We start from the raw sequence: 72,089 nt of genomic DNA, 5'->3' as shown, positions 1-72,089 counted from the left end.
TAATAATAATAGTAACGCACTCCCACCATGGATATTATTTGTCAGCACTTCCTGTCAGATTGATGACTTCATTAATTATTTCATTTTGTGTTTCATTATAAATTTTCATCGCTTGCTGTTATTCTCGCAGTCAAAACCTCAACGATCGACAATATATTGATGTAGATTCTGAAACAATAATTTTAAAATGTACTTAAATATAAAATGACAATGGTCGCCATTTACACTTTTGTAAGAATGCGCAAATATAATATAGATATTTTATATAGGTAGGTACGTAATTTACTCAAACATAATCTTCTTTATAAACTTAGGTATCTATTTTTTATGTTTGCGTTGGTAGATTTGCAAACGTGAAAATTACAATAGGTAGGTACTATCATTATTTCGATCCCACGACTGCAAAGAAATTTCAATGGGCATACAAGCGTATAATACCTATAAACTAATATAATAAAAGTAGACTTACCCATTGACTTATTTTATCAGCCATCGGATTGCAAAACTTTTTATCAATATGGTTTAAAAACGCTGAACAGCAATATTATTCTGACACTTGACATTATGTTGACTCGAAAAATATATACGACTGCTTTTGTTTTAAAAATATCATGTAGAATTGACATGAAATTTGAAAAGACTGATCGAATGCTCGAATGTTGATTGGCTGGACCATGGGTGAGCTCTGATTGGTCATTGAAATGGCCTTGTATCATGCGACTTCGTGTGTGACCGTGCTACCATCTATTCTGAAAACTGAGTATTAGGTGGTCACATTCGCTGTATGGAACTTTCATCCCCCTGCCCCATATACACACTATAAAAAATCATTTTGTAGAAAGAAAAAAAAATACGACACCCGACGGGACTTGAACCTGTATCAGCTGGATTTGCGCCAGTCCAATTAAGCTACCTACGACGATTTTAACTAATAGTTGTTACATGAAAGTAGCTTATTGAATTGCATTATTATGGTATTATAATTGTTACAATAAGTTAGCCGTCTAAACTGTCAAAACTGTCTATTTCACTCTAAAAGTTAACACAGCCAAGAGAGAGGCTGTCAAAACATAGCTCTTTTTGATAGATGAAACAGTTAACCTATTGTAACAATTAACTCATTTAGTGCTAACACCGCAACTGGCGTGTTTGGAGTCATTGGCCATTACATATAAATAACGTGTTATTTAAATGTGGTAATTAAAAGGTTAGCAGTGACTGTGTTAACCGCTTTATTACATTAATATGATAAACCACCGTTAATAATCGCTAATACCGCCTTGTGTATAGAATAGACCCACTAGAAATATCAACATATGGGGTTATCCAGATATGACATAACCACCTGTACGGTGGGAGACAGATATATTGTGATGATAGTTACAGACTATAGTGAAATGTTGTAGAAAATGTGATGTCACAAACTACTAAAATATAAACCCATTTTTTTCGGAGAATAAAATAATATTCTGTGTGAATATTAAATATTAGGTACATGATATACTGAGATTAATAATTTTAAAAGATATTTTTTATTAGGGGGATGGGGTGTGTTTGAAAATGTGATGTACATAATTAAAATAGGTAAAATATTTTGTGATTAGAGGGAGGTGAATGTAAGAAAATCGTGTGACGACATTTATATAGTCAAAAAAAGCCTGTAGTAATCTCACTCCCTTGATTGATAATTTAGTCTATATTAAGTTTTACAACCACTAGGCGGTACCTCATGTTGCATTTTTTATGTGTTTGAATTTGATGGCCTGGACATGGAGACTTTATGCGGGGACACGTGCATCAAAATGTTAGGGTAAGTTGTATGTATAAGTTATCAACGAGAAATCGGGAAATTGTTACTAAGCTAAGCAGCGCAAGAAAATTTGATATCTCGACACTTGACATTGTCAAATTTTCCGGTAAAAAGTTTTCGCTTTAATTGTGAACGGAATTTTTTAAGTTTCTCAAGAATGATTTCAAGAATTCTCGAATCTCAAGAAATGAACGAGTTCATGAAATCACAAGCTCTAGTTGTATGTAAGTATACGGGGGAGGGCAGCACGATCAACAATAATAATTAAATTGAATAATTCATAAAATAAGGTCGTGAGGATTGAACGAGTGCAAGTAACATATAATTTTAAAAAGAGTCAGTACTCAGTACATAGTAGTTTTCATATCAAATGCCACATACTACTCGTACTTACCTATTTACATAATTATTATACATGAAACAAGATTCAAACATGTAACTGGTCTGTATGATAAGATATTTTCCGACCATGTCCGATCCTAATAAGATGATATGAGCCTCCACAGAGTAGAGGTTTGTATTAACGGATTTTGTTTTTTGCGAGAAATAGATGTCAGCCACTTGCTCAACCTATTAGATCCATACCCTGACTCAGTGGCGCACCCAGGGGGGGGGGCCAAGGGGCCCCGGCACCCCCCAAAATTATCAGAATGATTTTAAACATTGAAATTGAAAGCCGATAAACTATACCTTTGGGCTTAGACAAATAAAAACACGGCGAAAAAATGATTTGTAATTCTCCAGCACCCTTTTTAGAAAAATTTCTTAGATTTTAATTTCTAACACAAAAATTTCGAAACACTAATGTCAGGTTTTTTTAGAAACCCAATCCCTAATGGAACTGTCAAAAAATTCTCGGTGTCCACCCGAATTCCGGAGTAGTGTAGGTCATGGCTGGGGAGGGCTGACAGGGCTCTAGCCTAGGGGCCCAGGCTGGGGGGGCCCGGCGTGCCGGGAGATAAACACACATCATAAATTAGCTTTAATAGTAAAAAAAGTCGCCTGCGGCGCTATTATACTTCATGGCCATGAATATTTTCAATTATATAATTGTGCAATATATTTTTTTATTATTATGTGTCCATACTCGACAGCTCCATCATTAAAGTAGATGTATTCAAAATCGCCAATAATTCACTGTATGAGTACCCTTAACGCATTCGCTGCTGAGTCGATAATGAGTTTTTAATTTCCCCCTTTAAAATGCACGTTAATTACGTCGATCGGCCGCCTGGTCATTCATTACGCGCCGTGTGCGTGCGTCCAAAGTATTAATTTGAACTAAAACACAATTTGAAAAACGTTAATGTAGTGTTTCACACTGCCTTTAATCTTAGCGGTAGGTAGGGTGCCCGCCAAATATCCTAGCCTGAGGGCCCGTTTCAGGATGTGGGGACCATGGTGTAGGTACACCGATAATAGACAAGTGCAATAGACAAAAGGCCGATAAACGAGAAATTAGGCTGTGAAGAAGAAAAAGATCCTATGGGACTAATTTACATTCTCCTCCTTGGGCCCCCCCCAATATTAAATCCTGGGTGCGCCACTGCCCTGACTCACACACAAATTGAAAAACAATATGTGTACTTGCCAGACCCAGGATTCGAACCTGGGACCCACGGCGTTATAGTCCAATGCTTAAGCCGCGCGGCCACTGTTGGTGTCCATTTTATATACCATTTTATAACAAGCATTAGATGATATCCCATAGACGTGATGTATAAAATGCATAGTGCACATAACAAATCAAAATTCAGGATGTTCACAACATGAGATTTACATTATAACAACTCAGACAAGTGAGAAGAAAATAATAATATAAAAATACTATAAAATAAAGTTCAAAAACAAAATGCAAAGTAGGTCATTGAAAATGTCTATGTTTTTAGGGAGCTAATAAATATATATATATATATGTATATAATAAACTATACTCGAACAACATCTTCTTGGCTACGTGTTAAAACTGTGAAATACAAGCTCCTCCTATTTTTAACCGCAATTTCATTATAAACTAACAAGCTCCTCCCATTTAATCGACAACAGCGCCTTCCGGCTTACGCCTAAATCTTCTTGTTGGAGAGTAGTCTTGCACCATTCGCTTGAAACAGTTCTGACCCATAATAGCAGTGACGTCCCTAGACAAAATGCCGCCCCTAGGCAGTGCCAAAATGCTGCCGCATTTTTTTGTATAGGTACAGTATTTTATTTTTTATTATCCTTTCATGACTCCAATATCTAATAAATGTGTTGTATGGATACATTACTAACAAAATAAATACCGCTAAATCTAATTTATATGCCATCTCTGCTTCAATAGACAATATTGCGAGTCTACAGTTTCAGATAGGTACATTTAAAAATACACCTGACAACTTCCAAAACTCGCGAGTGACTGGCAAACATATTTAGATAAATTCTAAATTAGGTATGCACGTGTCACTGCTGTTCACCAAGAACGTGAGGTCCGAGGACAACGGAAGTAAACTAGACATCGTGAACCCGACAAAAAAAAAATATTTCCGTCATAATTAAGTTTAGGTAGCTATTTCTCATCATCATCAGGGGCGCGACAACCCGGTGTGGGTGTTGGCCCCCTCCAACAGCTCCCTCCACCTGTCCCTATCCAATGTGCCCGCCTTCCAATTCGGTATCCCCAGAATACGGCAGTCACTGGCAGCTCCATCCAACCAGCGAATCTTTGGCCTGCATCTTCTTCTATGCCCTATTGGATTGCTGGACATCACTCTCTTTGCCGGTTCATTGTCATTCAAACGGTGCATATGACCTAGCTATCGCAGTATCCCAATTTTAATTGATTGAACTGCGCTGCAATCTTCGTACAGCCCGTAGAGCTCAGCATTATATCTTCTCCTCCTATTGGTGCCGTCCCTGATCGGTCCATATATACGGCGGAGAATTTTTCGTTCAAAAATGTTCAGGGCTCGTTCATTTCGCAGAGTTAATGTCCAGGTTTCCGATGCGTAGGTGAGTACTGGCTTTACAAGTGTCTTGTAAAGAGTGCTTTTAGTTCGGCGAGATAGTATGCAGGACTTAAAATGTCTTAACAGGCCAAAGTAGCATTTATTCGCAGAGGTAACTATTTCTATATACACCTAATAATTCTCCTCGATTTGCCGCCCGCAAGCAACGCTCAATCTGCCTATCCCCACGGGACGTCACTGCATAATAGGTTATTGCCATAGAGGTATTAAATATAAAGAGGGCGATGAAATCGGCTTTCTCATACAACTGAATGAAGCAGGCCAACAATAGCCGACAACTTACGAGAAATAGCGACCCGATAAAAAAAAATGCATGGCATCACGAAGGATTTACTTTGGTCATTGTAACGTAATCATATGATATAATGTTAATGTGGAAATCTTGCCGCAAATTGATTACCAGCCTGCCTCACCATACTTTTTCCCCATACTTGCCTGCTTCACCATAATTTTATATAACCTGCCGCCCCTAGGTTATGGCTGTGACTTGTGTGTGTGTAATTGACAGGCGCATACCTATAAATTTAAATTCTTTATGACACAATGATTGGAAACCATCCCTTGTGATAGCAGGCTAAAATGTTTCATGAGCAGAAGTGACTTACGAGATTTAAGAGAGTGAAAAGTGAGTACGCCTCGTAGAAACGCAGTCGGAAAGTAATCAGACTTCATTGTTATTAAATGCAGAAAAACCTTTTGTAAATATTTATATATTCTGATAACAATGATAACCAACATATTATATTTAAAAATATATAGGACGACATAATATTACATATTATTTAAAGCCATTTTTATAAACCATTAATTTTCCTTGTTTGACGATAAAATATAAAGAGTAGCTTTTTATATAGGCATTGTGAATTCATGTAAATATACCTATAATTATGCACATTACGAGAAGATAGGTCTTATTTAATTTAAGATATAATTCATTCAGTGTGTAGGGCATTGACACTTTGATTAGGACGATAATGGTTATGGGCGACAATTAATTTATAGACCTCACAGAGAAGTGGTGTAGTTATTATGGTGTCATGTAAATTGTACGTATTACATTTCACCGTAGCACAATTCGCCGTATCGGAAAGAGATTGTATTGTTTCTAATTTAATTAGGTACATACCTATTTTCTACTGTTTTTCCTTTGTATTTTGGTAGTTTTTATTACATATTTGTGTTTTAGGTACAAGTTGGTTTACATGAAGCCAGGCGAGAACCGCGCCAATTTCCATAGCCGATTTTGGCAAAATTCATGAATTCAAAAATGAAAACCTAACCTAACAAATAGTCCAGAATACCAGTAGTATATCGGGTATTTTCAAAATTTGCTTGTCGCTGGCTTCCTGTAAATCGACAAGAACCGTGTTTTATTTATACATGAATTTTATCTCAATAGGTACTATACGACACAGAGATGTGGGACTGTTTTAATATACCTACGACCATATATTTCCGATACAACATTATTTCACGGTGAAGTGTAATACGGCGAACTGCATACGTACAAGTTTACGGACACGGTTCTGTGTAAAATAATGGGTATTATGTGTAGTTTTTAGCGTCACTCGCCATCATATTATAAAGCACCAATCCAGGGCTCGAAATGGAACGGAAAGCACCGGAGCGCCGTTCCGGCTCGTGAAATTTGTAAAATTGTCGCTCCATCTCGTGGAAAAAATATGTTGACCGTCTGAGCTAGATAGGCCATAGAATAGAAAATCTGACACACTTGTTTTTATAAAATACACATACGATTTGATGACTATGTAAATATCTTCAGCAAATTTTTCGAGCGCTCCGGTTCGTAAACTTTTCCATTTCGAACGCTGCACCGATCGCGACCCCATTTTGTGATAGCCAAGTAACATGCGACCCTTCGTCATATTGGATAAATGGTCATTGTTATAAATCGGGAAACATACTAAAAATAATTATACAATAAAATATTCGTTACAGTAAATTTGTGGTGTGTGTTTATCTCACTTAACTGGTTGACCTGCCGCGCCCCCTCCCTCCCCTAAGCCCGGGCCCTCAGGCTAGAGCCCTGTCAGCCCCCCCCCTTGTAGGGGCCATGATTACAATACAGGAATTGTTATGATTTGATTATTATGTTTAAACTGAAACATTTACACTTTCTAATGATGCGACCACATCGTCTTCTGCATGGTAAACCACCACTGCTGTCAAAAGTTGTAATATTAAAATATATTCGTTCCTTCATAACATGCCTACCCTTACACGACGTCACTGTAACCAAACCGAAAATAACCCCTGGTCTCAACTCTTCATCCAAGTAGACGTTGAATCCGTCTAATGCCATCAATATGCTCTACATAAAGCTAGGTATTGCAAAAACGGTATATCAAAACCGGTATCCCACTATTTTACGATACCGAAATACCGGTTTTAAAAATCAGACAATACCGATATATATTTTATTGAAAGTGGAAACAAAATGTGTTAATTAACATAAAAGGTTTAACACGACAAACATCAGCATCTCTACCATATTTTACCTTTACCTATTTTTAAAGGTTTATATATATTATGTACCGGTGGCGAGGGGTAGAGGTAGGCTGCTAAGATCTGACATAAATAGTGCACTACCGACGAAACGTACTATCCGACGAAAAAGTGCAACTTTGTCAGTCAAACACAGTGACGTCCCGTGGGGGTAGGCAGATTGAGCGTCGCTTGGGGGCGGCAGATACTCGAAGGGCGGCAAATCGAGGAGAATCATTTGGTATTATATAGAAATAGCTACCTAAACTTAGTTATATTATAACCTGATCGTTGGGATGTTTTGTTCCGGATGCTTTTTTTTATTATTACCCAGTAGGTACTCGCAGCGATTTTAGTATGATGTCACCACGCTCCGCTTGTGATTTTTTTATTTTATTTTTGTCTGCACGGTTTCGTATACAAATGCTAATAAACTTGGCGCCTAGACACATTATGAATAGTTTTATAAATGTAAAACACCACAGACGAATAATAAATCAGTCATAATAATTTAATGTCATTTACTCAGATTAAAAAGTTCCTTTCATAACAGTGGTAGGTATACTGCGCAAAAGCCAATAATTATGTCGCGCCATAGTTATTAAAAGAAAATAATATTATATACTTATTATAATATCAACGTTGGTAACGAAACAAGGAGAATTTATGGTAGAGATTTATAGGTAGATACATACCGTATTTTTTAATTTATCCAAATATTTTTGCCAGTCACTCGCGAGATTTAAAAGTTGCCGGATGTACCTATTGCAAATAGATACCTATTCATAATGATTATTAATCCTTATTGACATTTGACATAATCAATTAGTATTCGTGCATATAATATGTATTTACGTTAAGTACCAGCTAATTGTAATAAAAATGTACACTAGTAGGTATCTACCTAGATTATATCATATTTATCGTGCTGTGAATACAATACTGTGCAATACCTTCTTTTAAGTCGTTTTTTTGTGAACATATTTTTTGCTGATAATAGTGTGGATTTGTAGTTTATTTCAATCATCAACGGTTGAATGTTGAGACTATTAATTAATAGTGTATTTATGATTAAATTTAGGTTTATATTAAAAAAATAATGAGGAAAATTATTTTGTTTACATGTTGTAGGGTACAACAATAATATCATAGAAAAAATGGTGTGAAAATAATACATCTGCGTAGGTATTACTAAATGATACAAACCAAATGTGTCAGACATATCAACCAAATGGCATCTCAGACTCTGGTGATTTGGGTAAGTAGTGTCTAACTAATATTATATTTATTCTCTTATTTATTTATTGATATCTAAATTTAATTTTGTATGTTTCAGCTTAGTGGTAGGTGTATATTTTATTAGTAATGTATCCATACCATGGCCCCCACAAGGGGGGGGGGGGGGGGCTGACAGGGCTCTAGCCTGGGGCCCAGGCTCGATAAGTGAGATAAACACATATCACAAATTTGCTCTAATAGCAAAAAATTCTATTTAAAATTATGTGGTTACCCAATACAATTTATAATTGTGTAGCCATACTCAAAAACTCCATAATTCAAGTGTATGTATTAAAATATACAAAATACACTAAATATACACATCAATTTTAACGCGTACACCATTTGGAAAACATTACTGTAGAGCGTCATATTGCTTTTATCCTTAGCGATAGGTAGGGGGGGGGGGGGGCGCCAAAGATCCTAACATGGGGCCCGCTTCAGGATGAGGGGGCCATGCTTCATACAACACATTTCTTAGATATTGGAGTAATGAAAGGATGATAAAAAAATGGGGCGGCATTTTGACGCTGCCTAGGGGCGGCATTTTGTCTAGGGACGTCACTGGTCAAACATAATATAATAATATTATGTTTTCATTGAACTAAGACTACAATTTGTCGGTAATGTTTGTTAGTTTTTTAATGGAATTAAACCCTGTCCTGCCTAGTCATTTATCAATAAAGTACCTATCTAAAATTATGCCATTAAATTATACATAATTTTAGATATTTTATAGATAAAATATTTTGTATCGATTACGGTTTGGTACATGTAGGATGGCTTAATGAATTTAAAGTAAGTAATCATAACCATCTGTAACTATTATATTCATAATTCAACGAAAACTGAAAAAGTGTGCACTATTTTGTCGGATCGCCCATAGCATACCTAAACTATTATGGTTTGGCTTAAGCAGGATTTAATTGAATTTAAAAAAAACTAACCAGCACCATCTACAAATTGTATACTTACTTAGTTCATTTTAACAAATAAGTACGACTGACAAAGTTTCTTCCCTTCTTCCACCCTGTCACAACCCCGCATTGGGACATAAGGCAAGCATAAGTTCGCGCCACTTCCCTCAGTCCATCGCCAACTTTTGCGCCTCCCGCCATGTCAGACCTGCAGCACGTAGGTCACTTTTCTAGCACCGCTGCAGGGTGAGGGAGGGTCGGCCACGGCGACGAAACCCCTGAGGCTGTGCCACAAGGGTCGCACTCTTTGGCGGCAACCAGAACACGTGTCCCAGCCACGTAACGCGTCTCTTCGTGATAACCTCAATCACCGAAGGCTGCTGTGTCTGCTCACGAACTCGGGTGTTTGTAACGCGGTCTAACAAATGTACCCCTAAGATTCGGCGGAGACATCGATTCTCAAAGCTCAAAAGCCGAGACTCTTGAAGCTTAGTAAGATGCCATGCCTCACAGCCATACAGGAGCACAGGTGGCATGCACGCATTAAATAAACGACACTTGGTCCTCACAGAATACAGCCTTGACCTCCATGCGACTACAAGTTGGTTGAATGCAGCCCGCCATACCCATGCGGATTCCAAGCTCATTAGAAATACCACCATCGTCGGCAACCGTGACACCCAAGTATTTGAACCTGAACACCAGCTCGACGGGCAGACCAGAAACCCGCAGAGGAGTGTCGGCGTCGATGCACGCAGCGCTGCAAAAAGTTTAGTGTGCACCATTTATGTCGAATCTTAATAGCCTACCTCCACCCTTCGCCACCGTTATGTTTCTATTTAGATATTTTTTCTATACAATATTAATATTTTAAAGAGATATTTATGTTAATTGGTTTCTCTCTGTTTTTACCATAACATATTTCACGAATACTGGTGGCGGTACCTATTTTTTTCCTAGATGCCTTTATGGATACCTCGCATTTATTATCGAGGTTTCTTTAAGGACTTAGGCACGCAAACTACTCTACTTGATGCTAATCAAATGAAAATTGTGACGGCTGAGAAATATGCCTTATTGAAAACTATTCTTCTACCCGCATCGGGTATTGCTAATTTGAATTCGGCCATGCCCTATGAAACCGCCTTGCAAAAACCCTGGAAAATTCTTTGTAGCGCAAGATGGTGGTGATTCAAATGAATATTTTGTCGTATTCATTGGGAACTGAGAACTGCATTTTAAAGCCTCGTATATAGTTTTTCCCGTGGTAAAAGAAATGTCGCATAGGACTGATATTCTGAGCATATACTTATCCTATCTTATATGACTGCAGTCACTGGATTTGAAAGGCATGAATCATCATTACACATGTCACCATTTATTATTTTGATTCTTTTTATTACATCAATACAGAAATTAAAAATTGCATCTCATCCGGCCTCGTTTGCTATTGCCATGGTTGCAATCTCTACATATTATTATAGCCAATGATGAGTCAACAGTTAATGCATTTCAGTTTATATGAAAGGCGGAGTACGCAAAACGAGTTCCTTAATTAAATACGCCAGGTCAGGTACGCACCACCTTATATGGAGTACTTCAGTATCAGCCATACTCAACCTTTTTTGACCATCCGATTGAAACGAATTTCCGCCAATTTTGAACAATTTATTTTTCTTTCTACCAGAGTAATATTTTCCAGGCTTACGTCGATTTTATAGATAATATTGTTTACAAATGGACCAATCAGTGACGTCCCGTGGGGGTAGGCAGATTGAGCGTCGCTTGGGGGCGGCAGTTACTCAAAGGGCGGCAAATCGAGGAGAATCATTAGGTATATATAGAAAGCTACATAAACTTAGTAATAACGGAAATATCTTTCCATTAAAAAAATCAGCTCACTGGTTGGAAACAAAATATATCTATTAATTAGATAAGTACTATACTTACAATTTTTAACAGGTCTTTATTTTTGTCGGGTTCGCGATGTCTAGTTTACTTTCGTTGTCCTTGGACGTCACGTTCTTCACAGTCACTCGCGAGTTATGGAAGTTGTCAGGTGTATTTTTAAATGTACCTATCTGAATCCGCATTGAATCAATATTGTCTATTGAAGCAGAGATGGCATTTAAGTTAAATTTTGTAGTATAGGTACCTATATCTTGTTAGTAATGTATACATACAACACAATAATTAGATATTGGAGTCATGAAACGATGATAAAAAGTACTCTATAAAAAAAAATGTGGCGCCATTTTGGCACTGCCTAAGGGCGGCATTTTGTCTAGGGACGTCACTGGGACCAATATTCTAAAAAAATCTTTACTACATTTGTACAGGGCTGGATTTACCGTAGGGCTAAAGGGGCTATAACCCGGGGATGCCTAATTTAGTATGGGTCACTGAAGTTAATTTTAAATAACTTCTAACCAGAGGCTTTGAGCGGACCCTTTTTTGAGTTGCTCCGCTCTAGGACCTAATTCTTGCTCCAGCTCCGCTCCAGTTCAAAAGTTTTAATAGTTATTAATATATTAAATTAGTTAGGTATTATATGTATACAAATGTAAAAAACAAGTAGTTTTGATTATTAATCATTTTCATTATTAATTATATTTAACGAAATTGTCGACAGCGAAATCATCTTTCATTATCTGCCTCTTCTGTAAAAAAAGTGATATTATTTATCACTCCGCAATGTTGTTATATTTAAAGTAATTCCAGTGTCCAAAAAATATATACAATAAAGGTTATACCTTAGTTGAGGCACGGTCTAAAAAGATCGTGGCTAGGCGATGCGCGGATTGCGGGTCGCGGGTGCAAATGACGCATGTCAAACGAAATATAATTTGTCATATAAATCCAACATGTGTCCATTTAATGTTCTGTTTATTGTTCTATCAGTAACAATAATAATATATTCATTGACATGTTTTCTTTTTAAAGTAAATGGTTAACGTTTTTAGTCATCTTTACACGATTTAAGAATGAATACGCCCGTCGCCATCACGAAACAAATTGACGTGCTTTCGGCTCGACGTTCTCTCTCCGAATGGCAGCGACCAGCGAGTCCAAAATTTCGTCGCGCCTATAGTTAAAAATTATTTGCCGTTTCACTGATGTATCACCTTATACACTTCAACTATTCATAATTTGTTTGTTATATTATATTATATTTTTTATTGAATCCTTGACTTAACAGGTAGGTGATAAGTTTTTTATTACCTTATTGTATTGATTTAATTTATAAGTTAGAGTTAATAGTGTTCGCTGTCAGTGTGTGTTTGCCTTTTGGTGAGTTTACTCAGCGTCTGAAGATGCCGAAAGGCGAAACCCGGGTCGCAAAAAAAGACTCAAATGAAATAAAAACTTAAATCTATTATAATTCAAATTCAAATTCCATACCTTCAGTACCTTCGGTCGATAGTATTAATAATATATGTATTACGCCGAATGTGCGAAATTGACTATTACATGAAATGGGTAAAAATTTGCCTAAATCATGATAAATGCAAGCCCGTTGCCTTATTCATGAATTAAACAAAATATCTGGCGAGTGCGTGAATTCGGCAGTATTTTTTCTGCCTAGTTCATGCATTGGACACATTAGATAGTAGCGCTACGGTGGTATTTTTTGCAACTAAACTAAATGTGTCAAATGCTTATGCATTGGTCAAAATGTACGTATATTATCTATGGTCAAAATAGATGGTCGTGCTCCGGTGGTGTTTTTCGCAACTAATCAAACTAACCAAATGTGTCAAATGTCATTGATTATAATATAAAAATATACCAATCAATAACTACAATGACATTCATACCCATTTACTATGCGCAAAAAAAAATCTAGAACTACAATATGATAACGGAAGAATTTTATTGAAAGGTATTTTCGCGATTTGATTCGTGCTTGGGTATCAATCGTGTAATGGTCGATTGTATGTTTGTGATAGTTTGTTGACACTTGTTAGCTAACCTCAAAATGGACATTCAGTTGAATAATTCAGAATTACAAAACCAAACCTAACCTAACCTAACCTAACCTAACCTAACCTAATAATAATAATATTATATTATGTACAATTATAACTAATAAAACCATCCGTATTAAATTTACTTTTTCTACTGTCATGTTGACAGTTTAAGAATTCCATACCCTGGCGAATTCATGTACTCGGCAGAAAATTTACCCAATTCATGAATAAGGCAACAGCATTGACGTCCCGTGGGGGTAGGCAGATTGAGCGTCACTTGGGGGCGGCAGTTACTCGAAGGGTGGCAAATCGATGAGAATGGTTTGGTATATAAAATAAAAATAGCTACCTAAACTTTGTAATAACGAAAATATCTTTCCATTAAAAAAAATAGCTCAAACAAAATGTATTAATCGACATAAAAGGTTTACCGGAGTGTAATTTTTTTTTTGTCGAGTTCGCGATGTCTAGTTTACTTCCGTTGCTTCGACGTCCTTGGTGACCAGAAACGACACATGCACGGATGATAAAAAATACTGTATACAAAAATGGGGCGGCATTTTGGCGCTGTCCAGGAGCGGCATTTTGTCTAGGGACGTCACTGGGCAACAGGCTTGACTATTACATGAATTAGACAAAATTTTGCCCATTTCATGTAATAGTCAATTTCGCACATTCGGCGTAACATATGTATTTATATGCTTTCTTAGGTACCGAAAATATCGATAAATAATTCAATACCTGTACTGCTATCCCTAAATTACTATATTGTATTTCAGAGACAGACATATTGGCATCAAATTGTCCGCAGATCAGCAGTTTATTACCACACCATTATAATATAATACTGTGGTACCTACTTAAATACATTGTAGTTGAGTAACGTACTGCAATATGTTGTAACTCCAGTTTCTGTATCCCGATCAATACAAATCATTTTGAATTCTCTTTATAGGAAATACTGATAATAAATTAACGTATTGCTACGATTGGCACCTTGGCGTTATCCAACAAACTGTTATTATTAAACATACATAATTTTGAAAACACTCATGAGAAAATATAGCCAATAGAAAAAATATTTTTTTGTAAAGGCTAAGACACCCGGCAGGAATCGAACCTGCGTCTCTTGGGTGTATATGTTGTAACTCCAGTTTCAATACCTTTGTGTTTTAATACCTGCTCATAAGCGCTCTTCAAATTGACTTACGGTAGGCGATCGGTTGTTGTATTCTAAATTAAAATATTTAATAATTTAATTACTAAACGACGTCACGGATGACTCCAATATTTTCTGTTGTAACTTACTTGAACTTGCTAATAATTTTAATTACTTAACTATTTCTTTTATTCAACGAATAATTCACAAAATTTTAAGAATAAATCATTCTAATTATTGAACATTGTCATCTCTTCCCGATAAGAAAGCTCACGGGGAACTGTGCCACGGTGAAATGTTTTACGTAAAATTTACAATATGTAACCATTATTATTGACCAGCATCTTTAATACACCTGAAACCATATAACATAATATCCACATTCGAGAATTGGAAGAAGATTGGGCAGGATTATAATTGAAGTGTCCTTGTAAATCAGTAGGTACTTAGTTATCAACGTGAAGAATACTATAATTATTACATTACAATGATTGTTCAACCATTTTTTAAATTGTAAATCATTATTACCTACAACCTTGAAAACGAATGAAAAATAATGATAAAAAAATTCATACAGCGTCCTCATGTTATTATATTAAAACATCGCAAGGCTGTTTTTTAACTTTCAAAAGATTCTAAATAGTACTTACATATCAAATGAGGATTATAAAAAGTTTCATACAGCTGAAACTAGCTACATACATTATATTAAAATTATAAGAATTATTGGTTGTTTACTACAGTGGTTTTCAAACTATTCCGAACCACGGCGCCCGTTAAATATAATAATATGTTCTGAACCCAGTGGCGAGGGGTGGAGTTAAAGCTCGACATAAATTAAAAAAAGTGCATTAATTAAGATTGTCGGGAATTATTGTTATCTTCGAACAGCCTGCGGCGCCCCTTGCGGCAACAATTTTCCTTGGCGCAATCGATTCGTCAGAAGATTTAAAAGGGGGCCTTGAAATAGTTCAAACCAGTCATATTCCTCACAACAATTGAGCGTAGTTATGCACAAAGCAGCCAAGCCACAATTTTGAAAAAAATGAGTTATTGTGATTTCCATAATCGCACACGTTTGTTTTACGTTCTGCACAAATCAGCCAAGCTGCTGTCATACAAACATCTCATATAAATGCGTTTTAAAGATTTTGAAAATCGCAGAATATGACATTTTCGATTTGCATAAAGCAACCAAGCTGCTGTCATACAAAAATGTCATACAAATGCGTTCTAAAAATATGCAATATTCGTTTTGCAAAAAGCAGCCAAATGATAATATTATGTACTTACGTAAATTTTTAAAATCGCGACTGTGAGGTGTGTTTTTCTACATTCAATTAATAAACATTATTTTCTCAATTACATTATATGTTTTTCATTTTATTATATATAATATAATATACAGATTTTTCAAATAAAAAATAGTGCCAGGCAGCTAAATATTGATGTATAATTTACAAGTTTTTCGAATTATTTTCAGAATTTTGAAATTCCCATAATAATTTAGCAGCTTAGAAGGCTATTTTTAAAGAAAATAATCAAAAATAAAGACTTTTCTTACAAAAATAAGAGATGGCTGCATTCTGCAAAATGCACATTCTATAAAAAATCATTTTACTCAAAACACCTGGACTGATAAAACACCAAAATTTCATAGATTATATGCTTTTATCTCTTCAAAAGTTATACAAAATCATAAATATATATAATATCTATCATTGAAAAAGTATACACAGTATACAGAGGCTTTGCTGATTTAAAGAAACACAATTTACATAAAAGTGCTTCTATCTCTGTTTGAGGTTTGTGTGGCTCGGCTGCTTTGTGCATAACTACGCTCAATTTTGCTTGGCGCAATCGATTCGTCAGAAGATTTAAAAGGGGGCCTTGAAATAGTTCAAACCAGTCATACAATAAATAAATTATATCAACGTCTTAACAATATGTATATTTCTCACAAATTGAGTACATAGCTATACGTCATTACTCAAAACATAACAAAATACCTGCAACTAATGTCGAAAGGGCCTATAATATAACCATGGGACATCCTGAAACGGGCCATCAGGCTAGGGTCTTTGGCGGGCCCTCTATCTATCGCTTAGGTCAAAGGCAGTATGACCCACTACGTGAAAATGATAATAACGTTTTTAAAATTGTGTTTTAAGTCAAATTAAGGATACATAGGATACATAGTATTATTAGCGATTTTTTTATAATTTTAATACACCTACTTTAATTATGGAGATATCGAGTATCGACACACAATAATCTTAATTTAAAATGTGAATGGTCATTAAGTATAATAGCGCCGCAGGTGACTTTTTTACTATTAAAGCAACTTTATGATGTGTGTTTATCTCATTTAACTGGTCAACCGGCCACGCCGGGCTCCTCCAAAGCCCGAGCCCCCAGACTATAGCGCTGCCAGCCCCCTCCTTGTGGGGGCCATGAATATAACTAGGTACTCAAACAGATACATACTTATATATACACAACAAAAATAAATCATTAATATTATTAATTATTGACATCGGGTATCGCTGTCATCTTTCATTGTTATTTTTAGGTGCGTTGTTAGTCAGAATTTACGGTTTTTAGTCAGTGCTTCGTGCCTTAAAAGTCTTTTAACCCGCTATTGGCCTCTTGGGATTGCTTGCGACGCACACTTTGAATACCACTGCCTTACTACATAGTTAAATGGTTACCTGAACAATTTGCCACCGAGGAAAATTATCGCACGCGCGGACAGATTCAACTACTGATTAAAAAAAAAACCTATCTACTCAATGTGATTGTATTAAAGAAAATTTACAATCACTATGACATTGCAAAATACATTTATTACCTATTAAGTTTTATCCACGTCGTTTTACAGCAAATCAAATTTTTTGATTTCTACGCATTACGGTATTGGAGTGTTGGTTGGGCCAAATTGTGGTCGCATTAATCCTTAGTACCTCTACTCAAATCCCCTTATTTAGTATTGTCACAAGACCAGACAATAAGCAATTACGGGTCATAATAATACCGTAATTGCGAACAACATTTAGTTACTCCAAAACCGCCGAGCGCGTAGGCTTGCTAAAAATGAAGAGCTATATCTAATACGATACGAACAGGCCATGTTAGATACAGAGTGATTCTAGAGTTAGCTCAAGGCAACTGGTCCGTAAGCCTGTTAACGCTAAACCACAGTATATTTATTAATTCAATTATTTCACAGACTGATTCAGAAGTTATTCGTGGACCCCGGCCGGGTCCGCTTGATATAGTGTGACCATCGTTCAAGCGATTCTTCTGAATGCCTGCTAAGCCGTGATACTGGCTCTCATCAGTCAAATAATCAATCATCATCATTCATCGACTTCACATATCATCCATAAACAGTGTACCGGCAAGTGCCGCGTGCCGGGTAACCCAATCAAACAATACCGCGCGAGTGATAGTGCAACCAGATCACGGAGCCATCATCATCATTATAAAAGGTAAGTGTCCGGCATCCTGTTAAATCGCCCTCCCCTAGATCCACCATCCACCATCACCTTTAAATTATACAGTCCACTGCAAAAAGCGCCACCAAGACCTTATACCTTATCAGATCGTATACCTAATTTTAAATAATTCGAGTGTACGACCAATAGTATTTGATTTGCTTATATGATATGATTTGAGAGTGTAACATTCTTTATTGAACATACGTAATTTTAAAACACTCCATATCAGTAGCGAAGAGTGGAGGTAGGCTGTTAAGATCTTCCATAAATAGTGCACACTAAACTTGGTCAGTCATACGTATTTGTTTTCATTGAAATAAGACTACAATTTACAGATGGTGTTAGTTAGTAAAAAAAATAATAGTAAAATACTCGTATGTCTATAAAATATATAATAATATTCAATTAAATCATACATAACTTTGAATATAAAGATCTATTATAGTTTGGTTTAGGCGGGGCTTAATAAATGAACCAACAATATCTGTAATGTGTATTCTTAGTCCGACGAAAACAAATAAGTATGAATGAAAAGGTGTGCACAATTTTGTCGTATCGCCCAAAGTATACGAAAACTATTATGGTTTGGTTTAATTGATTTTTAAAAAACTACCAACACCATAAATTGTAGCTTTGTTCAATAAAAACAAATACTTACGTATGACTAACGAAGTTAAGTGTGCACTATTTATGTCGGATCTTAGCAGCCTACCTCCACCCTTCGCCACTGGGAGTCATTCTGGGAAAATTTCTTTTGAACTCGCTCCGCCAGAAGGTCGTATTTCAACTGATGCGGGGGCCACTAACGTCCCGTCGGGGTAGGCAGATTGAGCGTCGCTTGGGGGCGGCAGTTACTCGAAGGGCGGCAAATCGAGTAGAATCATTTGGTATATATAGAAATAGCGACCAAAACTGAGTAGGTACCTAATAACGAAGATATCTTTCCTTTAAAAAACTCAGCTCACTGGTTGGAAACAAAATGAATTAATTAACATAAAAGGTTTAACAGGACTGTATTTTTGTCGGGTTCGCGATGTCTAGTTTACTTCCGTTGCCCTTCGACTTCCTTGGTGAGCAGAAACGATACGACCTCGCGGAGCACGGATGATAAAAAATATTGTATAAAAAAATGGGGCGGCATTACGGCCCTGCCCAGGGGAGGAATTTTGACTCGGGACGTCACTGTCGGGGCCCAAACAATCGACCCACTCTCAAGCCGGCTTCTAACTAAAGAGCTGTAGAGAATTTTTAATACCATTCATTCGGTATTGCAATCCACATTTGTGATTAAGAAATTGAATGTTTTCACAGCATTGGAATCCCTAGGTGTGACTAGGGATTGCAATACCGAATGAAAATATCAATACCGGTTTTTCGGTATTTCTTATTCAATACCGGTATTAATACCGGTATTTCTTAAACAATAAAAAAACAGTAGGTGCTTATCAATAAATATAGGTATGTAGCTATTAAAATCTTTTCAAAATAATATTTTATAGAAAAAACCTACATACCTACATTTATTATGTTGACATTTAAATACCTATATGTATTGATCATAATTGTAGTACTAGTGATTTTTTCCAAATAATTTGAATAAGTATATTGATAATTTTAAATAAAGCCTTCAAAAGTTCATCAAGTGCAAATAAGTCCGGCAATTATAGAATAATTGAATATTTTTCTCACCATGATATGATTATTCGAAATAATATTATGATAATTCATCGCGACAATTACTTACTTATATAAATATATTTGATGAAATTTGTTTTATTATTTTTTAACCTCTGTTGGATTCACTCAATATATTTGCATTTTAGCAGCACATAACTAAATAATTCATTTTCAAAAACGTAAACGAGTGTGCTTTCTCAATACCGAAAATTCCGGTATTTTGGATTTTTAAAACTGGTATTTCGGTATTGATAAATACTGGAATACCGGTTTTAAAATACCGGTATTGCAATCCCTAGCTGTAACTGTGTGAGAGGAATAAAATAATTTTCTATCATCTATCCATTTGATTATCATTCATTATATTATTATCAGTGAATGTAATATTATTATATATTATGTCGTAACGATATCCACTTCAACTTGGTTTTTTCTTGAAGTATGTACTTCCACTTTTGTATTATTCAACAACCAACTGTGGCAGGTCGTGTCGCGAGTTTTTATATCATTTTTTAATCCCAAGCGTTACCGAATGGATTTTATTCAACAGCTCAGTTTCGCGCTATCGTTAGGCGGAAAACGGTCTCCAATGTTCCAAACATAAATAAAATACATACCGAAAAAATATATCTAGGTACCTATATACACTTTTAAAATAAATAATTTTAACGACCGTTTAGTGTAGGTATAGTGATGCAGTTTTGGATTATCCGCGCAGACAAGAAATAAAATAGGTAAATACAATAATTATATTTTATTGCTAATACCTATAAACGTCAGTAGCGAAGGGTAGAGGAAGGCTGTTAAGATCCGCCATAAATAGTATTATTTGTTTTTATTGAACTAATACTACAATAATTTACAGATGGTGTTAGTTTTTAAAAATCAATTAAACCCTGCCTAAATCAAACCATAATAGTTTCGGTTTACATTGGGCGATACAACTAAATTGTGTACACTATTTCATCCATACTTATTTGTTTTCGTTGGATTAATAATACATAAATTACATAATATTATACGTTGGTTCATTTTTTATATTCATTATGCCCTGCCTAGCCAAACTACAATAGATAACAAAATATTATTATGTCTATAAAAAATCCAAATTTATGTATGATTTAATTTTAATGGCATATTTTTGGATATATACGAGATTTTTATAGATAGACTATTATCTATTATGGCATGGTTTTCGTAGGGCTTAATTATTTAATTTTAAAAACTAATCAATACCATCTATAAATTGTATTCTTGTTTCAATGAAAACAAAAACGTATAACTGACAAACTTTAGTGTGCACTATTTATGGTGGATATTAACAGCCTACATCCACCCTTCGTCACTGATATACGTACTTATATGATAATAATAAATAATAATAATAAAAAGCCTTTTTATTTCTCACAAACAAAAGTAAATGACAGTTAAATGACTATTTCTAATGAATATATATATATAACCTATGAATATATCTATTATGTATATATATATATATCTATCTATGATTGTATTATCTACTTATTTTCTAGTTTATATAGGCCTTCACCCGAAGAGGGGTTCTTACAAACCAAACAAACTAATTACATACCATTGTTCAATTTATAAATATTATCTAATAGTATTATATACAAAAAAAAATATAATTTTTATTATATAAACTTATATGATATAATATTATATTTTTAATATTAAAACCATAGGTACATGTTAAAAAAAATCTTCTGCCGGTTGGAACCTTCTGTGTTTTCCATAATATCAAAATCGCTTATGTAAAGTTCAGGTTTACCAAAAGCGGCATTATTAGATTTATAATAATATTTATATTTATATAGATTTATAAATATATTATATTGTGAGCAACGGCGATTTTATTGGATGCAAATGAAGCAACCGATTTGTCAGAAAGTTTAAAAAGGGGCCTCTAAACAGATCAAATCAGTCATTTTTATTTTTTAATTCAACCATACCATTGTTTTTTTCATACAAGGAGGTTGAGTGAGTTAATAAAATTGAATCATTGCATAGTCGCATTATTTATGGGTATTCTCGATTACAGTTTTGAAAATGTTCAGTTAATTATAGTACCTACTCCATTCTCTTCAATTTTCCTTATGAACAGAATTAAATCTTTTGTGTAGTGCTCTTATGTTGTTTTGTATTAATATGTGGGGTGTTCCGAACCGAAAAAATCGTTTTTTTCGGTTAAGTACATGTTCAAACACGCGCGTTAACATGATCTTACTCCCTACTTATCATTTCGTCGCTATAGGATTTGTTTCCCGAATATCCATTTTTGTCGAAATCGACATTTTAATGCAGTTCAATTTCTTTTATCGAACTCTACCGAAATCATTTATAAAAACAATATATTTTTATCTAGGAACAGAGATATTTTTTTAAAAAACCCGAATACGCCACGTTAAGTTACAATTACTCCGTGGTGTTCTCCCGAATGTCCAACTATTTGTACCTGAATATCCAAGTTAATTTCGGTCGAAATATATCTCTGGCTGAGTGTTTATTTCCCGAATATGACTTTAGCCAATCAAACCGCGCTCACGCCGTGCATCTCGCTCCCACATTCACGCTGTCTAGCTCTAAAACAATCACGCCCACTTTCATATTTTTCGGCCGTCTGGAGACTTCTTTCAAATTTCGTCTTATTGATATTGTTTTTAACGTTACTATTGTTTTAATAGTGAATTCATCAAATTTGAAGAGATCATTCATAGCTGTTATATCACCAGTTCGCCCTGAACTTACAGTAGAGTTGTGGAACTGAGTATGTTAACCTAAATAACTGCATTTTGTTTTGATAAATGACACAAAATCCCAACGGTTATATGAATTCTACAGTATGACCCGGCAACTACTATGACGTAAAAAATAATTATTATTTCAAATTATTATTAATCAAACATTGTTTGTCTTTATTTTACTTTTAATCAAGGTATTTCTATGAAAATAAAGGCGATTCTATTATTTATTTTTGAATGCGCTGATAGTTAATTTAATTTAATATGTATGTTAGTAACTATTTATTTGGTGGATATTATATACTTAGGATATTGGTACCTACCTAATATTAGCAGCCAATGGTAATTAATTTATACATGCTATTATTTTGTGTTGTTATTCCTTACAATGGTAAATATATAATATTTATTTGGTGGTTTGTAATAAGTTTAATTGTCAATTATAGAAATATATAGATATAATAATATACAGATACATATAAATAGATTTTTTTTTGTTTTTTGAAAAAGTATTAATAAAAAATTGTTACCAAGTACGAGTAAGTACCTACCATCATAAAATATTGGAGAAATGACCATGACGGCGGTTAGTAATTGAAGTAGTATGAAGATATATATAAATAGATTTTTTTTTTTTGGAAAAAGTATTAATATAAAATTGTTAGCAAGTACGAGTAAGTACCTACCATCATAAAATATTGGAGAAATGACCGTGACGGCGGTTAGTAATTGAAGTAGTACCGTATAATATATTTTCTCAGAAGTGATTTAAAAAAATTATGTAAGTATGTTCAATTATTAGAATGGTACATTCTTAAATCTTGTGAATTATTCGTTCAATAAAAAAATAGTTAATTACTTAAAAACTATTTCATTACTTAATCCGAAAAAAACCGAAAAAGCGATTGCCGCATGTTATTATTACATACGAACTTGGGTAATTACGATCATTAAGTATTTAAATAGTAGAGGTAATTATTAACAATTATCATGTAAATAAATATAACATTTGAGGCGCGTACTTTTTGACCACTCAGTAATATGTGGGCCGTGCAGCAATACGCTACGGTCTTAAATCCCGAACGTCCATGTTTTGTCCCGAATATCCATTATTCTGAGAGAGCGCTAAAAATTTCCCGAATACTTACAGTATAGAAAGAATGATTGATACATCTACTGATATTAAAATATACGACAATGAAATTTATTTTTCGTCTCCTGTAAAATTGACATTTGGTCTATTCGGGAAACAAATCCTATAGCGACGATTTGTCAACTTATGGCTACGCCCGTATGTTGTAGCTTAACCACTGGGACATGCCAATAGAAATGGCGTATTTCAAAAAAATACTACCTTAATCTTAGGTCAATAATTATTATAAAACATTCATTATTCGTAGGATGTTGTATCACATTTGAATGGCAATAGCTTATAATCAGTATCTTTAGAATTATTATCTTTAAATGTGGTAATCTTGCCCATTTTTTAAATGATAAAATGCCTAATTCTTGTCAAAATTAGGATCATTGAGATTATAAATATAATTTTTTATCGTAAATATTTCACTATTATAATGTCATGATAAATTTTACTAATGGTTTTATAATTGCGTTTAAAAATTAATAAATCTAAAAAATCTTAACACCACTGCACATGGATGTAATATGACTATATCCTAAAACATTAGATCGAGAAGTTTAAAAGAATACTATTTTATGTAATAAAAATACTTTATGCAGTCATCAAATGTGTAAAATAAATATAAAGGATAATAAGGCTTCAAAATTATATAAATAGATTATCTACAACGCTTAAGGAATGTTCAGGCTAATGCTTGAAAATACCATAAAATCTGCATTTTGACCTTCGTTGGGCATGTGGGCAGCAACACTACATTAATTTGTTTTGAATATCTGTGTCATATATCTCAAAATATAATATTATAATAAAACATATACATAAGTATATCAAAATATTGTTTAAGTATAATATGACTGCTTAAAAAATGTAGGTACTTACCTATTATAAAAATGACACCCCCGAAATCTCGGCGCCCAGGACAGTTATCCGGCTTGCTCACGGAACACAATATAATAGTGTGTGTCATACACCAATATTAAATGAGCGTTAATGCATAAACCGAGAGCAGTTGTCAGTATTATTTGACGTATGAAGTATCCTTGACACGTGTTTAAGTTTATCCCGTATTCTTCCTTACTCGAGATCGGTTGCCTGCTTCTCCTTACCCGTTAGGAATTTCAGTTCCCTGGGCTCGCTCTATGTATACCCAAGCCCTGTCTATTGAAAGAATAGCAACACCGAGTCATAAATTATGTAAAAATAATTAAATATTAAAAAAAAAACAAAACATTTATCATTCTTATATCGTGCTGTAAAAGTATGTAATATGTTGCCAGTATGTTGGTACCAATGCATTTTACAGTAAGTCGATTTCACGGAATAAATTGCAGGACCTGTTTATGGAATACAAATTTAGCTGAGAGCAGTCACTCAAGGTGTGTGTAACAGTGTTGGCTATTAATTCCATCAGTATTAATACCTATATAGAAAATAATGAGTATTTTTTATAATAATTACCCATGTAGGTACCATGCCCGATCCTAATCAAAAGGGTTACATTAAATTTTACGTAAAACATTTCACCGTGCACAGTTCGCCGTGAGTTTTTTTATCGGAAAAGTTGACCGTGTTCTAAGCGGTCTCAAATTTTATTAGATTCATATAATCATTAATTCAATTTTCATAGTTGATTTTGGCAAGCTCCATGACTTCAATAATGAAAATCTAACCTAACCCAACAAATTATCCAGTATATCGGCTATTTTCAAAATTTGTTTGCTGCTGGCTTCCTGTAAAGTGTAAACCGACAAGAACTGTGTTTTAGTATACGTACAAGTTTCTTAAGATTTTGTAAGATTTTGGTTTTACGATAAATGGATGTTAGTCACTTGCTCTACCTATTAGGTCCATTCTCTGACTCATACACAAATTGAAATTGAAAAACAGTAGCCAGACCCATGATTCCAACCTGGAACCCACGATGTTATAAGCCGACGCTTAAGCCGCGCGGCCATCGTGGGCCGTCATAATATTATCTTTATAATAATTCCTGTCTTATTTTAGAAGATACACAAAATATTTTTGAGGTAGCTACCAGCGGCGACTTTCTTTGTCGCAAATGACGCGATCGCTTCGTCAGAAGATTTAAAATGGTGCTCCGAAATAGTTCAAACCAGTTATTAAAGTAGGTATAGCGAATTCTTAAAAATATGAACAAGCATATTATCTCAAAAAATGATTGTAAAAATATATTACATAAAGCGTAAGAAAACCCCTGCAACTGACATCAAATGGGTAACACAGTAGCGAAGGGTGGAGGTAGGCTGTTAAGATCTGACATAAATCGTGCACACTAAACTTCGTCAGTCAAACGTATTTGTTTTCATTGAACTAAGTCTACAATGTGTAGACTGTTAGTTTTTTAAAATTCAATTAAACCATGGTAAATAATAGTGAAATAATATAAGTAAGCTTAAATATCTAGATTATGGTTTGGTATATAATTAAAAAAAACTGTCCAACACTATTTCTAATAATATTATGTATTCTTAATTCAACGAAAACAATTATTAATAAGTATGACTGAAAAAGTGTGCACAATTTTGTCGGATCACATCAGCGATTCTTGTTCTCACTCTGGATTTGATATGCTTCATCCGACTACAAAGCTGTTCACATGTGTAAGTGTTTCCAAACAGCGAAGTCATCATTAGAGCATGTTTGTAAAATGCATGATATAATAAATTTCTCCTTGTCCAAGGATGTTTCGTGAAACTCTTCCAAACCAACCTGATTGAATTTCTCCTTTAACTCTGTTCATCGCAACATATTTCACAATGTTCCATTTGTAAATTTTCCAGCAATAAATTCACGTCTATGGAGAATGGCGTTGCGCAGCAAAAAGCACACGGTGCATTTTAAAATCTTGAAATCGGTTTTCGAATTCAAGGTTCAAGTCTGATATTAACGGAGCGTATTCATCCGCCGCCCCCTGTTGTGTCACGTCTGGTTGCAATAACAAAGTAGGAAAGTGATGTTCTCAAAGCCCAAGTTTCGTCTGGAATGAGGCGAGGGGAGAAACGGGGTGGGTGGAGTATGTGCGTGTTCAAATTGGAGCGAGCCAATATCAAATCTCAATTTACGAAATTAGCACATCTAACGGCAGCATTTGATATTGTTTTTGTTTTCTTACTGCTCCGCGGGCCACAAGTTGACACCCAGCGGGCCGCGGGTTGGCCACCCATGATTTAATTACAAATAATGCTAAATTGGCAACGCTGCATATTATTATTTGACTTATATATATTATCACATTATCAGTGAGTTGTCAAATGATTACTTTATTTAATCGATACGAAACTTTCGGAACGCTTGTATAAAACCTTTGCGGGGTCTCATTTGCCATAACTGAGGCTAATAATTATATTCCCATATATGTATTATTTTATCGCTTATTGTTCATATCGCATATCTAAATAGGTTGTTAATGACACAGTTATACTTGCGATAACTTTTAGCTAGAAGGACGTAGACAAGACGTCTCTAGTCCAGTAATAGAGTAAAGAAAGTCACAATAAAAGAAACGTCAATAATAATACTTAATTGAGTGTTGTGAAACGTTCGGTGTACATTGGTGTACTCACTCAGTGCTTCCCAAAGTGTACCCCCTGGGGTACGGGAAGAATTTTGCTGGTGGTACGCGATGCATCGGGCTTTGGCCGCGCCTGGTGCAACAAGCAAATACGACATCACTACAACATTCATGCTAGAAGATTTATCGCATGCGGAAGAAGATCAATTATTGTTGGAATTAGCTTCAGACGGATTTTTGATAAATAAATATAAGAAGTGTACTTTAACATCATTCTGGTTGCAAATGCAACTTGTGTATCCAGTTTTAACAGAGAAAGTCCTGAAATACATCTTGCCTTTTCCAACTGTATATCAAATTCTATGTGAAGTTGGTTTTTCAGCATTTGTAGACATTAAGTCAAAAAAAGGAACAGGCTTTTGGATGTGGAACCGCATCTCAGAATAAAATTAACAACCAAGGAACCAAATTATGATGATCTGTCTCAACATAAAAAAAATCATCCTTTTCATTGATGATAATGAATGTTATTTATAATATTCTATTATGAATGAATTTTATTTAGATTACGTTTATTATTATTTTGTTTATGTAGATACTAAAAAAGGAAAAAATAAATGTATTTTGATTGTTGTTAAAGTATGTACTTTTAATATGCATTTTTTTGAGGAGGGGTATTCAGTGTTACGGAAATTATAGAAGGGGTTGGTACACAGAAATGTCAAAAGTTTTGGGAAACACTGAGTGTACCAGTGGCGAAGACTCCATACTAGGCGATTATTTAAAGCCTACCTTCTTAAGAAAAATATTTTTTAATTGCATATTGACATATTTATATACTTCATTATTTTATGTTATATAAAAATAATTTATTTTGCCAACGAGAGATGTCGTATATGTAAGAATATATTACAGTATTACACAGTTTACAAAACAACTGCAAAGGTATTAAAAAATATACCACAGCGCGCCGTAAATAAATAATAAACGCCGCGACGTCTCGACGTAAATAAATCTCCGATTATGTGAGAAATAATTCTGAATTTTTTTCGTATGGACACGTCTCGTAACCGCAGCAAGTCTGCTGATTTGTACGAAATAAGGTAAGCTCCTATCGCAGAGCAAACATTCGCGCATAATAATGTTGTCACGACTGCGCACTTTGTCCAAAATCATTAATAATTAGATAGTTAAAAAAATAATTTCAATGGCGTTTAATCGAATATTAATAAATAAGTAAGTATAGATTGTTTTTATAAATAAAAATAAATTTTATCTAACGATTTTTGATGGGTATACATGTTTTGAAAAATACGTAATTTAAACACATCGCTCATTTTTATGTCGTCAATGAGTTTTTGAAGTTTCATTGATTTAGTGCATCGTTGTCATTTACTAGTATGTACCTATTCATTAGTAGTAAATATCGTACTATTCTCGTAAGTATACCTGACAAGTGTGCTCTTTTTATCAGATCTCCATAGCCTACCTCTTTCCAAAAAGTTACCCTTCGCCACTGGAGTGTACTGTACAGTAACGTCCCTAAGCAATGTGATGCCATTAATCAGACTTTAAAATATTGTCTGCAAGTTTGATAGGTACCTACCTACCTACCTTATTATTCATTTTCGGCTATCTTAAACAGGCAAATACACCAAAAAATTTAAATTGACATACACACCATCTAATGACAATTAGACCATTCCCACAAAACCTACTCTCAAACAGTGGTGGTTTTATGTGGTTACATGTAAATTGTACATAAAACATTTCACCGTGGTACAGTTCGCCGTGAGCTTTCTTATCGGAAAGAGATGACTATACAGTCTCCAATTATTTTATTAGATTCAATATGAACATTATTTCAATTTTCATACTTAGCTGATTTTGGCAAAATTCAAGAATGAAAACCTAACCTAACAAATAATCCAGTATATCGGGTATTTTCAAAATTTGTTTGCTGCTGCCTTCCTGTAAAGTGTAAACCGACAAGAACAGTGTTTTATTTAGAGATGAATTTTATGTCAAAACTATACGACCCAAAGAGGTTGGACGGTCTTTAATATACGGCCATATATTTCCAATATAATATTTCACGGTGAAGTGTGATACGGCGAACTGCATATGTAGGTACACGTTTCCGGACACGGTATTATCTGGGCTAAAGGTATGTTTGCTACTATAAACACACACCATATGCGTGAAGTTCGATAGTTTTGACAGAAAATATGACGTAGTTAGAGCGACGCCGAGCGAGAGAAAATTATGCAATAGGTTTCATGCAAGAGCAGTCGAAAATAATAACGGTACTTAAAAATAATTTATAGCGCCTGTACACGTGTATGGATTTCCTGGCAGCAATAATGAGTATTTTAAACTAACATGACAATAACTTTACTGTTTCAACGTAAAAGTTCTGACTGTCTCTCCAATCACATTCTTTAAGAGTGAGCGAGACGCGATGTTGTCATTTTATGGTACTATTTGACAGGTAGTGAAAATTGGTTAACCTCAAAATGAGTAAGTATAATTCGTTTTTTTGCCGGCAGGTTCGCCACTATCGTTCTACAGCGCTGACGCAGATAAAAAAAATCCATATGATGCATGACGCATGAAAAGTCAGAAGCTTCCAAATCTTTTTGATGAATTGCATGCAAGCTTGCAACTGCAGGATAATACATGTTTACACATACAATTTCTTGTTATGTCCGTGATAATACTTACCGTCAACAGTAAATCCATTGCACGTGTAAACGGGATATCTAGGAGGAACCTGCCGGCAAAAAAACGAACCATGAACGAATTTTCAGATTGACCTATTTTCACAACCTGTCAAATAGTACGAAATAGTACCATAAAATGACAACATTGCGTCTCTCTCACGCTTAAAGAATGAGATTGGTGAGACAGTCAGTACTTTTATATGTAATCACGTGTTTAAAATAGTTTAAAATACACACTATCAGTGCAAGTAAATCCATGTACGTATACAGGCGCAAATATTAACAGATTTTTATTTTTACGAGAAATGGATGTCAGCCACTCGCTCAACCTATTAGGTCCATACTCTGACTCATACACAAATTGAAAAACAATATGTGTACTTGTCAGACCCAGCATTCGAACCTGGGACCCTCGGCCATCGTGGGTGATTGTATTCAGTAATTAAATACAGAACTAGATTATTCTTGACTTTTCTAAAGTTCCTCAACTTTACTGCTTTCTTCGTTGCATCACCGACGGGATATTTAGTGCGAAATAACGCGTGTTTAGTTGTAAAGTGTCTCTCTACATTTTAATGCGCCAATTTTTCCAGAAAATTAATAATACAGGTCGTTAGGCCATTTAAGTTTTGAATAAACGCGAAAGTCTCGGTCCATTCAATTTAAAAATTTACGGTTTTCGTCATCCGTTTTTCTTTGCATTTTCTTTATAACCATGTAAAATAGGGCAGTGGGCATTTGTGGCAGAGCCGCACTCAAGGAGCCAAAGAGCCGCGGTTTGCCTACCACTGCCCTATGTAATTTGTGCGAAGTAGAATAAATTTCAATCTGCACAATTTCAATGTTGCGTTGTTCTACTTTACCTCACGTCGTTTTTGCATGACCTTTATATTGTCATCGTTTACCATTTAACAATGTTCTTTGTTTCGGTTTTAATTAATCATAATTGCACCGAGATGTCATTCTCTCACCGAATCTCATTGTTTATTACTTTTTTTACAGACTGACAACATAACCTCAAAACTACGAGCAGTAAATCTTCGCCAACATGTCGGAGGTGAAGCTCACCATCAATGGAAAGGAACACATCGGTATGTCACATATATTTTTTTTTTAATATAATTAATCGGCCTCAGACGTTGCATCAGGCGCGCACACAAGGGAGGGTGGTTTCGGATTTGGACTTATTTAGATAAATGGCATATTAGTTATTCTTCTTCCATGACTGAGGATTGTTGATGATTTAACTCTCAAACAGTCTTCCCAACAGGTTAGGGCTAGAACCCTGTCAACAGGGGTTGACGGGGCTCTAGCCTGGGGGCCCAGGCTTAAGGGTGATGCTTCTATCTACCAGAGGCGCCTAGCGGAAAAATACGAAGCTTGCAATTTACATCATTTTTTTTAATAATTTACAATTTCAACTGTATTAATTAATAAATATGTATCTAAAAACATCACATTTTTTAATTTATTTAAAGTCAAAGATAAACTTACAATTATTGTAAAAAAATGCTATAAAATTCGAATTTGTCACAGGACCGCATCTCATTATTACATTATATTTTATGGTCATATTTATTATTTAAATTTAGTTTATTAAGTTTTCAATTTTTCTTCGTAAAGATTTTTGACTAATTCATAGTTTTAATATTTTTTATATTTATTTTAAAAAACATCGAATAATAATATAAAAGTGTATAATTTGAAATCCTTTACATATTTATTAATTAATACAGTTGAAATTGTAAATTATCAAAAAAATGTCTCAAATTGCAAGCTTCGTATTTTCCCACTAGGTGCCTCTGGTAGATAGAAGCATCCTCAAGAGACCACGGAGGAAGAACACGCGTTGGAAACCCCAAAAGTGCATCACTCAAACAACCGTTGAAAGTTTCAAACATTATAAAAACTAGTGTTGGAAATTTGAAGTAGCTAGTTGGAAATAATGTAGAAGATACATTACATAAGTACGCAATATTAATACATTCAGGAAGTGCATTAAAATGTCATTACTCACTAACAATGGAACTAGGTAAAGTGTTGGGAACTCAATACAATTAGGTAACGGAAGTGTCACTATTTAGTGACTATATAACGAAAACAAATAAACAATCAGTAATCAGTAAATTGTCTTTGAATTGGCCTGTCAGCCTCCCTTTTAGGGGCCATGATTACACCTGTGGTTTGCCTTTCACGTGTATATTTAAATATACGTTAGTATTTACATACTGGCATTTTTAAATATCCTTACATTGTTAATTGCGCGTAGTGCCTGAGGATACCGAAGGGCGAAGCCGGGTTCGCAAAAATGACTCAAATGGAATAGTATTTTTTTTTCGACCATGTCCGATCATAATAAGATCATATGGGCCTCCACGGGGTGGAGGTTTGTATTAACATATTTTTTTTTTACTAGAAATGGATGTCAGCCACTTGCTCAACCTATTAGGTCAATACTCTGACTCGTACATAAATTGAAAAACAATATGTGTACTTGCCAGACCCAGGATTCGAACCAAGGACCCACGACGCTATAGGCCGACGCTTAAGCCGCGCGGCCATCGTGGGTGTACGGGAATAGTATAATACCCGTTTACACGTGCATGTTGACAGTAAGTATTATCGCGGCCATAACAAAAATGTATGGGTAAACATGTATTATCCTGCAGTTGCATAGCTTGCATGCATGATTCAAAAAAAGTTTAGAAGCTTCTGAATTTACATGCGACAGCAGGGATTTTTATACCTACTCATTTTGAGGTTAACCGATTTTCACTACCTGTCAAATAGTACCTTCCATAAAATGACAACATCGCGTCTCGCTTACTTTTGAAGAATAAGATTGGAGAGACAGTCAGCACTTTTACGTGTTAACAGTTATTGTCACGATAGTCTAAATACGCACTATTGCTGCCAGTAAATCCATTCACGTGTACAGGCGCTATAACGCTTTAAATCAATTTGAAATTCAATTCAAATTTTATCAAGAATTACACAATAAGACGGCAGTATAGACGCCCACGGTGGCCGCGCGGCTTAAGCGTTGGACTATCACGCCGTGGGTCACAGGTTCGAATCCTGGGTCTGGCAAGTACACATATTGTTTTTCAATTTGTGTGTGAGTCAGGGTACGGACCTAATAAGTTGAGCAAGTGGCTGACATCCATTTCTCGTAAAAACAAAATCTGTTAATGCAAACCTCTACTTTGTGGAGGCCCATATGATCCTACTAGGATCGGACATGGTCCAAGAGATAGTAAGTAATGTATATTTTGTTTACCGAGAGATACGTGTAGGTACCTATTGACCCTGATAATCCTGTGGTGCATACCAATGTAATTCAAATAATAATATTTAACAAAAACTATTTTTTTTGTCATCCGTGAAATGAGAAAAGCAATTAAGTGTGTGCAGTAGTGTGGAGCTTGCCAAATCATGAATCACTAAATCCAATAGTTAATCACATGAATGGATTTTAGGTTTAAATTATGATTCTGGCAATAAACATAAAGTGAACTATGAGGAACCGATAAGGTCTGCCAAGTTTCAACTACTGTGGAGTTACGTAACAGATAACATTATAGGAATCCCCACAACACCAGTGGCAAAGGGTGGAGGTAGGCTATTAAGATCAGACATAAATAGTAAACACTAAACTTTTTCAGTTACACGTATTTTTTTTCATTGAAATAAGACTACAATTATTTACAGATGCTGTTGGTTAGTTTTTTAAATTCAATTAAATCCTGCGAAAACCAAGCCATAATTAATAGATACATAATAATAGTCAAAAAGTACACATCTATCTATAAAATATCTAAAAGTATGCAAATAAATCATACATAACTTTGAAGATTTTATAGATAGAATATTTTTGTTATCTATTATAGTTTGGTTTATATAGGACTTAATGAATTAAAAAAAAAATAACCAACAGTACATGACGTGTAATATTATGTACCTATTCTTAATTCCTACAACGAAAACAAAATATAAGTATGATTGAAAAAGTGTGCACAATTTTTTCGTATCGCCCAAAATATACCTAAACTATTATGGTTTGGTTAGGCAGAGGGTTTAATTGATTTTTAAACGCTTACCAATACCATCTGTAAATTGTAGTTTTAGTTCAATAAAAATAAATACGTATGACTAACAAAGTGTAATGTGCACTATTTATTGCGGATCTTAACAGCCTACCTCCACCCTTCTCTACTGCACAACACTGTACCTACTCACTTCGCCAAAAAACTTTCCGACCCAGTATCATCCGTTTACGCGTCGGCTTATAATGTCATGGGTCCCAGGTTCGAATCGTGGGTCTGGCAAATACACTTTTTTTTCAATGTGTGTTTGGAGTCTGGAGTATGGACATAATAGGTTTTACAAGTGGCTCGTAAAATCAAATACCTATCTGTTAAGTAATACAAACTTCCACTCTGTGGAGGTCCATATTATGATCATCTTGGGATTGGACATGGTTTAAAAAAAGGATCATACGACAACACAAACATAGCTCCAGGGACGCATCAATGGTTCCTGCCCCCCCCCCCCTTCAATAACAATTTTCTTTTAGTGGAAATATTACATATTTTCACTATTATAATGTTCATTGTATCTAATTGAATACTTAATACGTTTATAATATCATTATACTTACATGTTTCGCACCCCCTAACACCCCTAGTTGGCACGCCCCTACATATGTATTCTTAAAAATCAACCCTCTTAATATTTTAGTATTAAATCAAGCATGTTACAAACCCCTACGTTTGGAAGTGAAGCATCACCAGTTGTTTATATCTGGGAATGTCTTAGTAGCATTTACGTTACTATGCAGGCGCCGGCAGGTCCGGATTCCCTCAGGAATATAATAAATACAATTAATTAATTACGCGAATGGAATATTATTTCTCATTCTTCGTCAGGGCCTCACGACTCAGGATCGTGACCCGAATGATTTGGCGATAGAACAGCTTTCTCACCGGGGCGGGCCCTCTCCTCTCGGCATTCTATGACACTCGTGAAATTGGTGCAACCATCTTGTGTATCCAATATTCGCGGCATGCCTGACAAAGACAAGACATCGCGGACGATACAAAAGGACACCAACGATTCTAATTGTTACCAGCAGGCCACACGTAGTCGATAATCGTTAGTGGATGCGACATGTCGCAATATCTCATAGGTGAGCTTCCGGAGTTACAACTGCAGGTCGGGTCTTCATCGCTATTCCCAAAGTGTAGAGTGTCTGGGTATGAAGAATGCACCCGGAAGCGACGAGAAGCTATAAGTAGCAGACGAGGTAAATGCGGAAGTAATTAGCATATGCTAGATTTTTATTACCTATTCTATTTTGGTCAAGACTCTAGGGATCAATCAAAAATAACCAGGGCACTCAGAAATAATGGAAACTGAAATACCTAACGGGAAAAGAAAAGCGGGCAACCGATCTCGAGTAAGGAAGAATGCAGGGTAAATTTAAACACGTGTCAAGAATACGTCATGTCGAATACTGACAACTGCTCTCAGTTTATTTTATATTGGTGTATTACACACACTATTGCACGTATATAATACGTGGTTCATTTTCGTAGGACACTCACACATTCACAACCCTGTTTATCAGTGACGTCCCTAGACAAAATGCCGCCCCTAGGCAGTGTTAAAATGCCGCTACCTTTTTTTATACTCAAATTCAAACCTACATTACTTTTTATCATCCTTTTGTGAATCCAATATCTAAGAAATGTGTTGTATGGATACATTACTAACAAGATATACCTATACCACTAAATCTAATTTAAATGCCATCTCTGCTTCAATGTACAATATTGCGAGTCTACGGTTTCAGATAGGTTTAGTTAAAAATACACTTGACAACTTCCAAAACTCGCGAGTGACTGGCAAACATATTTGGATAAATTTTAAATTAGGTATGCACGTGTCATTGCTGTTCACAAAAAACGTGATGTCCAAGGACAACGGAAGTAAACTAGACATCGCGAACCAGACAAAAAAGTCCTGTTAAAACTTTTATAGTAGGTACTTAATAAATACACTTTGTTTCCAACCAGTAAGCTGATTGAATGGAAAGATATTTTCGTTATTACTAAGATTACCTATAACTAATGATTCTGTTCGATTTGCCACCCTTTGGGTAACTGCCGCCCCCAAGCGACGCTCAATCTGCCTACCCCCACGGGACGTCACTGCTGTTTACTCTAATGGTATATAGCCTATCGGAATTCTATTTATTATCTGTTCTGTGAAAATAACATGTCACGATCGGTCGGACAGATTTGGATCTGATTGGATCTTCTAGTATGCCGGTGTAATTGAGCTTTATTATTTCGTTTATAAAGTTACACAATATAAGTACTTCTGGCTAACTATAAAAGATTTTTTTGGAATCGTAATATTATGTATATTAAATTTTATGCGTTGGCCAACTTCTTTATTGCGTTCAATGTATTTTTCATTAAAAAAACATAGTCGCGAGATAACTTTCATATTTACATAATAAATGAGAAAAAAACTTATTGAAATATTTTTAACAGTTAGGTCGTATTGAAATCTATTAAAATCACTGATGTGTGAACATTTAAATGACTAAACATCGCATCTACATAATTTTTTCATTGGTTTTTTTTTTCGACCATGTCCGATCCTAATAGGATCATATGGACCTCCACAGAGTAGAGGTTTGTATTGACAGTTTTTGTTTTTTACGAGAAATGGATGTCAGCCACTTGCTCAACCTATTAGGTCCATGGCCCCCACATCCTGAAGCGGGCCCCCAGGCCACGATATTTGGTGCCCCCCCCCCAACCTAGCTAAGGTTAAGGGCAGTGTAATATTCTATAGTAGTGTTTCCTAAATGATATTCCGTGGAACTCCAGGGTTCCGCGTAAAATAAAGGGTTCCGTATTCCGTGTATTTTTTTTAGCGATTTTTCGTATTTTTAAATAAATCAGCTTGAATTTTCGGCACTCAGCATCATATTATGAAGCAGTGAGCGCGACCCTCTTTTGTGATAGCCAAGTTACATCTGACCCTTCGCCATGTTGGATAAATAGTCATTTTCATTAGAATATAAAATAGACACTAAAAATAATTATAACATAAAATTCTACTCGTCTTATAGCGCTGCAGGCGAATTTTTTACTATTAGAGCTTATAAATTTACGGTGTGTTTATCTCATTTAACTAGTTGATCTGCCACGTCGGGCCTCTCTTGAGCACGGGGCCCCAGGCTAGAGCCCTGTCAGCCCCCCCTTTGTGAGGGCCATGATTAGGTCCATACCCTGACGCACACAAATTGAAAAACAATATGTGTACTTGCCAGACCCAGGATTCGAACATAGCTGACTATGTGGAAAAATGGTTTTAGCGGAAATAATAATTGCAGTAAGCTATTTACTGAGTTTGCCATAATTGAACACTACGGGAAATTGATGTTAAAGATTTTGTAATTACGGTAATGTATTTAATATCGTCGATCAATATACTGACACTACATGTTTTCTATGCTCACACAAAATTTCAAACTCCTAAAAACCTATAAATAAATGCGTTATCGTTCTTCACAAAAAACACCCAACTGCTGGTGCCAAATTTCCAATATCGTAAATGGTGCAACCTCGCTCTTTATATAATTTTTCTTTATATATAAAAGGGAAGCTAACATAGTGTAATAATAATTCATAGTGCAGTTTAATGTTATTGTATTAAAAAACATTCAAGTGTATTTTTGGAATTGTCCTGACGAAGAAGTAATAGGTATTCCATTTCCCTATATTATTTTATAATATCTTACCCATTTTGTAACGTTTTCGAAGGGGGATCAGTTCAACATCTTCATTTCCACAGATACCTTGATGAATACTGGATCTTTTTTCTGATAATCATAAAATGTATTTGAATAATATGATTACAGTTTATGGAATATAATATGAATATTGTACATTTAGTTTAGAATGAACATACATATTATTAAAATATTTGATGACAATAAAAAATGTCAATTCGCGAGTAAGTAATCTGTTGATGTATCTATAAATATACAATATGATTGCGTAATAAAATTTTGATTATTTAATAGTGACAGGTAAGAAGGTTCCAGGTAGATGAGATCAAAGACAAAAAACAATAATTGCAATCCAACATGCCGTAACACCAGAGTCGAATTGTGTGGTCATATGGGCCGATAGAATAATGCCACGTTTTCGCTGTTACCTAGTTGGCCACAGTAGGTACTACTTAGCAAAGTTGTATACCACAGAGTAGATTAATAACTTTGAAATGCAAAAGACAGTCGCCATTGAATAAGGTTTCCTGGCTAGATTCGGCTAATTACTGTTGAAAATAATGCATTTGGTTCACCCCATGGCCCCCACAAGGGAGTAACAGGGTCCTAGCCTGAGAGTAGAGGTAGTTGGTAGAGGCTGTTAAGATTCGACATAAAATAATGAACACTAAACTTTGTCAGTCATACTTATTTGTTTTCATTGAACTAAGAATACAGACTGCATGTAGTGTTGGTTAGTTTTTAAAATTCAATTAAACCCTGCCTACACCAATCCATAATAGTTTAGGTATGCTATGGGTGATCCGACAAAAATAATGCACACTTTTGCAGTCATTCTTATTTATTTTCGTTGAAATAAGAAAACCTATTACAGATAGTGTTGGATGGTTTTTTTTAAATCATTAAGCCCTGCCTAGACCAAACCATAATCGATAACAAGAATTGTTATATCTATAAAATATCTAAAATTATGTACTGTTTAATTTTGGCAGGGTTTAATTGCATTTAAAAAAATAATCAGCACCATCTGCAAATTGCATTCTTAGTTCAATGAAAACAAATTCGTTTGACTGACAAAGTTTAGTGTGCACTATTTATAATACATAACAAGAAAGTACAAACATAATACATAGCCATAACAACCTACCGACACCCTTCGCCACTGAAGGGGACCTGGCGGTAGGCAGGTCGACCACAGTTAAGTAAGATAAACACACACCACAATTTTAATATTAACTTATTAATATGTACAAATATGTCGCTATTTGACGCAATTCGATGTGATAGGATGGTTGATATTAAATGATCATTCGCGTGAAGAAATGTATTTAAAGTATTTTTAGTGTGTTTCCTGACTAATAAATATGACTATTTATTAAATATATTGAAGGGTTACGTGTTACTTACATACCATACCATACAAAGAGGTCGTGATCAGTGCTTCATAATTGAATGCCGAGTGCCAACAACTCAATAATTCAAGTGGATTTATTTAAAAATCGATAAAAAATACGTCATGGAAGCCCTTAACTTTACCTTGCGGAAGCCTGGGGTTCCATTGGGGAATACCATTTATTGAATACTAGTGTAGAGCGTGATACTACCCTTAACCATAGCGATAGGTATAGGGGCCCTGCTTCAGGATGTGAGGGCCATGATTCAAAGACTGGACACATAACTGAAGAACAAATATGAGAAACTGAAATATTCGGCGCTTTTTGCGTGATGGATTTGTATACAACAGGGAACACAAAAATTATGGGAAGTGGGTTAGCTTATGGGCAAGGTTGTACCTAACTAGGTTTAAATCTCGGCTGTAAGGAAATATGGGATACACACGAACACGCGTTATAGAATATGTTATTTTCAATATATGTGTCGCTAGATTTCAAAATCAGCCAAGTCCATAATAGACGAATAGGAGAAAAACAGCTTTTTGTTTTCTCAAATACACAGTCACAAGGGTGAACGTTTATATTATTTCGCGTATAGAATATTTAAAATTAATAAATTCCGAAATCGATAATGCAGAAATGTTAGAAAGCAGTAGTTCTTCAGCAATTCACAAAAAGTCAAAAGTACCTAAAGGTGCACTTGGCTGATTTTTAAATATAGCGACACATATCGTAGTAACGTCTGTATAATATGTATGCATTATAGTTTATCACGCAAAAAAAACACGCATTCAATATCGGTAATATTTGTACATTTAAGAATATAACTATCTACATTAATTAAATCGACGCAATCAATATTCATTTTGAATGCTCCAATTTTTAATCGCCATACTAATATTGCACATTAAACGCAAGAAATTCAAAGTGAATAAATATTTATTTAAGATTACTTTCTTAAAAAAAATGCTGGTTTTTGCGAATATTTTTTTTTAGGTACTTAAATGTTGTTTAAAGGGCCTCGAATGGCTTAATACGCTCCTGAGTTTATTTTATTGATATATATTTATGTAGACATTTAATAACTCGTAGTTTCAATTTATTTTTTGTAATATAAAGACATTCATTATTTATATCGACTCGTTCTTTGGTATGGTCACGAATCACGATACCAAAGCACGAATCAATATTGTAAATTATTAGCAATAAAAAGGGTTCAAATCGATATAAACAACATTGAAGATATTAAAATTACATAAAGTCATTTACGAACAGACCTTTTTCAGTGGTTGGCAACCTAACCGGTTACAGTCTGAATACGGCTCTGCATTGGAGATAATGGTCAAATTATTCGTCATCGTGATTGATTATTATTTCTTATTTGTTTTTCGCTTTTGTTGTTTGACATGAATGAAAATTAATAATAAAATAATACTTCAACGTTACTGCCAATTCCTCAGCTGTCAGCTTGCTTGGCAACTGCTTCTGTGTTCGCCAGGTCAGGGTTTCCTAATCTGAGGTGTTTGCACCCCCGGGCGTATTAGACGGCATTACAGGAGTGCGGTAACGTTTCCACACAAGAGTCTGTTCATTGTCAAAAGTGTTGTAATAATATTATTTATATCATCATCAGCCTGAATGTATCCACTACTGGATGAAGGCCTCTCCAAACTGATTCCACTTCTCTCGAGCCTGTGCGTTGTGTTACCACGTACTTCCACAGAACTTTATCATTCCATCGTTCCAGCGGCCTCTAGGTGTACCTTGCGGACGTTTTGTACATCTTGAGCACCACTGGATGACTAAATTTGTCCAACGATTATCCCTTCTTCGAGCTATGTGTCCAGCCCATTTCCATTTAGGTTTTTAGCGAACTCTATTACATCGCAAACCCTTATCTCTTTCCTTATCCACTGGTTCCTCTGTATGTCCTTTCGCGTTATGCCCAGCATGCACCTCTCCATACCACGTTGTGCTACTCTAAGTTTCTGGATCTCTCTTTTACTTGGGGTCCATGTTTCACACGCACTATTTTATATATCCACACTTAATATTCATTCATCTGACACACATTCATTTTATTGTCTATGGTCAATTAAATATTGTGTATTGTCACCATTCTCTTGTGACACACGAAGCAGTCTATTATTATTAGTTTATGCACGTAGCTAACCACTACAAACTGTTTTACTGTTATCCGCAATAATCCTATCAAAAAGGATAATTTTATCAACCTATTCATTGAAATGCGAAAAGAATTCAAAGATTTTCTGGAGAAGCATAAATGTTATCTGGTTGAGACAAATACACAGTGACGTCCCGTGGGGATAGGCAGATTGAGCGTCGCTTGGGGGCGGCAGTTACTCGAAGGGCGGCAAGTCGAGGAGAATCATTTGGTATATATAGAAATAGCTACTTAAACTTAGTAATAACGAAAATATCTTTCCATTAAAAAATTCAGATCACTGGTTAAAAACGAAATATATTAATTTATTAACATAAAAGGTTTAACAGGAATGTATTTTTTGTCTGGTTCGCGATGTCTAGTTTACTTCCGTTGCCCTTAGACGTCCTTGGTGACCAGGTACGACACGCACGCGGATGATAAAAAATACTGTGTAATAAATGGAGCGGTATTTTGGCGCTGCCCACGGCGGCATTTTGTCTAGGGACGTCACTGCAAATACAGACCTATGGATGTATGTATTTTCAAGAAAAACGAATACCTATACATAAACAATAGTATCTTGAAGGCATACGAAAAGTTTAAATAAGACATTTATTTCTGGTCAGGGCCGCACCAAGGGTGGCTGCCGCACCGGTATCAACCCAAAATTGCCGTCCTTTATTATTGTTTTAGTGATATGAAAACAATCAAATAAAAGTTGAAATAATAATATATTATCGTCAAAATATTAATCGTAGGGATTGTCCAAAAGTTGGTAAGTCGATAATTTAGGTATTTAGAGCTAACAACGGATTATGTGTCTATATATAAATATGTATGCTAGCAAAAAAATCTAGGTCATCCGATATGCACACATTAAGGGGGGACATGCTCGTCGAAGGTCAAAATTGAGTTTTTATTGTATTTTCAAACCATGATCCTGGACACTCCTTAAACGTTGTAGATAATCTATTTATATAATTTTGAAGCCTTATTATCTTTTATAGTTATTTTAAACATTTGATGACTGCATAAAGTATTTTTGTTACATAAAATAGTATTCTTTTAAGCCTCTCGCTCTAATGTTTTAGAATATAGTCATATTTCGGTACATAACTGTGCAGTGGTGTTAAGATTTTTTACATTTATTAATTTTTAAGCGCATTTATAAAACCATTAGTATAATTTATTACGAGATAATTTTTGTAAAATATTCACTATAAAAAATTATATTGATAATCTCTGTGATCCCAAATTTGACAAGAATTAGGCATTTTATTATTCAAAAAATCGGCAAGATTAACACATTTAAAGATGATTCTAAAGATATTTATTATAAGCTATGTCTTTGACCATTCAAGTGTGATAAACATCTTATGAATAATGGCTGTTTTATAATAATTATTGACCTAAGAATAAGGTAGTGTTTTTTTGAAATACGCCATTTCTTTTGTCATTCCCCAGTGGTTAAGCTACAACATACGGCCGTAGCCATAAATTGACAAACTATAATTAAAGTAGGGAGTAAAATGATATTGACGTGCGTGTTTGAACATGTACCGTTTAAAAAAAAATTTAAAAAAAATCGGTAAGGTACATGTTCAAACACGCGCGTTAACATAATTTTACTCCCTACTTTAATTATAGTTTGTCAATTTATGGTTACGGCCGTATGTTGTAGCTTAACCACTAGGGAATGACAAAAGAAATGGCGTATTTCAAAAAAACACTACCTTATTCTTATGTCAATAATTATTATAAAGCAATCATTATTCATAAGATGTTTATCACACTTGAATGGTCAAAGACATAGCTTATAATAAATATCTTTAGAATCATCTTCAAATGTGTTAATCTTGCCGATTTTTTGAATAATAAAATGCCTAATTCTTGTCAAATTTGGGATCACAGAGATTATCAATATAATTTTTTATCGTAAATATTTTACAAAAACTATCTCATAATAAATTATACTAATGGTTTTATAAATGCGCTTAAAAATTAATAAATGTAAAAAATCTTAACACCACTGCACAGTTATGTACCGAAATATGACTATATTCTAAAACATTAGAGCGAGAGGTTTAAAAGAATACTATTTTATGTAACAAAAATACTTTATGCAGTCATCAAATGTTTAAAATAACTATAAAGGATAATAGGGCTTCAAAATTATATAAATAGATTATCTACAACGTTTAAGGAGTGTCCAGGATCATGGTTTGAAAATACAATAAAAACTCAATTTTGACCTACGACGAGCACGTGGGCCGTTCTGATTTTAGAGAGCATGTCAAACTTGAAATTGCAATTACTCCACGACATGATTTTGAGACTTACCAACTTTTGGCAATAACCCCACTAGTTATGATATATTTTGCTAAATAAATACTTATTTCATTTTAAAATCTAAATGAATGTGATGTCACTTTAACGATCGATATAAATTATATCGATGTAGCACGGACGCATAATTTATAAAAAACAAGTACATCGAAATTGCGCCGCAGGCAACTTCTATTTATCGTGAAGCAAGTCATGGGACAAATTGTTTTTCTTGAAATGTTATAAGTAGGTATGTACATTTATTACTCGGCCATTTTCCGTACAAAGAATTTATTTTTGCAAAAACGTTTGATTTATTATGCTATGATATATATATAAATATTTTTTTTAAAATGGTACATGATTTTACTCCCTACTTCATTTATCGTTTGTAAATTTATGGCTACGGCCGTATGTTGTAGCTTAGCCACAGGGAAATGCCAATAGAAATGGCGTATTTCAAAAAAATACTGCCTTATTCTTAGGTCAATAATTATTATATAGCAAACATTATTATTGGTCAAAGACATAGCTTATAATCAGTATCTTTAGAATTACCTTCAAATGTGTAAATCTTGCCCATTTTTTGAATAATAAAATACCTAATTCTTGTCAAATTTGGGATCACAAAGATTATAAAACATATTTTTTTTATCGTATATGTCATTATATAATGTTAACATTAATTTTACTAATGGTTTTGTAAATGCGTTTAAAAATTAATAAATCTAAAAAATATTAACACCACTGCACATGGATGTACCGAAATATGACTATATTCTAAAACATTAGAGCGAGAGGTTTAATTATTTACTTAATAAAAATACTTTATGCAGTCATCAAATGTTTAAAATAAATATAAAGGATAATAAGGCTTCAAAATCATATAAATAGATTATATCTACATCGTTTAAGGAATGTCCAGGATTATGCTTTGAAAATAGCATAAAATTTCCATTTTGACCTACGCGGCGCACGTCCCCCCTTAAGCGTCGGCCTATAGCGTCATGGGTCGCAGGTTCGAATCCTGGATCTCGCAAGTACACATATTGTTTTTAAATTTGTGTATGAGTCAGAGTATGGACCTAATAGGTAGTGGCTGACATCCATGTCTCGTAAAAACAAATCTGTTAATACAAACCTCCACACTGTGAACGCTCATGTGATCTTATTAGGATCGGACATGGTCAGGGGATAATTCGCTCTAACCCTCGATTTGCCACCATGTGGGAAGTGCTGCCGAATATGATTAATTCTAATTATTGTATTAGAAATTAGATTTGACTTGTTTGCTGTTGAATTGACATTAATTTCTTCAAGTAGCATTCCAGTATTAATTTTGCTCAGTACAAAATATAATTGAACGTATTTTTGCTTTACAGTTTCTAGTATGATTAGTCCAGACACCTCATTGAACAGCTATCTGAGGAACTATGCAAACTTACGAGGAACGAAGGCCATGTGTCACGAAGGAGGATGCGGAGTGTGCATCGTCACCGTGACCGCTGTCCATCCTGTCACCAAGAAACCAGAAGTCTTTGCTGTTAACTCGGTAAGAACAAAAAATCCACATTATTTCTCTGCTCCAAGCTATCTTATAAATTTTATAAATTAATTTTATTTTTCGGGCCCCGGGAGGCGTGATCTATATAGACCTTATGGTAAATCAACCCCTATGAACAAAATTGGAAAGCACTAGCTGATGCAAAAATAAATTATATTCAATTCAAGTGTTATTGTGAATAATTTTAGTCAATGGTGAAAAAATATTAGGTAATATATTATTATATTATGTAGGTAAGTAATTAAAATTAAATATGTCCAAAGGGGTCGCTATGGTTACTGGCGTCATCCTAGAAAGGTAGATAATAAGGTTACATGTAAGTTGTACGTAAAACATTTCACTGTAGCACAGTTCGACGTGAGCCTTCTTATTGGAAAGAGATGACCGTATACCTACTATACGGTCTCCAATTTTATTAGATTCAACATGTGTATATACCTCCCAAGTGTCACGTAGTCTTTTTAGCAGAGCATTGGAGCGGAGCTCGGAGCAGGAGCACAGAGCAGGAGCACAGAGCAGGAGCACAGAGCAGTGGAGCACAGAGCAGTGAAGCAATGGAGTTTTACCCGCAGCAGGAGCGGAGCCATAGTACACAAACTGTGTAGTGCTCCACTGGTCCGGATGTTTATTATTAAATTTTCATCCTAAAATCCAATGTAAATAAACTTTTTGAAATACGGCAACACTGATGAGTGATAAATAACCTCACTTTTTTTGACAGAAGAGGCAGATAATGAAAGACGGTTTGCTGTCAGTTTTGTTAAATAGAAAAGAAAAAATAATAAACCTTTTTTTAATACTACTTCTTTATTTAATTTTTTAACACGTGTATACATATAATACCCGGAGTGAAGCAGACCCTGGAGCGGAGCTGGAGCAAGTATTAGGTCCCGGAATGGAGCTGGAGCGGAGAAACTCAAAAAAGGGTCCGCTCCAACCTCTGCTTTTTAGTATAATAATGCTTCTTTTTGAGATACCACTACACTTACTTTTCCCTCCACCACCCGTCACGTCTCTGTTAAAGAATAAAGATTCTTCTGCATAAAGAATATTTGGCGCTATTCAAAGTTCTGCTGAGTGTCCCACGAACAACTTCTTAAAACCTTGGCTGGCATGTACTACAGTGTAAGTGATTCGTATACTACTGCTATACTAATGTTTACTCTGTTGTATATTAAATTTCAGTGTCTCGTATCCATTCTGTCATGTCACAATTGGGCGATCACGACTATCGAAGGGCTGGGAAACAAGAAGAGTGGCTACCACCCCATCCAGAGTAGGCTCGCTGGCTTCGACGGGACGCAGTGCGGCTACTGTAGCCCTGGATGGGTCATGAACATGCACAGGTCTTTACGAATCACTTGCACCTATTTCTAGATTAAATATGTAAAATTTTAAGTTTTACAATTTTGAAAAACTGTAAATTAAGACATGATATTTGGTGTGCACAGAACAGAATATTAATTCTGAGTTCCCTGTTGGTGCACCTTCGTAAAGTTAAATATTTAGGAATTTACTTACACTAAAATTTAAATGTTTTTTATTAGTGCTTATTTTAAACTATCGTGACAATAACTGTTTACACATAAAAGTGCTGACTGTTTCTCCAATCTCATTCTTCAAGAGTAAGCGAGATGCGATGTTGTCATTTTATAGTTCTATTTGATAGGACATATTGAAAATCGGTTAACCTCAAAATGAGTAGTTTGTTATTTTACCGGCAGGTTCGCCATTATCGTTTTTCAGCACAGGCGCAGACCTTACTTACGCATTAAAATTCAGAAGCTTCCAAACATGTTTGATTCATGCAAACGATCTTGCCAACTGCAGGAGAATACATGTTTTCCCATTCATTTTCTTACTGTGCACTGTATCACACATTATCCTGCAGTTGGCAAAATTGTGTGCATGTGTGCAACAAGTTTGGGAGGTTCCGAATTCAACGCGCAAGTAAGATTATTTTCGATCTGCGCCTGCGCAGTAGAGCGATAGAGAGCGAGACAGCGATAGAGAACATGCCGGTAAAGAAACGAACTACTCATTTTGAGCTCCGATTTTCAATACGACCTGTCAGACAGTAGTATAAAATGACAACCTCGCGTCTCGCTCACTCTTGAAGACTGAGATTGGAGTGACAGTCAGCACTTTTACGTGTGAACAGTTATTGTCATGACAGTTTAAAATAAGCACAATTGCCGACAGTAATTCCATGGACGTGTACAGGCGCTATAAAGCTTCATGACTTAAATACAAATGAAATAGTTCATGCAGTAGTAAAACTTGGGGGATCTGTGTTCTCTGCCCCTACTGCTTTTTTGCCTTCCAGTGCCCCCCTTGAGTTTAATAGCACCCCTAAGGATGCAGTAGTGCACACTTTACATTTTTCACTTCTTATTACGGATAATTAATTATTGATTTTATTTTGACCTTAGAGATTACGTGTATATTTGACAGATGGTGAGAAAAGGATAAACAATTGATATTCGAAATAAAAGAAAGTGAAAAAAAGTAGTAAAAATAGAAACAAAAGAGTGTCACATCATTTAGTTTAGAGCTATGTTGCCAACTCTAGAACTGTCATAGACAAATTGTCAATATTTTACCACTTTTCTATTTCAGTCTCCAAGAGAAGTACAAAACTGACATAACATCCAAACAAGTGGAGAACTCATTCGCTGGTAACATCTGCCGATGCACCGGATATCGTCCGATCCTCGACGCCTTCAAATCCTTTGCAAAAGACCCGACGCCAACCATCCGTCAGAAGGCCCAGGACATTGAAGACCTAACAGGAGTCAGTATCTGTAATAAAACTGGTCTAATCTGCACAAAAGTATGCGCTGATTATTCTCAAGATGGCGAGTTTTGTATTGTGAACGCTGAGAGGCCTTTTAAAGAGATGGTTTTTAATACGGAGATGCTGACATTAGCTGACGATGAGACAAAATGGTTTAAGGTTTATAATATGGAAGATTTGTTCAATGTGCTCGACAAAGAAGGTACGGAGTCGTACATGCTGGTTGCTGGTAACACTGCCCAAGGTTTGTACATTAATTGAATAAGAATTGCTGCCAAGAGATGGTAAGTTGATAATTTAGGCAGTTAGAGGTAACAACGGATTATGTGTCTTTATATTATAAATATGTATGTTAGAAAAAATTCAAGGCCATCCGATATGTAGAACATGCTCATAAAGCAGAAAGAAATTAGCATTATGCCTAATTTTAGAAGGCATCTCAAACTTCATATTACAATTACTCCATAACATGGTTTCGAGACTTACCAACTTTTGGCAGTAACCCCCCCCACATATTATAATATTATATACCATCAAAAACAAGTCTTTTCAAACTACGAAGGAGGTAGGCGATGGGGATCTGAAAATATTGTGTTCACTTGGTCATATTATTATATAGGTACAGGAATGCCACAAGAGCGCTCTACAATTCCGTCCACGCAAGGCCAGCCATAGAAAATGAGCATGTATACATATTGTACTTTACACACATTATACTAGTCACAGTCAATTTTTTAAATTAATTAATTAAATTAAATTAAATAATAATTAATATATTGTACACACACTGCCATCTCTCAGAATCATGGTGAAATACTTAACCAAATACAATTCTTTATTGAACATACATAATTTGAACAGCGCTCGAAATGGAAAAATTTACGAACCGGAGCGCTCAACAGTTTTCTGAAGATTTTTACATAGTACAGTTATCAAAGTATGTGTTGTTTTCATAGAAATAAGTGTATTAGATTTTCTATTATATGGCCTATCCAACTCAGACGGTCAAATTATTTATTCCACGAGACGGAGCGATAATTTTACCGATTTCACGAACAGGAACGGCGCTCCGGTGCGTTCCGGTCCATTTTGAGCCCTGAATTTGAAAACATCTCATGGGTATAATAGGGTATATACCCACTTTAAGAAAAAATAAATATGACACCCGATGGGACTTGAACCTGTAAATGCTGGATTCGCACCAGTGTGCTTTTCCAATTACGCTATGGGTATCCTACTTTAATTATGACAATTTTATCAAGTAGTTCTCACATTAAATGCTTATCAAATTCTGTTACAATTTTTTATGATATGACCGTCTTTAAATATATTTCCAAAAAAGATAATATATTTAAATGGTTTTATTTTTTCATCGAAATTTAATGCCCGCCTTTCATCGGTTATGAGCCCACATGCTCTGTAAAGGCCAAAAACTAAGTACTTGGGGTACTTTTCTTTTGTATCATTCATACTCAATCTGGAGAAATACAGTTGAACTTGGTTATTACGAGGAAGATGGGACCGACTGAATTTGCTCGTTATAAGCATTACTCGTTATATGGTTGCATAAAATTTTACGCGCCAGGTTCTATTATATAACATAAAAAATCTGAAAACCATCATAAAAATCCCCGAAACAAGCATAGCATTCATAAACTACAAAAGAAGTTGTTTATTGTAATGAAGTGCTGAGCCACGGGCACTGGTAGGTACCTAGTGACTTCACAAAGCTTGGAATTTTTACATGCAATTTCAACCATAATATGTGTGCGTGGATACTTTTTCAATGTTGTCGGCGAAAACACCAATTACGTACTTAGACACTTAACTAGTGTTATAAACGTAATCCGATCCCGGCGGTATCGGTCTAGTAAACTCCCGGTCGGATTTTATTGCTTAGGATCGAAAATGTTGTTTTTAAACGATCGACACATTAACAGTTTTGCTCGGTATACCCGAGAAGTAGCTCGTTATAAAAGTGAATAAATGTATGGAAAAAAATCATAAACTAAAATGTCAATGAATGTTTCCTCATTACATCCGAGATCTCGCTATTAACGTGATCGTAATAACCAAGTTCGACTGTATTGTGTTTTCTTTTCTCATTCTATAAATCAACATTTTACGATCATGAAAAAATATATTATTAATTGCATAACTTTTTAATAGATCTAGTGTTAATAATTATTATTGGGCGATATTTGTGATTCCAGGTGTTTACCACATGAACAAGCTTCCTAAAATTATGATTGACATAGCATCGGTGGCTAAGCTGAGAGAGTTTAAGAAGAATGAAGCAAATCTGGTGCTGGGGGCCAACATGACGCTGAACGAAATGATGGAACTCTTCCAGGATGTGTCCAAGAGCAAGGACTACTTTGCGTACACTGCGCAGATGTATAAACATATGGATTTAGTTGCACATATACCAGTGAGAAACGTAAGAAGACATGTTTTATTGATTTGCTTCGTTAATTAGTTTGGTCAGTACCTACAACATTAAAACTATAATTTTAATAGAAATTTGGATATATTTTAAGGGGAAACCAGGATCACAAAAATAACAGAAGCGGGTTACCTTCTGGGTGTGATTCTAAGAAGGTATGATTCTCAAGTGTGGAGAAATATGCGCTAAACTTAAGCACATGTTAAAAAATATGTTATTATCAATATTTATTTACGTTTGTATTAAAAGTTTGTCGCATAAACGAAACATGTATTCAATATTGGTAGTATTTGAGAACATTCAGGGTTTTCATATTTCTTTTATTTAATGGCCTGAAAATCTCTTCTTGGTCGTTCCCTCATTAACTAATTATTACGTCAAAAAAGAATAGTGGTCAAAGTTATGAAACTTTTAACGGAAATATCATCAAGAAAATATACTTAGGTGTAGGTATGTGGGTAAGTGCTGTCAAAAATTGTGCAATACAATATTTTCAGCCTTTGAACAAAACAATTTATTTTCAAAGTACTTAAATATTATATTTATTTTCCAAATAATATATTTCAAGTCTTGGGAAATGGGAAATAAAATCCAACGTGATGCGAAGAAAATGGAAGACATTTTGTTTTGTTTGCCTTTTGTGAAGCCAACAAAGTGCCGAGTAGGTTAAAAGATATATATGAATTTATAATATCCCAATAAATGTTGAAAATGGACCTCCTGTGGGTCTATTCTATACTTATCAACCGCTAAAGTGATAAAGTGATAGATATTATCAAAATTAGGGTAGTTTTGTATCAAAGTATTAGCACTTATTGTAACAATAACAATACATTGTTTGTATTGTTGCAATAAGTGCTATATTTTAACAGCAGCAAGAGAGGCGCTGTTAAAATGTAACGCTTATTGCAACAATTACAACCAACGTATTGTAATTGTTACAATAAGTGCTAATACTTTGATACAAATCTACCCTAAGTTTGATAATATCTATCACTTTATCACTTTAGCGGTCGATAAGTACAGAATAGACCCACTGATGAAGACATTACTTCAAGTGACTCACTTAAAAATTTAAGGTAAAGGATGTTACCATCAAAATCAGAGTTGTACGATTATTTTATGTTAATTGGAAAAACAGCGTTAAATTTGTTACCGTATATTTTATTATAAACATGGTATAAACAACCCAACAAAAAAAAATTGTTTAATAAAACGTGTTCTAAACTACCTCTACAATCTCCACAACAATCAACTGAAATGTTTAACTGCCAATATCTCTGCACACCGTTTTCTGGATAACGCTACTTTTCCGCATATGAGCTCAATTATTGTAGACTTGTACTCTGTAATTTTTTGTACTCTTCATTTACTAATCACCGATATCCATTATATATTATATGATTCGTAAATCTGTCTTTTCCATATCCTGATAATAAACCGACGACGACACAGGGCTCTATCCCGGGCTGTATCAGTACCTACTCAGTACATTAATATCAAATGACAAGTGTAAAATTAATATTATCCATTGACATAATGCTAATTATATGACTTCATTTATATTTCTAGATTGGTACGATTGCTGGTAATCTATCTATCAAGTATCAACACAATGAATTCCAATCAGACGTCTTCCTTCTCTTCGCCACAGTGGGGGCTGTTTTGACAATAGGTTTGACATCTCATTTCTATTATTATAAAATACAATGCTGTTAATAATTTATTAAGCCTATTTAGGAATCAACTTTTCTGTGCGTAATGCGAATGACAACGAAACGACATTCATTTGTTTTCAAAATCTATCATTGAGTAGTATTCAATGAAGTAAAGTAGACGTTTCAAAATTGGAATATCCAGCATGATAAAAATGTTACATTTCAAAATACGCTTAATGTTGTGATTATGACACAATATGCTGTCACAGTAAGCTGCCGCTACGGGGAAAAAGTGTCTGATGTCATTTTTCTTGGTGTTTAAAATGTTATCAGGCTAACGCTCCCATCCCATAGCACATGTTGAGCCTTTAAACAAACATTGTTAGTTAGCGAAATCTGCCGAAATCACCGGAACAACAATGAGGTCACCTCACGCGTACCGCGCTGCATCGACACCCGCATGACTCAATGATGGTTTTTTTTATCATTTTCTACATGGATTTTTCTCCTTTTCGCCTTTTCTCTATGGATTTTCTATTAAATTATTATCTATTATCTATGATCTGCAGGTTGTGCTCTGTTCAAAATACCATCTATGAATGCAATATCGCAGGTACTTTTAACTTACGCACATGTAGAAATTGTTGAAATTAATTGAAATTGGCATGGATAATGAATAATAATTCAAAATACTAATATGCATTACAGTTGGTACTCTCCATCATTGAATTTATAAAGACGAACGTTTCGAATCGTACAAAATATTCTGCGGAATGATGAAACCATGACTAAATTTGTCACCAGAATGATGGCAGAATGTGACATGATCATAATGTATTCGAAGCATTATGGTTTTAATGCATATGACATATGACAAGCTACTAAGGTCATAAATATCGTCACACGATTTTCGGTGTTTTTGAAACACTCCCCCCCACAAATCGTCAAAAAATCTTTTACCGCACCGTGTCTTAATTACATCATATTTTTTAATTGAACTATTCTCCAAAATCATCACATTATATTCATGTATGGCGTGAATGTATTGATAAGTCTAAAAACATTAATTCTCAGGACAGCTCTTTGTAAGGTTGCTTTTCTATGGTAAATCAGGAATGTTTTTAAATTTTAGTTTGTTGAGAATTTATATACATTTTACTAAAATTTAAAAACATCCAAAAACGTAATATAATCTGATTTACCACAAAAAGCCAAACGTACAAATTGATGCACTTAGAACAGATGTTTTTAGACTTATCAACATATTCACGCCTTACACGGATATTATAAAACCCCCTCTTAGGGTGTGATGTGATAATTATATGTGTACCCCGGAGGCATAGGACATCATGTCCATTTTGAGAACTTTACAGGAGAGCATAAAAACAATTTTTTTTTGTGTTTTTTTAAATGTTTTTGAAATAAAACGCAGTTCTTTAACTTTTTATTTTATTTATTTATTCAATTAAACCTACGAAGATGTTAAGAAAATAAAAATTTAAAAAAAATGTATAAGTAAAACAATTTATAATGGACATGATCCCTGTCCCCATGTCCCTCTAAGTAAATATACATAACATTGTGGAAATATTGGACATGATGGAGGAATTTAAGAATAATATAGTAAACGAAATATAATTTTATTGTACTTCTGAAATAAAAAAAATTATTTACAATATTCCACCAAAGAGTTAATATGATTCGTTGTAAGTCTTCTTCTTCGGCCATATCCGCCTCTTAGCTGGAGCATATGGACGCCACGTGACAAGAATCTCTGTCACTCGCCAGTCGTTTTGCATCGTTCCAGGTCAAACCAGCATCCCGTAGCTCCGCCATATACACTCTATAGATGGTATTTAGCGGCCTTCCAGGACGCCGGAATCCGGTTGGCTTGAAGAACAGGCAAGCCAGGTTGAAATCTCTTCTGGCATCCGCAGCACGTGGCCGAGCTAGGTCCAACGCCGCCTCTTCACTCTCAGTGTGATGATTGATGCACTCTCGTATCTCCTCGTTGCTCCTAAAGTCATACTACAGCACACCCGCACACCAAATATCCGTCGCAATCTGTTTCTGTTATCTGTTTTCGAAGCTCAGTATACGATTTCTCTGAGCCTTCGTAAGGTGCCATGATTCGCTACCGTAAAGCAGCACCGTCAGAATGCAAGCGTCGGATAGGCGGCATTTGGTATTGACCGACTACAATCGTGAGTCCCAGACATTCCGCATCGAGTTGAATGTTGCTCCAGCCATTCCCATTCGGGTAGCGAGCGCGAGCACTCTCTCACAAATGCCATCACCCGTGATGTGTACCCCCCAGGTATTTAAAGCTGTCGATGCTTTCAATATTTTGCCCCTCGCTAATCAGAGGGAAATCTGGATCAGGACAGGTGCTGTTGCATAAAACGTTGGTTTTCTTCTCGTTGATTTTCAAACCAATGCGAGACGAGTTGTCATGCAACATGTCGATTATCTCCTGAATATCCTCATTTGAGTTGACCAATAGGACACTATACCATTATACTTTTTTATTATTAATGGGTGGACAATATCAATGATTACTTGTTTAGTCTTGTATGTTATGCAAAGGGTATCTTCTTTTAATGCCATGCCCTAGCGGAGGTCAGCCACCATCAAGGCGATCTTAACTTTGTCATCTGCTACCGGGAATAGTTCAGTGGAGCTGCACTCGTACTAATCACGAAGGTTCTTAAGCCATGAAATGCGGTGTCATCCTCTGCTACGCTTACCATTGTTCTTCCTTGAATGACAAGCTGGGGAATGCTGTACTTTTGTCCTCTCATAAAGTGGCCGAGGTACTGTAGTTTCCTGGTTTTGATACTACGCAGAACTTCTTGGTCCTTTTCCATTCGATTGATAACTTCAACATATGTCATCCAGTCAGTGTAAGGAATTTTGAGATTGCGTCTATTCACATCTCGAAAGCTACAACTCTCCGTGACATCTCTTCTTCAACAAGCTGTTGATCGAAGATTAATCGAAGCTCTCTGCATGTAACAATGTATTTCCCTCTATTGCAAAATTTCGGGTATCATTCAAATGTTCCCTAATCGTTACTGTAATAAAATAATAATTGGTGGTAATAATAACATGTAAATTATGTATGGAGAATAAACTTGTGTTAAATTATATGACTATAGATACCAAACAACTGATTCTAACACTTCAGTACTTACTTAAGGGGGGACATGCTCGTCGAAGGTCAAAATTGAGTTTTTATTGTATTTTCCCAAATTTAATAAAATACAATAAAAACTCAATTTTGACCTACGACGAGCACGTGGGCCCTTAAAAATATATTATTTCTACTGTAGATAGGTTCATTATTAATGTAGGTGTGAATATTTACCTGGTGGTAGACATTCTCTAGGATTTTGAGCTGATGTTGACGCCAACAACATTATCCATTTTGCACGCGAACTCATTATTTCCTTTTAAACTTAAAAATGAAAAACTATAAGAACATAGTTCCCACACCAATAATAGATACTAAATTACAAAAATATGGGTCTTTTATATGAAAGTAGCTGCTATATTTCATGAAATTGACACTCAATCATCATCCAATATCAGTTACCATAGATTAAAAGTGAAAAAGTTCTTAGAAGCATACAACGATATGTGGATATGATGTCATTGGAAAAATAAATAATTAGAAGCATATAACTACATGTCCACATAGTGTTATATGCTCCGGATATAGTGTTGTCTAATACACTACTATTTCTGTTATTATACCGAATTGGAGATACTGTTATATACCCCTAGATAGAGGAAAAAAAACTTAAGTATTCCTGTGTTGAAAAGTCATTTTCGGCAAAAATGGACATGATGTCCTATGCCTCCCGGGTACAGATTATTACAAATTCTTAAAAAAGATAAAGAGAAAATTGATATTCATAAGACCCATACCGTCTCTACTAGACGGAGCCTAAATATATGCAAGTGAAGCCGAAAAATTGGACTCATGCTCTACTGTTTAAATTAGTTACAATTCATTTCACATTTAATTTGTAGACGATATGCGGTAATAATGAGTAAAGATGCAAAAAAGACATTGAATATTTAGATGAACTATTACAAATACTTTAAACAAGTACCTATATCATTTGAATCTAAAAGTGAAACCAAATATGCCATAAACAAGCTAAGTAGGTACTATATTATTTCAATTCCAATCCTCCAACATAATTAATATTAGCTTTGCTCTGGCTATCAAATCACCAAAAAAATAGCAGAATATATCAATCTTTCAAGATTTGATCGATTCCTTTTCCTCCACAGCCGAGAAGGGTGGAAAGACAATCAACAAGACACTTCCAGAGTATTTGAAGACCGACATGAAGGGCAAAGTAATTCAAAGCATCGAGCTGCCTCCGCTCGATGAGGATCATGTCTTCCAAAGCTACAAGGTAAAACAGATTAGCCAATAATCAGCTGTTCGTATGTCTACCATTTTGTTATATTGTGCATTGTCTCACAAACAACAAAACAAATTAATTAAAAATATTAATACAATAAGTAAGTACCTATCTGTTTATATTACATACCCATATTACAATAATGATACATAATAATATGTTACGCCGAATGTGCGAAATTGACTAGTACATGAAATGGGCAAAATGTTGGCTAATTCATGTAATAGTCAAGCCCGTTGCCTTATTCATGAATTAGGTAAATTATCTGCCGAGTGCGTGAATTCGCCAGGGTATAGAATTCTTAAACTGTCAACATGACAGTAGAAAAGGTAAATTTAATACGGATGGTTTTATTAGTTATAATTGTATATAATATAATATTATTATTATTAGGTTAGGTTAGGTTTTGTAATTCTGAATTCAACTGAATGTCCATTTTGAGGTTAGCTAACAAGTGTCAACAAACTATCAAATCATACTATCACAAACAAACAATCGACCATTGCACGATTGATACCCAAGCACGAATCAAATTGCAAAAATATGTTTTAATAAAATTCTTCCGTTATAGTTCATAGTTCTAGATTTTTTTGGGCATAGTAAATGGATATGAATGTCATTGTAGTTATTGATTGGTATATTGTTATATAATCAATGACATTTGACACATTTGGTTAGTTTGATTAGTTGCAAAAAACACCACCGGAGCGCGACCATCTCTTTTGACCAATGCATGAGATTTTGACACATTTGGTTTAGTTGCAAAAAACATTATCGTAGCGCTACTATCTAATTTGCTTAATGCATGAACTAGACAGAAAAATTACTGCCGAATTCATGCATTCGGGAGATATTTTGCCTAATTCATGAATAAAGCAACGGGCTTGCATTTTTCATGATTTAGGCAAAATTTTGCCCATTTCATGTACTTAATAGTCAATTTCGCACATTCGGCGTAACATATACAATACTATAATTATTTTTAGACCTCTGTACTATTTTAATTGACATATGAAAAGATTGATGGCAACACACTTTAAGTCTGAACAAACTAAAGACTATTTTAGAAAACAAGTATAAGTGTGTCATTATAATGCACTGCCTTTTCTCATTTTAAAAATCCAAATTTTATGACCACCTAAAACACATTATTATTAAAAGAGTATTTTTTAAAATTTGAGAATAAAACAATTCAGTTGACAATAGAATACAGTCGAACTTGTTTATTACGATCATGGAAATAGCGAGATCTCGGATGTAATGAGGAAACATTCGTTGACATTTTAGTTTATGATTTTCTCCATACATTTATTCACTTTTATAACGAGCCTCTTCTCGGTATACCGAGGAAAACTGGTAATGTGTCGATCGTTTAAAAACAACATTTTCGACCATAAGCAATACAATCCGACCGGGCAGTTAACTAGACCGATGCAGCTGGGATCGGATTACGTTTATGATACTAGATAAGTGTCTAAGTACCTAATTGGTGTTTTCGCCGACAACATTGAAAAAGTATCCACGCATGTGGTTAAAATTGCATGTAAAAAATCCTAGCTTTGTGAAGTCAGTAGGTACCTACCAGCGCCGGCGGCTCAGCACTTCATTACAATAAACCACTTCTTTTGTAATTTATGAATGCCATGCTTGTTTCGGGGATTTTTGCGATGGTTTTCAGATTTTTTATGTTCTATGCTTAAATAGAATGTGGGGCGAAAAATGTTATATAACGAGTAATGCTTATAATGAGCAAATTCAGTCGGTCCCATCCTCGTTATAAGCAAGTTCGACTGTATTTAATAAAAGTGGTTTCTTTCTTTCAATTTTTCCTGATGATTATTTCCAGATTATGCCCCGTGCCCAAAATGCTCACGCCCATGTGAATGCTGGTTTCCTATTCAAATTCGATAAGGACAAGTCCACGGTTATTTCGGCCAGCATTGTCTTTGGCGCCATTAACCCCCAGTTCATCCATGCGAAGTCCACTGAACAGTTTCTCGTCGGGAAGAATTTGTTCAACAACGGCGTGTTGAAGTCTGCAGTGGAGATGTTGGCCGGAGAAATCATGCCTGATGATGTACCGCCAGAACCATCTGTTGAGTACCGGAAGATGTTGGCCATTGGGCTATTTTACAAGGTAAATAATTACTACTCTATTCAAATCCGCGTTCATGTCTTCGTAATAGCATTGTCTTATTCTGCTAATGTGAACGTACATTTTCGTTCAACCGTATACACTTTCGACATATTCTTTATGATTGTGACTGTCATACAAATCGACTGGTGAAGGTTAGAAACATTTGTGTGATTGGGTTTGATCGATGAGCAGGGAAACACATGTGAACACTAATTTTAATATCCGCTTTTTTGAGATGGTTTTACATAATGTTATTTTATGAACGTGCACCATGACCAGATATTTAGTCCGCTATATCGAAGTTTTATTATATTAATAATAGTTATTACAGCGTTAACGGTCCCCGAAATATATATACTATTTTTATTGGTCAGCAGGTGTAAAAAGGTTGGGAAATACTGCTTTAGAGTTAACATTGGGTGACACTGTTTTATCCCAAAATTTTTCAATTAATACTTGCTAATAAATGAACCCATGAAGTAGAGAGAAATATTTTAAAAGAATAATACAGACATGTAAGCCAAAAACATTTCTGTAGAATTTCTTCAATCAGATAATCTTACTTTCCAGTGTGTGCTCCACATTAGTCCTCCCAATCTGATCAGCAACCATTTGAAGTCGGGCGGAACCGAATTCGACCGCGGCGTTTCACACGGCAAGCAGGAATTCGAAACGAAGAAGGAACTGTGGCCTTTAAGCCAGCCCATCAATAAACTGGAGGGCGTGGTGCAGTGCTCGGGAGAAGCCAAATACGTCAACGATATGCCGACTCTGCCGAATGAAGTGTATGCCGCTTTCGTTATGTCGACTGTCTCCAATGGAAACATCGATAAAATTGACGGAAGTCAAGTCTTGGTTAGTTGATGATTTATGTTAACAATTATTAGTAGGTAGCATTGGTGAAAACCTAGGGGCGGCAGGTTATATGAAAGCATGGTGAAGCAGGCTAGTATGGTGATAAAGTATGGTGAGGCGGGCTGGTAATCAAGTTGCGGCAAAAATTCCACGTTAACATTATATTATATGGGTACGTTATAATGACCAAAGTAAATCCTCCGTGATGCCCTGATTTTTTTTTATCACGTTGCTATTTCTCGTAAGTTGTCGGCTATTGTTCGCCTGCTTCATGCAGTTGTATGAGAAAGCCGATCCCTTGCCCCTCTTTTTATTTAATACCTCTATGGTGAAAACCCTTTACTAGACGATTATTTAAAGCCTGCCTTGATAAAAAAAAAATTGTATATTACATTATATTAGCAGTAACAGACTGTATGTATATACTATAATGTATATTTTCAGGCAATGAAGGGTGTGGTAGCATTGTTCACTGCGAAAGACATACCTGGAATAAACAACTTCACTCCGCTTACAGTTCCGTTCATTGAACATGTTGAAGAAGTACTCTGCAGTGACAAAATCCTCTACCATGGACAACCTGTTGCTGTGATCGTAGCGGAGACGGAAAGGCTTGCCAAATTAGCCGCAGACATGGTAAAGGTCACTTACAAGAACACCACTAAAGACCCGCCACTTTTAACCATCCGGGAAGTTCTCAAATCACCGTCTTCCAAAGATAGAGTGGTGAAGAACAAGACTGTCGAAGCTCAGAGGAAGGGGAACGATGTTAAGGAAACATTGACGGGAACTTTTGATATCTTCGGGCAATATCATTACACTATGGAAACGCAGACCTGTGTTTGTGTGCCGATTGAAGATGGTATTGATGTTTTCTCTTCGTCCCAATGGATGGATTTAGTTAACATTGCGATTGCAGATGCGTTGAAAATACCGGAGAACAGGTTGGTGTAGTGTGACTTTTATATTCTGGCCGATATGTCATCGCAGCCAAGTACTAACACTCCCTTAAATCTTGCTACTTCAATTATAACAAACTATGACGCAATATCTCACCAAGCTTCAGATGAGTGAAAATGATTTTAGTTATAGTTTTTCGCAAGCTTCAAATTTATTTATTTTAAATATAATGACCATAACAAATTTTATATTTTATTTTAATATTTCCTAATTATTCAAACAGATGTCACTGTGTGTTTAATTTTTTTGATTATGCAAATCAATCAACAGTGGCTAGTAATTTGTGTTTAAAGTCGGATGTGATAAGTCGCGAAATTTGTATATGTAGCCTGTCGATCACGGCCTCATAAAGCGAGAAAACTCGCTGAAGGCATAGAACCGGTTAATGGCGGCACTTTTCCTAGTGACGTCACTGATCATTTGCCTATTCTACGTGTCAGATTGAACCACCATTGATAAAAAATGACAAAGAAATGGGAAGACTTTCATAATTGTTCTGTTTTCTTATAGTATCAACATCAATATTCGCCGACTGGGTGGAGGTTATGGTGCCAAGATTACGCGGGCAGGTCAGATTGCGGTGTCATGTGCGCTAGCCGCGACTAAACTGAACCGACCTGTAAGAATTGTGCTACCGTTTGAAACTAATATGGCAGCAATTGGGAAACGACTACCGTGTACTGGAGATTATGAGGTATGATGATAAATTATATTTTCACTTCTATTCTCCAGTCTTTCTATTTTTACTACAATACTAACATTAAGGCGATGTCCTTACCTACCAGAGGCACCTAGCGGAAAAATACGAAGCTTGCAATTTGAGACATTTGTAATAAAATGTGAATTTGTTAAATTGGACCCTTTCTTATTATGACATATTATATTTTATGGTCATATTTATTATTAAAATTTAGTTTATTAAATTTTCTAAGCATCGCCTAAGAGATTTTTGACTAAATCATAGTTTTATTATTTTTTATATTTATTTTAAAAAACATCGATTTTCATAAAAATATAAATGTGTATAACTCGAAATCCTTTTTATTTATTTACTTAAGTGATTAATGGAGATAACAGCTTTGACCCCGGATCACCATAATGCCTCAAATACATTATCATCACGTTATGTGCTGTGACAGTAATCTGCCGCTACGGGAAAACAGTGTGCATTGTTGTTTTTCTTGGTATTTAAAATGTTATCAGACTGACGCTCCCATCCCGTAGCACATTTTGAATCTTTAAACGGACATTGTCAGTTAGCAAAATCTGCCGAAATCACCAGAACAACAATGAGGTCACCTCACGCATACCGCACTGCATCGACACCAGCATGACTCAGTGAACACTTTTTACCATTTTCTACATGCCTTCACATTTTCGACTCATGTCAAAATGACGAAAGACTAAATTTATCGCCTTGCCAGCATGTGACAGCACATGACGTGATCATAATGTAATCAATTCTTGACAGGTCATGGGGGCTTCGCTGTCAAGCTTTTCTAGCCATTCTTTGACCTCCGTGACTCCATGTGTTTGCTGAGCCGTTATGTAACCAAGTATTTAATTGTTAAATTTAAGGTGGCTGTGAACAATGATGGAATTATCCAACACATGACAGCTTCCATCTACCAAGATAATGGATGCTCATACAACGAAAATATGTCGCTTCAAGTCCTGGGCAGTTTCTTCAACTGCTATGACTTTTCCACATGGCACGTGGAAGCCAACAGTGTCCTGACAGATACACCTTCGAACACGTGGTGTCGGGCGCCAGGTGAAAAATTAATGATTCTAATAATGAAGTCACCGAACGTCAGTGGCGAAGGGTGGAGGTAGGCTGTTAAGATCCAGCATAAGATGCACATTAAACTTTGTTAGTCATACGTATTTGGTTTTATTGAACTAAAACTACAATTTACAGATGATGTTGGTTAGTTTTTAAAAATTAATTAAACCCTGCCTAAACCACACCATAATAGTTTTGGTATACTTTGGGCAATACGACAAAATTGTGCACACGTTTTCAGTCATAGTACTTATTTGTTTTCGTTGGATTAAAAATACATATTACATGTTGATACCGGATGAAGGTCTCCCACAGGACACCACCTCAAAGGACGGACCGAACCATCAACTTTCCCATAACACCACAGCCTACGTCCACTCTTCGCGGTTCTCGCAACCCTCGGCCAAGCGGAGCCCGCCTCTCCTCAAATCCGACTTTAAAATTCGTCTGCGCTCCCGCCTAAGCACAGATGCGATCTACCGAAAACGCCCGCTCGAAACAGCGCCGTCGCGAGAAAAGCTCTCTCTCTCCCCTCAGACGCCAAGCGATAAGCATCTCCAGCCCAGCCCAAAAAAGACCGCGTCGGCAACACGCCAAGCCGCAAGCCCTGACTCTCTTGCCTCGGACGCCAAGCCAACAGCCAGCAAAAACCGCGTCTACAACCCACTGCCAATGACAATACCCTAACGACGATATAATAAACTCCTGCCGGCATCGACAACGTACGTTTCTCTCAATTCAAACCCCGCTTCTGGCCTGCTAGTGATACGGCCTTCACCATTCTCCTCGACAGAGAAAGGCCGGTATCAATGTCATATTGTTGGTTCATTTTTTTTAATTCATTAAGCCATGCCTATACTAATCCGTAATCGATAAAAATTATTCTTCTATCTATAAAATATCCAAAGTTATGTATGATTTAATTGCATAATTTTAGATATTTTATATATTATAGATCAGTATTTTTTGACTATTACCTATTCTTGGTTTTAGCAAGGTTTAATTGAATTTTAAAATCTAACCAACACCATCCTGTAAATTATAGTTTAGTTCAATGAAAACAAATACGTATTACTGACAAAGTTTAGTGTGCACTATTTATGGCGGATCTTAACAGCCTACCTCCACCCTTCGCCACTGCCGAATGTAGACAAGATAGAATAAGGAAACATAGAAACATCAAGGAGACAGGGTTCATTAACTTAACCTCATGAAACATGTTGAGATAAATAATTAATGACATTACAAAATAGTGCAGAAATGACCTACCTAAAACCCATTCACTGCTGACCAGTTAATTACCACAACTCGGTCAGTGATCAAGACACGCCTGGCGTGTAGCAATTAGCATGATAATTAAATGTGGTAATTAACTGGTCAGCAGTGAATGTATATCTGAGGCGTCTAATTACAAAAAGCGACAAGTCCACAATTCAATATTTTCGGGAAACAACGTTTTTATGTTTCAAGCTTCAATTATTTTTTTTAACGTGAAATTATTTTTTCCGTTGTATTCTATGTCAAAATTAGAACCAAATGGCAGTTTTTTTCAGCCGATAAACTCTTAAACGTAATAAATATAGGCAAAATAAAATTGGACGTAGCGCTATTTGTCCTTCACTTTTTAATTTATCCTGCATAAGGCACATATTTCCGTGGCACTGTCATGAGTTTACCAGATGCTACGGCGTGGGAGACGCCCTTTTCAATATTGAACGTTCCCTTATTGGTTGACTTAAACACGCGCGAAATCAACCAAGCTTTAAATAATATGAAACACGGACTTAGCGCTTTTTGTAATAAATCGAAACTTAAAATATGTTTTTTCGTAGGATTATGTCGCGTTTTGGAATTTATAGATCAATACATATTGTGTAAAACTATACAAAGAATATGTGCGTATTTTTTTCTCGATTTTGACCAAATGTGGACTTATCGCTTATTGGAATTAGACGCCTATCTAATGGCCACATGCCATTCGTGTTTTTATCACTGGACGTATTAATGTAACATTAAAATTATTAACAAAAAAGGTTGGATTATCTATAAAGGTTATTACACTAAAAATATATTTTTAATATCCTCACAGGTTCCACGGAAGGTATCGCGATGATTGAGCAAATCATGGACCACATCGCCACAGTGACGGGTTTAGACCCTGTTCAGGTTCGCCTCAACAACATGATGCCAAAAGACAACCCAGTCCCAGAGATGATAGAGTCAACAAAGAAGTGGGCCGATTTCGACAAGAGATCAAAAGAAGTGACAGACTTCAACACGCGAAACCGCTGGCGAAAACGAGGAATAAGCATCTCACCGTTGCAGTATCCATTAGAATACTGGGGAAACTTTGCGGCTCTGGTGTCGATATACCATGGAGACGGTACAGTAGCCGTCGCGCACGGCGGAATCGAAATGGGTCAAGGAATCAACACGAAAGTGGCACAAGTCTGCGCTCATTCGCTGGGTATAAAGTTGGACATGGTTTCCATTAAACCGACTAATAATCTGACAGCGCCAAATGCTATAACATCTGGAGGTAGCATAACCAGTGAAACTTGTGCATTCGCCACAGTGAAAGCTTGTGAGATTCTCACCGAAAGACTTGCCCCGATCAAAAAGGCAATGGGCAATCCTACTTGGCAGGAGTTGGTTCATAAGGCGTATTTCTCCGGTGTCGATCTATGCGCACATTATATGTTCACTGTGCTCGATGGAGTGAAGACTTATAATATCTTCGGTGTGACAGTGACGGAGGTCGAGGTGGATATGTTGACTGGCAATCATCAAGTGTTGAGAGCCGATATCTTGGAAGATGCAGGAGAGAGCATGAGTCCAAATATAGATGTCGGTCAGGTAAATCTTTTATTACTGATTAGTTTTCCTAATTTAGTTGATTGTTATAGTAATATTTTTACAATTATTTAATTACTATGATCTTGTGCTTCGAGAGCAGACATTTATTTAAAAAGTTAACTTTCAATAATAAAAAGTTAATTTTCATATCGTCGGTGTTTTGTAAAAAGGGCGAATCAACCATTTGGCGAAATAGAGATTTTAATGAAAATACTATATGTACCCCACTAGCTTTGTAAAGTAGCATTTTGGTTAATTCGCCCTTTTTACAAAACACCGATATTCTTAAATTTCTTACATTCTTAAATCTTGTGAATTTGTTGAATAAAAAAAATATTTTTTTAAATTATTTGCAAGTGCAAGTATGCTATAACAAAAATTTGGACACCGGTAATACTTTGATTTAAAATACAAAAGCCGATTGCCAAAAAGCAACTCAATTTAGTAAAGCGTCAATTACATTGAGCTTCTTTACGAGCTGTTTGTTGGCGAATTTACAATCTGCCTGTAAAGTCGCCCAATGTAATCATCGAACAAGCTAACAAGCAAGTTGTAAACACTCTACCGAGAAAAGTTGTAAAGCCGGTCAACTTTACATGCTACACGCCGGTGTGTGGGCCTACTGCGTCTGCGCAGTAGAGAGCAGTAGCAAAATCCCGGTAAAAAAACGAACTACGTTCTGTCGAATAGTCGCTGGCTTGTGGCTTCTCAGCGAATGGAAAGTTTTGTGTGTAATCATTAAATCGCAGTAGCTGAATCGCCCGCTTTTAAATTGTCCACAAATAGCTCGTAAATAAGTCAATTAACGCTTATGCGCTTCAAAGAATGTTGCAAGAACCATTACATAACTTCGTGAAAATTCGATGGGACATATATAGCTTAGTGGTCAGGGCACGTGGGCGTAAATCCAGGTTCGAATCCTGCTGGGTGTCGTATTTTTTTTCAATCTAGTGGTTAAATAGTTTTCAGAAGTGTTTTCAAATTATGTATGTTCAATAAAATAATGGTATAAATATTTTCAATTGTTTTGTGCTAAAATAGTATTGTTCCAAATTTGACACGAATTGGCCAAGCAGAGATCTCAAAATAGATATGAGTTGTCTAATTTCAAAAAGCAATAAGTCCATATTTGGTCAAAAATGCGAAAAAAATACGCACGTATTCTTTGTAAAATTTTACACAATATGTACTGATCTATAAATTTCAAAACGCGACAAAACCCTACGAAAAAAAATATTTTAAGTCTCGATTTATTACAAAAAGCGCCAAGTCCGTGTTTCATATTATTTAAAGCTTGGTTGATTTCGCGCGTGTTTAAGTCAGCCTATAAGGGAACGTTCAATATTGGAAATGGCGTCTCCCATGCTATAGCATCCGGTAAACTCATGACAGTGCCACGGAAATATGTGCCTTATGCAGGATAAATTAAAAAGTGAAGTTCAAGTAGCGCTATGTACAATTTTATTTTGCCTATATTTATTACATTCAAGAGTTTATCGGCTGAAACAAATTGCTATTTGGTTCTAATTTCGACATAGAATACAACGGAAAAAATAATCTCATGTTAAAACAAATAATTGAAGCTGGAAACATAAAAACGTTGTTTCCCGCAAATATCGAATTGTGGACTTGTCGCTTTTTGTAATTAGACGCCTTATATAATAGCTGCTGAATAACTATTCACGATCCTACAATAGGTCGAAGGTGCATACGTAATGGGCCTCGGATATTGGACTTCGGAAAACTTGACCTACGATAAGAAGACTGGAGAACTGTTGACGACACGGACGTGGACTTACAAACCGCCCGGTGTGAAAGATATCCCGCTGGAATTCAACGTTATGTTCAAACGCAACGCTCCTAATCCGGCCGGTGTGTTACGCTCTAAAGGTAATGATATAATAATAATACCTTTGTACATCACTTCTGACAATATAGACCAGGGGTAGTCAACCTTTTTATATGGGTCTGTTACCGAAAGTTGGGGCGATCACAGAATTACGAAAGATTGTGTGTATTGGTGTATTTTTGAAGAATACAGTATTCTTTTACAGGCTGTTCCTTTTTTGATTAGTTCGATTTATTTTCCTAAATCAAAATGAAGAATCTCCTTTTTTAAAAGTCGATTTAAAAATTTGAAACATCCTGTTTGTAAACAATGCATGTGTGTGAGTATTCTGGTCACCTCAACTTTCGGTAACAGACCATCTAAGGAAGAAGGCAGTAACTGACTCTCACTCACTTTCGAGATAAATGACATAATGTGTTTTTTCTCAAACTTTAGTACTGTGAATTAATAAAAAGGTGGTAATTTTTATTAGTAGGATGTTAAAATACAAACAAAGTAATAATAAACAAGCAGTAACTGCAATGAATAGGTGCAATTACTGCCTTTTTGCTAAAAAAATGTATTATTTTAGAAGATGTCTATTTTTTCACTAGGGATTTTGACAGTATTTTAGTGATAATACTGATTTTAAAGTGAACTGAATATAAAGCTTTCAAAATTACCTAACGGATGGCATTCATAAGTCAATTTCACAAATTTTGCGAGTTACTGCCTTCTTCCTTAGAAGGGCAGTATACCTACCGCCCACTTTTGTATCTCTGTTAGTAGTAAAATTTTCTAAGCACCCACCGGTTCCACAGTAATGATGATTTATAAAGTAGGGAAGTCACATTACTTTATAAAATTTATACAGCAAGTTAAAGCATATTATAATTACCACACTGCTGTCATTGGGCCTTATGGCGTGATGTAGTGTTAAAAAGAATGTATTTATAATAAAATGTTAAACTATAATCAAAATGTGTCTTTACAGCCACTGGAGAACCACCATTTAACATGTCCGTTGGTGTTATATCGGCCCTCCGTCAAGCGATCACGTCTGCACGATCTGACAAAAAAATGCCCGAGAAGGAGTGGTATAATATAGGTATACACATTTAAATTAATTTTCATTAATACTGATTAATAATTTTGATTGACACAACCAACAGCATGGCCCCCACAAGAGGGTGGCTGACAGGGCTCTAGCCTGGGGGCCCGGCGTGGCAGGTTGACCAGATAAATGAGATAAACATGCATCACAAAATTTCTCTAATAGTTAAAAAAATCACAATTTTGCTTTCAAAAATATCTGATTGTGCGACATAATTTTTGATTATTGTGCGTTGCTCGATAAGTTCATAACTTCATAAGTGGATGTACCTATTCAAAGATACAAAAAAACGCTAATACAGTGAACACCCTTCATTTTACCTCGAACACCATTTATAAACCCCTACTGTAGAGCGTCACACTGCCTTTAGCGACAGGCAGGGGCCCCCGCCAAAGTTCCTGGTCTGTGGGCCCGCTTCAGATATGGGGACCATGATCAACAGTGGTTACTACATGCTACGGACTGCGTTTTCCATACTTTTAGATATGGGACATTCGTAAACACTGCACAGCATACATGAAGAGTGGAGGTAGGCTTTGGTGATTCAACATAAATAGAGTACCTACACTATACTTTGTCAGTCATACTTTGAACTAAGAATACAAATTGCAGATGGTTTTTAAAATTCAATTAATAACAAATAAAATTCAAATAATAAATTATAGATTGACAAATGTTTTTTTGACTATTATCTATTATGATTAGCAGACAGGCAGGGTTTAATTGAATTTTATTGCATAAAGGTTTTTTTTAGTTAAACATAACATCATTGCTGCCAAAAACTGTTAAGTCGATAATTTAGGTATTGAGGGCTAACAACGGATTATGTACGGTATATATAATATATAAATATGTATGTTAGAAAAAAATTTTAAGGTCATCCAATATATTATATAACATGCACATAAAGCACAAAAAAATGAGCATTATGCCTGATTTTAGAGGTCATGTCAAACTTGAAATTGCCATTACTCCATAAAATGATTTCGATACTTACCAACTTTTGGCAGTCTTCTTCTTCTTCTTCTTTCACCCTGTCATGACCCAGTATTGGGGAATAGGGCAAGTTCGCGCCACATCCCTCGATCAATCGTCAACTCTTGCACCTCCCGCCATGCCAGACCTGCAGCGCGTAGACTGCTTTTGTAGCACCGCTGCAGGGTGAGGGAGGGCGGCCACAACGACGGAACTCTTGAGGCTATTCCACAAAGGTACGAAGTGCCGCACTCTTTGACTGCATCCGGAATACGTGTCCCAGCCACTTAAAGCGTCTCTTCGTGATAATACATAAGACTGCTTTCGGCCGCTATCTAGGGTAGGAAAGTATCCAAGTATTAGCACTTATTGTAACAATTACAATAAGTTAGTTGTAATTGCTACAATAAATGCTATGTTTTAACAGCACCTCTCTTGGCTGCGATAAATTTTAGAGTGAGATAGACAGTTTTGGCAGTTCAGACAGCTAACTTATTGTTACAATAAGTGTTAATATTTCGATATTCTCCTACCCTAGTTAGCTGGCGTAAAGGCCGAAAGCAGTCTTGTGTATAGAATAGACGCGCTGATTTACCACAGAAAGCCAAACGTACAAACAGCTGCTCTGATAATTTATGTTTTTAGACTTATCAACATATCGTCACTGTTCTGGCAGAAGACACTAATTCGAAAAAATGAAATATTGAGTTAGTACCAAAATGTTCCTTATTTCAAACTTTACCGTCTGGAAACCTTCTTAATAAATAAACAGTCTTTATTTTAAAGTCATCCTTTTTACGATTACTTAATAAACTCACATGATAGACCATTATTTCAAACATTTTAACAACTTCAAAGTCAAATTACTCAAAACTAGTATTCTCCAGTTAGTGTGCTGCCAGAACAGAGATGATATTTACACCATACATGGATATTATGTTGCAATTTGAATATCATTACAACCTTGGACTATTGTACAATATCAATCATTTTCTATTGTTTATAGTAATATTTTTCATGTAATATAATATTTTCTTTTTTCTCTTTAGGCATTCCATACAATACTGCAAACATTGTGGCAGCTACTGCAACTAAAATAGAAGACTTCCAGATATAAACGATAATGTGACTGCTTAATCTACAAACAAGCTAACTTCACTTTTGACCAAAAATGAGATTTTAGTTGCGATTCCATTAATTCCAATGGCAATGTCATTCCGCTTAAGTTCTTTAATTGAGGCTATTGGTTTCAAAAACGGTTATCTCCATAGACTGTTTAATCTACAAACCAGCTAACTCCACTTTTGATCAAAAATTAGATTTTGATGGCATTTTATTATAAAGCATGTTTTCTATGCTCACACAAAATTTCAAACTCCTAAACCTATAAATAATATATGCGTTATCATTCTTCAAACAAAACAGCCGACTGCAGGTGCCAAATTTCCAATATCGTAAATGGAACAAATCCACTCTTTATATTAATTTTCTTTATATATATAAAAAGGAAGCTAAAGTAGTGTTTATTGTTCATAGTGCAGCTCATTTTTAAAAAAAAACATGTATTTTTGGCCACTGAAAGGTCTGTAGCACTGCAACATGTCTAAGACAAAACAACGCGGATGAAACAAACGGAATCTGCTAGACTTAAATTGTGGAGTGTCCGGGTATGAGGAATGTACCCGGAAAACTGCAGGAGGGGGGGGTCTGTGGTTAAGTGACAATAAACTATGGGTAAGTAGTAGGCGGGGTAAATGTGGAAGTCAATGGCGCTGTTAGATTTTGGTAACTTCGCCACCTCCTACCGTCTTTAAAATCAATAACAAATTATTATGATGATGATCCATTTCACCCCCCCCCCAAACTATATTTCTGTGAGATCAAAGTTCAGCAGGTCGCAATTTAGATAATGGTATGATTCTATTCATGTGATGGTCACAACTGAATTGAGAGTGTACATTCAAATGGCAGTGATTTTACTTGTGCGATCATGCAGTGACTTCCTGTGGGGGTAGGCAAATTGAGCGTCACTTGGAGGCGGCAGTTACTCGAAGGGCAGCAAATCGAGGAGAATCATTAGGTATATAATATAGAAATAGGTAGTTACAGAAACTTAGCAATAACAAAAATAATATCTTTCCATTAAAAAATTCAGCTCACTGGTTGGAAACAAAATGTATAAATTAACGTAAAAGGTTTAACAGGACTGTAATTTTTTGTCGGGTTCGCAATGTCTAGTTTACTTCCGTTGTACTTGGACGTCACGTCCTTGATGACCAGCAATGGCATAAGCAGATTTGCGAATTATATTTGAATTATAGGTAGGTACATAGTACTTATCTAATTAATTTAACCACATATTATTGCCAGTCATTCGCGAGTTTTGAAAGTTGTCAGGTGTATTTTTACATGTATCTGAAACCGTGGACTCGTAATATTGTCTATTGAAGCAGAGATGGCATTTAAATTAGATTTAGTGGTATATATCGAGGGTATACTGACAGAACGCATTATTTCAGTTTTTGCTGTTTTTCTGTTTTAAATGCCAAAATGTATACAATTTTCCGCTGGTAAAACGCACAAAGTCATAGGATATAATGGTTAGAAAATAGAAACATTATTAAATCATATTGTTATTTTTTTATTCTGATAGAAAGCATGATAATGACCTAATGCGTTCTGCGTATATAAAATACAGGACTTGTAACATGTCGTATATTGTGTTTGCCATAAAGTTTAGTCTTTATAATGTAGAAAAAATGTTTTTAAATCATAAAAAAATCTACATGGGAGAGTCCTTTTTGCGATTCTCTCAGAACTTGTTTTAATGAGTTAATGCTTTCTGTCAGTATACCCTCGATATTTTGTTGGTAATGTATTATACAACACATTTCTTAGATATTGGAGCAGCGCTCGAAATGGAAAAGTTAACGAACCGGAGTGCTCAACTATTTTCTGAAGATATTAATATAAGTACTCGTTGTTTTCAAATTTTATGAGT

At 35.3% G+C, this 72,089-nt stretch overlaps 1 protein-coding gene across 1 annotated transcript; it reads left to right on the top strand.

Annotated features, from left to right (window-relative positions):
* The first annotated feature begins 45,132 nt into the window (after positions 1-45,132).
* Positions 45,133-70,205, top strand: LOC147070740 (uncharacterized). The gene is made up of 15 exons (XM_085949244.1): positions 45,133-45,225; positions 46,423-46,583; positions 47,857-48,278; positions 50,248-50,474; positions 52,053-52,155; positions 56,441-56,568; positions 58,424-58,714; positions 59,285-59,569; positions 60,014-60,513; positions 61,040-61,223; positions 62,108-62,303; positions 64,405-65,171; positions 66,869-67,061; positions 67,994-68,107; positions 70,138-70,205. Exons 1-15 carry the CDS (start codon positions 45,133-45,135, stop codon positions 70,203-70,205), a joined length of 3,732 nt encoding a protein of 1,243 aa, XP_085805370.1.
* Positions 70,206-72,089: the final 1,884 nt, after the last annotated feature.

The sequence above is a fragment of the Rhyacophila brunnea genome, unplaced genomic scaffold (genome assembly GCF_057557595.1).
Source record: "Rhyacophila brunnea isolate RB1 unplaced genomic scaffold, BYU_Rbru_1.0 scaffold_21, whole genome shotgun sequence".
NCBI lineage: Eukaryota > Metazoa > Arthropoda > Insecta > Trichoptera > Rhyacophilidae > Rhyacophila > Rhyacophila brunnea.
Note: the sequence above shows the minus strand (reverse complement) of the source record. Positions and strands in the feature narration are given on the sequence as shown.

Excerpts from the sequence above, each read along its gene's own strand:
- LOC147070740 (XM_085949244.1), top strand. The coding sequence starts at position 45,133 with ATGTGTCACGAAGGAGGATGCGGAGTGTGCATCGTCACCGTGACCGCT. Across the intron at positions 52,156-56,440 it reads GGGGGCTGTTTTGACAATAG|CCGAGAAGGGTGGAAAGACA; the intron begins GTTTGACATCTC and ends TTTCCTCCACAG. Across the intron at positions 59,570-60,013 it reads TTGACGGAAGTCAAGTCTTG|GCAATGAAGGGTGTGGTAGC; the intron begins GTTAGTTGATGA and ends GTATATTTTCAG.